Here is a 67,602-nt window from a genome sequence, read left to right on the forward strand (position 1 = left end):
CTATCATGTCACTGTAGTCCTTCTCTTCTCCAGACTAGCCATACCCAAACCCTGCAACTGTTCTTCATATGTTTTTGTCTCCAAGTCTTTAATCATCTCAGTTACTCTTCTCTGCATTTTTTTTCAAAGTCTCAACTTCTTTTTTGAACTGTGGTGACCAAAACTGGATGCAGTAATCCAGGTGTGGTCTTACTAAAGCGGTACTAATACTTCATGAGATTTTGATTCTATGTCTCTGTTTATACAACCAAACATTATATTAGCTGTTTTGGCTGCTGCCACACACTGCTGGCTCATATTTAAGTGATAGTCCACTTTTCTAGCATATATGTTCTTTTTTGTACTTTTTTTGTTGCAGCATCTTCAACTTTTTATTGTTATCTGATTTTATCCATCTTGATTATCATTAATGGAGTTATACACCATCTATACATATTTTATACCAATTTTACACTAATATAGAGGGAATTGGAGGGAATTTTATTGATTTGTTTCCTCTAGCTCTTTGCATTGTTCCTCTGTAATTGCTTCTTTGAAATTTTGCATCCACTTTATCATGAAATTCTGAATTTGTTCCATCTCCAGGTTATATTCAATAGGAATTAATAAATGTGTCCCAATAAATCATTGTGGATGTGTAGAAACATTTCAAATTCTCTTCAATTTTCTCCTTTTTTTGAGATCAATTTTTATCCTTCCAGCAATTCACTACCTTCATTACTGTCATTAATCTGTAGCAGCATGTGTTTTTTTTGACTAAAAGTATCTAATTCATTCCCATTTCTATTTGCTGATGCCTAAGGTGTTAAAGTGTAGTCATCTAACCTTTAAATAGTAAATTTTCTCATATCAATGTCTCTTACATTCCATGTTCCCACTGTAATTCTTTGCAGCTTCAGATTTTCTTTTCTTGTATGATATATCAACAAATAGACATTCAAAAGGCTTCAACATAGCTATATCACAAACACCATTGGTACTGCAAAAGATCCTTCTTCAGTATCATGTTGAGTGCCATACAATCTGGCACTCTATTGTCAATCGTGTAATCTTATCTTTCCATGTGATTTTCAGGGTAAAATACAAGAATGGTTAACTATTATTATCTTCTCCCATGCAATATGTCATACCATTTGTCACTAATGTGATCATCTGCTTCCAACATCTTCTTGTATTGCTATTACCTAATATAGACGCCTGCTTGCTTTAGCTGGGCAGCTGGGATGACTGCCATGCCTTGGGTAACCTTATTGGAGTATACAGTATCTTCTTGGTGTATATTCCTGGTGTTCTTGGCTCATCTCTTTCAAGTCCTCGCCACCATGAAGAAGCAGCATAGCAGAAGTTGGAGACAGAGGGAAAATATTGGGCCTGCTTCCTTCCCCAGAGGGTCCACACCCTTCTTTTCAATCCCTGTCATGGCTTGGTTCACTTATCTTTTCTGTAGATCTTCTTTGGGAAGTAGCTGATCCACCCCTCAGCCTCTCTATACAATACAGCAGCCACGTGGTGCCATCCCAGAAGCCTGCACCATTTCGGGGCAGCCTCAATGAACTGAGATCATTAAGTGAGGCTATCAAATGGGTGCCTCGCTAAAGTACCACCATGACTTACAGCCATAATGAGCAGACTTTATTACAGTTGTAGGTTGAGGGCTATCTCTAGTTGACCTTTTTTCTGGCAAAAAAAAAAAAAAAGAATCTGGTATCACCAGGCTAGTAAAGCATTTACCTGTGTTTTCCTGAAAATAAGACACAGTCTTATATATATATATATATATATATATATATATATATATATATATATATATATGGGACCAAAAGATCCATTAGGGCTTATTTTCAGAGAGGTGTTGACTTTGTGGCCACCCACCCACTCCATCCCACTGTCTGGTTGCTCACAGCTGCAACAGGGTAGGAGAGCATGCGTCGCACCAGTGCTGCTGCCACGAGATAAGGCAAGGCAGGTGGGGGGTTGGAGCTGCCCCATGCACCCTGCACCAGCTTACCTCAGGGCCCCCGCAGCCAGTCCACTACCTGCTCAGAGACCTCCCCCTACTCATTCAATGACCCAACTACCTGCCCACCTTTTCCCTTTCACTCCCAAGCCAGACTGTCATGCTATCGAGGATGGGTGGGGCTCAGTCGCCTTACCCGGTCCCTGTCCGCCATTTCGGAGCCAGGAGAGAGTGATGGAGAAAGGCTCTACCGTCGCTGTGCAACAGCCCTGTCTGCCGCCGCAAGGGCTTTCTTCAGTCCCGGCCATCCCAACTTCACCTCACAGATCACCTGTCCGGCAGCAGCCTCCTCCTCCTTCTCCGCCAACTCTCCCATGGCTTGCACTGTGAGCAGTGGTACAAGCTCTCCTGCTGCCTCCCTCTGCCTGCCAGACACCTGCCAAAGACGCCCACCTGCTTTGCACTGTCTGTTTGCCCATGGCCACAATGGCTTACAGGGCTTCCCAGGGCAGACGCTTGGGAGGTGAGGGCAGTTCTGGCAGAACATTCCTTCAGGTGAGGAGGAGAGTGATATGGACAGGCAGAGGCAGCCAACGGATTGGGTGGTGCAAGTCTCCCCTGCCACCTCCCTCCGCCTGCCAGACACAGCGCAAGCCATGGGAGAGTTAGCAGAGGAGAAGGAGGAGGCAGCTGCTGCTGGGCAGGTGATCTGCAGGGCAAAGTGGGGGTGAAGAAAGCCCCTCCACTGGCAGATGCAGCTGTTGTGCAGCGATGGGAGAGCCTTTCACCGTCACTCCCTCCTGGCTTCGAAATGGAGGGGGACTGGGTAAGGCAACCGAGCCTCCCCCGCCCATCCTCTATAGCAGTGGTTCTCAACCTTTCTAATGCCGCGACCCCATAATACAGTTCCCCATGTTGTGGTGACCCCCAACCACTTATACATCACCGGGTGCCAGGGGCGTGGCCAAAGAAAAGGAGGGAAAAATGCCGGACAGCTTGTTTGGCAACCCCCGTGAAATGTCGTTTGACCCCAAATGGGATCCCGACCCACAGGTTGAGAACCACTGCTCTATAGGATGACAGTCTGGCTCAGGAGGGGAGCAAAAGAGAAGAGGTGGGCAGGCAGCCGGGTCATTGAATGGGCGGGGGGGGGTCGCAGATCGGGGAGTGGCCTTGCTGCAGGGGCCCTGAAGTAAATGGGTACGGGGCACATGAGACAGTTCCACCCCCCCCCCATTTGCTTTGCCTCACCTCATGGCAGCGGCACTGGTGTGACATGTGCTCTCCTGCCCCATTGCAGCAGCGAGCAACCAGACGTGGGACAGAATGGACAGGCTCTTAACTGGGGCTTGTTTTGGGGGTAGGGGTTATATTAGGTGCACACCCAAAAATCAGGCTAGGGCTTATTTTTTGAGTGGTTCTTATTTTCGGGGAAATACTGTATACAGGTCTTCACACATTAAGGATAAGAGTCAGACAAAAATGTGAAAAGAACTGTCAAAATCCTTTCATTATGGCCACCTGATGTTGTAATTTCAGGCTGATGTTCACAATTTGGGGAAGAGGCTTAATAGTAGGATAGAACTAATTTATCTCCAAAGCCTTCAAATAAACCATAGCTCTGCTGAAAATAGGCTAGTTTGGTGTTGAAAATGGATGTGATCTGAGGTGCTGCAGCAATGGCATGTAGTCTACAAAGTACCCACCTCTGAAGTAACCAATAGAATATCTTAAAATGGTGCATCCTTCACAATTTCTGATATAAAAGTACAGTATTTGCTCTGGAAGTATATGGCACATTTATTTAGTGTATGGAACTTCATACATGGACTAGCAATATAAATTAACATTTCAACTAGATTAGTAAAACCCAATAAAATATAAATGTCAAAAAGATCTATGTTCAAATATCAACGTCTAGGCCATCTAACCATTGAAGTGCAACATTGTTTATATTAAAAGTAGAAGTTAAACTGGAATTAGAATTCAGTAAAACCTAGGAATTGTGTAAAAATGTATAATGCCTGTTTGGTTCTTTGTTGCTGTTTTGATTTAGGGTGTTGTATGAATGCAGCTATTGTGTTTTGTAAAATATGATTTATGGTTTAGCATTGTGCCATCAGCCAATAAGACAGTTACACAAATTATGGATGAGCACAAAGTGTGAAATCTGCCCTTTTGCCAAATATTCTTATAAATTCGTCTCTTCTTATCAACAACCTGTCTCACTGTGACACATGAACCAGCTTAGCTGTGCTGCCTTCCCTCTACTGTGAAGTCAGGGAAAAAGAGCATGAAACTCTGTACAGTTGTCAATGTAATCAGCCACCCACACCAGGTAATCCATTTCCTATTTAGTTGCAGTCCTTGTTTATAGATGTTACACTGACATGGCAGTTGTGGCTACTATTACTCATCAACAATCCACACTGATCAAATATAAAGGAATGAATGGCTTTGTTCCTCTGAAAAGTACTATGACCATAAAGACCAAGTGTTCAGCTTGGAAGCCAAATGTCTTCTCTTTTGTCTCTCTATCTTCCCACCCTGTAACAGAGAGATGATGGGAGGGACAAGCTAGGCCTACAAAAATAAAAGAACCTTTCAGAGTTGGTCCACAGCTTCAAACCCAGCCTGCTTTGCCCTGGATTACATGAGACCAGAATCAGACCCTGACCTGAAGAAACACAAATCTCTCTGAAATTGGAAAAATTATCTTGGGTTCATGCCTGATCCAAGTTATTTGTACATGCATGTTTGAAGCCGTCTTCCATTTCACCATGTGGAGGAAGCAGGGTAGGAAAAGGCTCTTTGTGCTGATGCTGACAATGCCTGGGAGAGAACAGTGATGTGAATTCAGTACCACTAGTTGTTGGATTGAAATTATTATCATATTTTCCCACATGCTTATGAAAAAGTTCTGGCTTATAAACAGTTTGACTATTGTTATCTTCACTGGTTAGAAACAGGGGAAAGTTTCATGGCCTATTACTTATCTGGTGGTCATTGTTAATCACCCACCACCAACATTAATGAAAAAAATATGACATGATTTCAAAAAAAGTTCACCATTAGCTAAAAGAATGATATCACCAGGCCATTAAGTAAGGAATTTGTGGCAGACACTGAAGGAAAAGAAGGTCTTAGTGATGATGGTTAAGGGCACACAAAGGGAGAAAGGCTAAATGAGCATTGCAATGTTGCTACCAACAAAAAGGTCACTTAGCAGCGAGCAATTTTCTGAGCTCTTTGTCAGATTAGATGTTAACAAACTGCTGAAGTGAGCAGAAAATCAACCAGAATGAAATGAAAACACAATCTAAAAAGTTTAATTGATCCTTAAAAATTAAATTTATAAATGAACCTAATAAAAGTAATGAATTTCTCCCCTCCCACACACACAGAGACTTTTAATGTAGATAGTGTGTCATTGAACAAAGATTTGACATAGAAATTGAATTATAAGATAAATTAAAATTTCAGTAATGCTTACTTAAGTACTATTAAAGAGTATTGTCAGTGTGAAAGACATGGTTGGGCATTTGCCAATCCTACATTCCTCTCCTAAAGCCTATAGAATTTTTTCTCATCAAATTTCAAATATAAATTGTTTCTTTGTAATTTTTTCCCACATTACCTTACTACCAACGGTTGATAAACTACACTCTGGCTTCTTGATAGAATAGGACTAATACTTCACAGGAACAGTAGAACAGATTTACACAGATTTAATATTTTAACTGCTAAAAACTGCAAGTTTCTTTGTATTGTCTCACCTGAACAATAGCCCAGGTCTCTCTAGTGGGAGTTCACCAGATGTTAACTTCAAATCTTTTCAAGACTTGACTTTTCTGCTCTGTATTTCTTTTCATTTCCATGTTTTTGCTGATCTGTTCCACAAAGTGAACTTCTAGTAATAGCTCCTCCGACAGTTCTTGTCAGCTCAGATTTAATTTTCTCTCCAAGTCAACTTTCAGTTGAATGATAACATAATGTATGGCTTCAACTGTTTAATTTACTTGTAGTCAAGTCATTTCATTTTATTTTAAGGGCTCTTAAAACTGACAGCCCACTTACTAGTTATTGAGGACATTTCCTGACAATAGAGCCTATATCTTGGTATCGGATCCAGCTACTAAAGCAGGATGGATCTGGATCAAGGTGGTCTATCTGGAAAAGTATGTTTTCTATTGGAAAACACAAGAAAACCTCCCCAGGCAAGCACTCTATATCATGTGGAAATTTTCAAAGGCTTGTTGTCCAGCAGGGCTCCAACTGGCTCACTGTAGGACTGCCCCATCTCATCTGGCCATGAGATTCCATGCCTCTAACCATTTTTCTCTTAGCTGCTAGACCACAGTGTTTCTCAACCTTGACCATTTTCAGGCATGTGGACTTCAACTCCCAGAATTCCACAGCCAGCAATGCTGGCTGTGGAATTCTGGGAGTTGAAGTCCACATGCCTTAAAATGGTCAAGGTTGAGAAACACTGTGCTAGAGAGTACAGAGCTTTATCCAACAGCTTTCTTATTTTGGTCACCAGAATATCAACACCTAGAAAACCAAATGCAGGTATTCCATGAAGCTAATATTCCATGAGGCTGATGTTCCCGTCTGCACATCAACTTACAGAATTGGATTTCTATTCTGTTAAGATTTGATGTGCTGTGCGAGGAACTAACCTCTAGAGAACTGCTTGTTTGCTTGCTCAAGCTGAGGTTAGGGTTGAAAGAGGAATTTAGACAACCCCCCCCACACACACACCCCTTCTGTGATGCAGGCAGATTGATTCTGTTCCTCAGTTCTGCTGCCATTAAACAGCCAGAAGTTTTGCCATCTAGCTACTTGGAAGTGCATTGTCAAAAATGCTGGCTGCTGGGAGATATCTGGGCAATAGCAGCAAGTAATCAAGGGAAGATTGGGAAGGGCTGTGTCTAAGCCAGATTAGAGAACATAGCCATGATGCAAGGGAGAGAGAAAGTAAGTGGGAAAGTTGGTTAATCAGCTGCTACCCACAAAGTAACCTGTGTTATTTTCCATGTGGGCAGTTATATTACCAACCTTATTACCACCGAGACGTGGTGGTGCAGTGGTTAGAATACAGTACTGCAGACTACTTCTGCTGACTCCTGACTGCCAGCAGTTCAGCAGTTCGATTCTCACCAGCTCAAGATTGACACACCCTTCCATCCTTCCGAGGTCAATAAAATGAGGACCCAGTTTGTTGGGGGCAATATGCTGACTCTATAAACCACTTAGAGAGGGCTGTAAAGCACTGTGAAGCAGTATATAAGTCTAAGTGCTATTGCTTATTGACTTGATGCAGTAAAAAGACACAGTGGAAACTATGTTGGTTTTCAAAACAACGTACCTTCCTCCTATCTCAGGGACAGGAGGAAAATACATTGATATGTATGAGTGAGTAAGATTAGAGATGCTAGTGACAACTGAACTGATATTTCTGGGATACTTTCTTATGAGAAGAAAATGTCATGCTTTTACTTCTCTAAATTTGCATATGAAGATAATTATCCCAGCTAATAATTCCGTTTTCAGTACAGTGTTTCTCCTAATAATTGACTAGCTGGATTCGCAATGTCAAGGCATGGTTTGTTCTGAACCAGTTTGTTCAACAAACCATAATGGACTGTTCCATGTACAACATGCTAACCCATACTCAACAAGCCACAATGTTTGAGTTCATGATATCATGATTAGCAAAAACACATTATGATTTAGCATACTACCTGGGCTCATCCTCAAATATATTTCTCAGTTGACATAGTCCATTAGAGAATGTGGAAGCAAAAATCATTAGTGTAATGCAAACCTTTGTCTCAGATGGCACAGTGGCATAAAGATGGAAATAGCACCCTATCTCCTGTCATCTCCCCAAGCCCTTGTAACTGTACACCCAGGTGGCTAGAACTAAGGGCAGTAGTTATTAGAAATGCTTTTTCAAAATCAATCTGAACTTCTTACCAATTGTGATTTCTCTTTAAAAATGCACTTATACAAGCTATAGGACTTAAAAAAGAACCATGGTGGTGCAGTGGTTAGAATGCAGTACTTCAGGCGATTTCTGCTGACTACCGGCCTCCAGCAGTTCAGCAGTTCAATTCTCACCAGGTCAAGGTTGACTCAGCCTTCCATCCTTCCAAGGTCGGTAAAAGGAAGACCCAGATTGTTGAGGGCAATATGCTGACTCTATAAACTGCTTAGAGAAGGCTGTAAAACACTGTGAAGCTGTATATAAGTCTAAGTGCTATTGCTAATGGCTATATGGGCTGCTTTTAAAGTCAGCTTAGAATAAGATAACCAACACCAGTTGAAGCCAGTCTTGGATTTCCCTCCCTCTCCCAGCAAATTTGTGTTTGCATTGTACTTCCAATTTCTAGAGACTTTGAGACAATTACTGCGTTCTCATGACACACTTAATATGGTCAATAAATTTACCCATTTTCTGGCTGCACAAAACAAACTGAACCATATATTAATCAAAGGGACTGAGTTTGCACAACATAAACAGACAAATGTTAACACTAGCCAAATTTAGTGATGTCTGAATGTATCGATCAGATGTTTAACTGGATTGGTTAAGTATATTATTGCCCACAGCCCATCTTTTTTGCAGCTTTAAAGAAGTTTTATGTAAGTCTGTCTGGGACTTTCATATTGCTTCAGTCTTATTTGTTTTTAAATGATTTATGACATTATGTTCCCGTCCTCCTCTATACCTTGCTTCTCTTGTCTCACCTCAGAAGCTAAGCATGTTCAAGCTTAGTGAGAACTTGGAACAGGATCCTTTCAAGGAATACCAGATTATGGTCCAGAATGGGAACTTGCAAAGCACTTCTGCCAAAATTATATGGACATGTGCATGAAAGACCTGAGCTGAACTTGATTCAGCCAAAACCATAATCCTGCTAACTTACTACTATTTACTTTATATCTTATTTTTATATTTATATTATTGAATTGGCATCTATTATTTACTTTGAATATCAGATTGCACTGCTTTGCCTTCATACATAGTTGGTGAAGTGAGTAGTATTGTAATATAACGGGATGGTCGCTTTGGTCTCAAAAAATTGCTCTTCCCACATACTGTTTATATCTCTCTGCTGGAGTATATGAACAGGAGACAGAGCAATTAGAGGTATTCATCCCATGTTAATCCATCCTATCCCCTAATTCTGAATTTGTGATCTGCCCAGTGTCTCTAGACAGTATAGGATGTCAGCAAATTTCAGAGATTCCTGGACCATTCTGTGAGATTGGCAAACATAGTTCACAAGCTTCAACTAGTTCAGAGTTTGAAATCATCCACTTTGTAGCTTTAAGGACAGGTACTTTAGATATAATTATGATTCATTGGTTTCTGGGCTCAAATGTGAAGTGCTGATCTTGGTTTATCAAGCTAAATTGTTTTGGTTCTTGTTATATGAGGAATCATTTGCTTGTCCTAACTTATCCATTTAGTTTAGATGTCACGAGGTTCATACATCATCTTAAGATATGAATAAGCTTCAACTAGCTTGGTTGACATTGTTTAACACAATTAGTAGACCCAGCTAGCAGTGAAATTTGATTCTGGTGTGATATAGATATGGAATTTTGTGCTTTTCTATGTAATTCTTTATATAATTCACCATTCTTACTGCCTGTTTTTTTATTATTAATGCTGGAAATCAGTTACTATACTGTAGTAATAGAAACAAAACAATGTATTTCAGGCTGATTTTGGAATATATCTATAGGTATAAGAGCAAGAATGGGAGAGACTTGCCTCCTATAATCTTCCATTCCTAGTCTCTTTTTCTCATTTTGAAGAAAGAAATGAACAAAAGTGCCACTGAAATTCAGCAACTCAATCTCTGAATAATGGTGGATCAAATGCAAGCATCTAATGGTGGGGTTGCCCATCCTTTTCATAAAGCATACATTTCATTAATGCAATTCTTTTCATTTCAGACACCCATTTGTCTGAAATGGTGTAGAGTTTCCTGCTTGAGCAGGGAATTGGACTAGAAGACCTCCAAGGTCCTTTCCTACCCTGTTATTCTGGAATGAAAACACTGCAGTAGATATAACGAGCCCAGATTATCTGAGAATTTATTTTGATGATTAAAAGTTGACCGGATGAAACACATATGTAAAATATGAACATTCAGCAAAGAGTTATTTTATGTCAGAACTTTTTTAAGGAGCAAATATGACCAGTAGAATAGATTTTACAACTGCAAAGATAAATAAATCATATTAACTGTGGGAAAGTGAGGTATACAGTTTTCCCTTGCTTTATGCAATTTTGCTATTATGTGCTTGATCATTTTCATCCAAAAATCTGTTTTATGCAAAACTAAATATCACTGTTATGTGATTTATGCCAGCATAGTCAATTAGTCCCCAAAATGTGGAAATATGCCAGGATTTATTCCTGTCCAAAGCTACTTGAATATTTTTCATCCCAAACTTCTTTCTCTCCCATTCACACATTTACTGTTGTATTCCATTTTCCACTTATTTCCATACCTGCAATAACTACTATTGTTACTATGGAACCGAAACAACCATCAACTCGACTAAATCCCTTATTTAAAACATCAGTGTCTCACTTTATGTGAGGGTTGGGGAGAACATAATCTTAGCAGAAAGGAAATCTGTTACATGCTTATATCCAATGATAATTTAAGGGATACTAAAGAAAACCAATTAGAAAATTCTGAAAAATGGGATTAAAAAAAGCAGACAGGCCAAGAGTACTGTTAAATTCATTAGCTAAAGATGTAAATGAAAACAAATGAGATCACAGCAAAGAGTATTTGGAAAGTTCACAGCAGCTGTATGAAGGAAAAAGTTCAATAGCAAAGGTTCTTTTCCTGAAAAAATATAGATGAAGTTTTAGAATAGCAAAGAGATGTAGGAACAAATAAATGCTTAAAGGTGTTGCTTATTATTGATGAAAGAAAAAAGTAATCATGTATAAGGTTGACATCTCAGTGGGTATTTTGAAATACACAGTACCTTTATGAATGTGTTAGAAACAAATTCCCCAAACAGACTTAACAATAGTGTTTCTTAAGGAAAGGGAAATGGGTTCCAATAGGGAAAGGAAGCTGAGAGGAAATTACAATCAGAATAAAAAACAAAGACAAAAATTGTTTTAAACCTAAGAAAACCAGATATTGAAAGAAGCAAATTCAATATTGAAAGCAAAATGACATAAAGGGATTTACAAAGAACTAGAGAAACAATTACTGTAAAGGTATAATGACATAGGTGTGGAGCAGTGTTTTTGGTTACATAGTAACATTTAATTAACTGATCATGATTCTGCAAAATTATATACTGAAGGAAAGATTTATTTGTTGATAGGGATAACAGTAAAGCAGAAAATACTAGAAATTTTTGAAATGTAGTACATAGAGAAATGCCATTATTATCATCCTGTAATTGTGAAATATCCTAGGTTTCAGACTTGAGAAAACTTGTAGAATAAGAAGTTTAATAATGAAACTAGTGAATGTTTAATTCCAAAATAGTTAAATGTTATAAAGTGCTTGTATTAGGAATAATGGCGGGGGGGGGGCAGCAATCAATCACACAAAGAAAAAAGATGCACCAAATGAACATTCAGTCAAAGCCCTTTGGAAATGGGAAAAACAGAGACAGATGTACAGCTTCAATGCCTTCCACAATTCAACTAGGACAATCAAAATATTTGAAAAAGACACTAGGAAGAACAACAACAACAACAAAACCACAGAGAAGCAAACAGCATGCAACTTTTCTGGATACAGTTTTATAATTCAGAAAGTAAAGAAGACAATAGAAAAAGCAATTTAAACCCATTATAATAGAGGTTTATGAGTGAGGAATGGAATATTCCTGATCCCAGGATGATTTGCATTTAGCCTGTGTGTGATGCTAAGTCACACTAATGCCTTCCTAGCTTGCAGTCCTTTGTCAATAGGATCCTGAGTGACCCTCTCTGAAAAACTGAAGAAAGAGAACAAATCTATCCTGGATGAAGAATATTCAACAAGATAATGATCCTGCCAACTGAAAGCATTTGAATACCCTAGAACAGTGATGGCGAACCTTTTAGAGACCGAGTGCCCAAACTGCAACCCAAAACCCACTTATGCATCGTTGGGTGCTGGGTGGGCGTGGCCCATTGGGTGGGCATGGCTGTGGTGGTAATGGCAGACTGAGTGGGACTAAAAAGTTCAATCAATTCCAACTTTGAAGATCTATTTTTTTCCTGCGAGAAGTTGAAATTGATTGATTGGTTGAACCTTTTTTTTTTTTTGCACACGGTGGCAGAGGCCTAAAGCGAAAAGGTTTTATAAAACCGAGCTGAAGGCCCAGGGCAACGGCGCGTGTGCCCACAGAGAGGGCTCTGCATGCCACCTGTGGCACGCGTGCCATAGGTTCACCACCACGGCCCTAGAAAATAAAAAAGGGGCACAGCTGGGCTTCTACACTCTGGAACTGATATAGATGGAGAAAGAATATTAAGCCATGTTAGTAGTACACTTTAGTCAAGGCAACGCTACAAAGGTTGCTAATTTGCTGAACAGGATGAGTAGGATGATAACTATGCAGAGATTTGTGATATCCTGAAGAGATCACCTATGTAAATATTAACTACATAAAAAATATAGGAGAATCTCTTATTATGCAATTCAAATGAGTTTAGATGATTAACTCCTATCGGTTGAGAAGACTTGATCGACTTAAGGAATACACAAAAGCTAAATTAAGTACACTGTACTGCATAGAAATGGAAAACAAAAGCTACCTCCTGAAATATTTGTATTTCTTTTTTACCCTTCTGCCACCTTATCTGCTGTCTGTCAACTGCTACTATAGGTTATCTGGAAAAGAATACACATAAATTTAAGGTTTCCTTTTTAATGTGCCATTATACAAAATGTATTATACAAAAATGTTTCACTCTGCTATGTAAACATTCAGTTCAATGCTTTAGCGTAAAGCTTAAGCATAAATTATAAAAAAAGCAAAACTATACTACATGCTAACCCATAAAGCACGGTTTACATATCACAGCAGGTGGTTTCATGCTAATCTAAGTTAATTATAGTTTAGCATGTAAGATATCGACTACTTAGATTACATGAGATAAAAGGCAGATCTCTTGATGATTTAATAAAATTGTGTCTAAATTGTATACATCCATGCAAAAAACAACAACAAAAAAACACCCCAAAGTATAATTTTCAGCAATATATAAAATAAGCATGTCTGAAAGGAGCTTAAACTAAAACTTTCCCCCTAGTTTCTGTGTTATTCTTACTCATTTGATTCTTACCTGGGGTCAGAAATGAATGGGCAAAACTCAGCTTCATCTCCTTAGCAATGAGCAATGTATATTGGTTGCCATTTCCAAAAGAACACAGTTGTGCTTAACACATTTATGGTTTTTAGTTAATTCTGGAAATGTTCAGGTTTCCTTCCCTCTCATCTGGAACTTGAAGCACCTGCTCGAAGCTCAACACAGAGATGTTTTGAACACTTCCAGAATGTCTAATTTCCATCCATCCATCCATCCATCCATCCATCCATCCATCCATTCATCCATCCGTATGCTGCCACAATCACAGGACTCTTGGCAGCTAACAAGAACACACAACAGCATATAAAAGCATAAGAATAAAGCAAAGAAAGCAAAACACCCGCTTTGAGGTTCAAACACTTTGCATGCTGACCTAAAATGTCTTTAGAAAAAACACTATGCAGAATTCAGCATTGTAAAACCATCAGTAATACACTGAAATCCGAACACCCTCTATACCAGTGGTTCTCAACCTTTTTAATGCCGCGACCCCCAACCAGTCGTAAGTCGAGGACTACTCAACCGGTCATAAGTCGAGGACTACTGAACTGGTGCAGCACTGTTTGCAGAATGGGACTTTTGGCGGGCTCAGCAGGGCAGAGACAGCCTGGACAATTCCTATTGGCTTTTGAAAGCCAACAGAATTAGACTCTATTCAAGAGAGTCTATTCTATTGGCTTTCAAAAGCCAATAGAATAAAAGGGAGTAGCACAGCTAAGGAAAAGTGGAAAAAAATGGCGGACTGCGTTGTTTGGCGACCCCTGTGAAATAGTCATTCGACCCCAAATGGGGTCCCAATCCACAGGTTGAGAACCACTGCTCTATACAGTAGGGACAGGATTAGATAACATTTTTAAAGCTGCTCTAGAGGAAATATTCTGAGGTTTTCAGAATGCCAAATTTACTAAAGAATCAAAGATTTGCCATAAGAATTTTAGTCCAGACTGCATATAATTTGCCAATAGTTCGATATTATAAAATTGTATCAGTAAGAATAGTTACTTTTCACTTTTAATCTCAAAATCAGGATTCAAGTGCCAGCAAGCATAAGAAAGGTTATTTATTAGAGTGGTACACTGCACAATACTCCTGTCTTTTCCTTTGGTTTCAGGACTGCAGGATTAAGTCTTAAATAAATAACATGTACATTGTATCTAAAATAAATATATAACTTAAAATTAAGCATCTTGTTAAATATTTTTCAGATTAAATAAAGTTCAAGAACTAGAATTCTTCAGGAGAGTTTTTCACAGTTTTTCAAAGCAGTATTCAACAACAGTTTTGTGAAGAATTCAGTTGCCTGGTTCATTGTTTGCTTGGTTCATACCAATGTCATTTTCCATTGAAGAGAAGACAAATTTCAAATCTTCTTGGGCTGTAGCTCCATATTGTGAACAAGTCCTCTGCAAATAAATGTGGTTCTCTCTCTCTCAGAGAGTTCTTCCAATTTAGAAATATGATTTGCTTCTTTAACAAAGCATTATCTCTTTGAAAACAAAGCTGTTCTCATTCGTGTAAGTTCCTCTTTAAGTGTCTCCTGGAAAGAGTATTATCCATTCAATTGTGAATGTAGAACTTGTTTCACTGCTAAAACCTGAATTTGTAATAAAAAGATGCCTCAGGTTAAAATAAATCATTTACACAACAGTTGATTTATAATATAAAATTTTTAATGACCTTACACTATCATAATGTTGGCAGCCATTTCCAAACAGAATTAGGATAAACTAGAGCTACTTCAGGGTTAATGCTGACTAATTGGCTGGAGACTTATATTGATGCATTCTCATGGAGTTCAACAGAATTAATGACACTCAACCTGCTAACTTCCTACAACAGATCCAGTTATACTCTCTCAAAGGATTGAATTTGATTAGGGAAATGCTATAAAAGGATTATGTTTATCTTCAAAATCCAAGATCATCTTAAAGGAAATGGTCTCCAAGGAGTAAGTAAAATGACAATAACTGTTATCTTAAAAAAAACAGAATACTTATTTTTGATACTCTAAAATGTGGTCTACAGTAGCTGAAGGAATGCAACAGAAATAGGAAACAGTAGCTGCCACAGAATGGCAAAGAGGGGTAAATGATGTATATGTAAAACAAAATGTCCCTTGGCTGCAGAAACTTTCAAGAAAAAAAAAGTAACAAGTGCCTGGATTGAATAGCAAAGAGGTTGACTGGTTTCAAGCCCTGTCAGGTCAACAAACTCAGAAATCAAGACTACTTAGATTTCTGGAAAGACCTATATTGTTGGTAAAGCCAGAAACTAGAAAGCCTGCTAAAGCAACTCCCCAGATAAAGTTGGACATGGCATAATTAAGGCAGATTTATTCTTACACTTTTCCTTCCCTTGGGCTGACATGTCTCTTTTGTAACAGTTCTGTTTTCTCTCCCATGCCTGACAACTAGTTCATCACAACTAGGCAGATCCCAGGGAGACAAAAATGCAGCAGCCAAAACAATCAGTAACATTTACTCTGGATTCTCAAAGTTGTTTCTAAAGAAATTCGTATGATTATGATATATGATTATGATAGGGTTATAATACTGGGTTAATCATAAGAATTTCTTTAGAAACAGGGTCATGATGCTGTTGATTATGTTGATCTGCCACATGAGAGGAAAGAACCAACCCATTAACCAACAAACAGAAGGCCAAGTTTACCCAATTATGTGCTGAAAGGATTACCTTGCAGTTCTTGGACAGTTCATTGACTGACAGTGATGCCCAATTTAACCTTCTCTTCATTCTCTACATCATATACACCTTGTTTGTGACATCTAGAAAATTGGAAAAGGAGGAGCCAAGATTAAGACCAATTCTAAACTTATACAGTTATTCAAAGAGGACCTAAGATTGTTCCATTACTAACATTGGAGATCTAATATGGGAAATCCCATTCTGCACTTTTGGGATAGAACCACCACAAAATATAAAATTGTTTGCACTAAAACTGGACTTTAGTCCTTTACCAGCTGGTTCATGTGAGGTGTCCTGATTGCCACTCAGTAATGAAAAGAGTAATTTAATTTTAATTTTCTACAGTCATATGGTCAAAGCAGGAGAACAAAAACAGGATTCAAATTCACTGCATGTTTTATCAACTATTTGTCATAAATATATAATCTGCCTTTCTCAGAGGCTGTATTGAAATCAAATTAAGGTGAAACTGAATAAAACAAAAATCAGTTAGACTCTGGTATACTCTGTAGAAAGGCTGGGGCAAATATATCAGTTTACATTTCCATTCAGAAAAGATCCCTAAGGCTGATGGGAAGCTGAAGCAGGCAAGAGCTGTGCATATTTAATGTAACTTATTGGATCTGCCAATCTTTTCTGAAGCACAGATTCCAGAAGATAAAGGTAAAGGTTTCCTCTGCCGGTTAGGCCCAACTCAAGGGCAGTGCTCATTTCTGATTTACAGCCAAAGAGCCAGCATTGTCCAAAGACATTTCCATAGTCATGTGGCCAGCATGATTATATGCTGAAGGCACAGAGTTCTGTTACCTTCCCACCAAAGTGGTATCTATTTATCTATTTGCATTTACTGTACATGCTTTCAAACTGCTAGTTGGCAGGAGCTGGGGCAAGTAATGGAAGCTCAATCCATCATGTGGTACTTGGTCTCAAACTGCCAACCTTCTAGTCACAACCCAGTGTCTTAACCGCTCAGCCCCCACGCTCCTTCAGATTCCATAGAAATCCTAAAATTAATTTGCTTTAGAAATATTCAGAAAATGGTCACAAAGCACATGCCATATTTCTATCATCAAAGTGTCCTATAAGCTGTTTGGGATAACAAGCTATAGATGATGATGATGATGATGATCATGATGATGAAATTGGAAGGGACCTTGGAGGTTATCTAGTCCAACCCCCTGCTGAGGCATGAAACCCTATACCATTTCAGAAAAATGGCTGTCCAGTCTCTTCTTAAAGACTTCCAGTATTGGAGCATTCACCGCCTCTGGAGGCAGGTTGTTCCACTGGTTAATTGTATTAACTGTCAGGAAGTTTCTCCTTAGTTCTAGGTTGCTTCTCTCTTTGGTTAGTTTCCATCTGTTCCTTCTTGTCCTGCCTTCACGTCTTTGGAGAATAGCTTGACTCCCTCTTCTTTGTGGCAGCTCCTGAGATATTGGAACATTGCTATCATATCCCCCCCTCATCCTTCTCTTCATTAGACTAGACATACCCAATTCCAGCAACTATTCTTTATGTGTTTTAGCCAGTCCCCTGATCATCATTGTTCCTCTTCTCTGTACTCTAGAGTCTCAACATCTTTTTTACATCACGGTGACCAAAACTGGATGTAGTATTCCAAGTGTGGCCTTACCAAGGCATTGTAAATTAACACTTCACGTGATCTTGATTCTATCCCTCTGTTAATGCAGCCTAGCACTGTGTTGGCTTTTTTAGCAGCTGCAGCACACTGCTGGTTCATATTTAAGTGAATGTCCACTAGGACTCCAAGATCCCTCTCACAGTTGCTACTATTGAGCAAGGTACCACCTACAGTAGTGGCCAAAATTGTGGAAACCTTTTGGGAAAAGTGTATTTTTGAGGTTTGATGGCTAATAACACCACTTTTTGGGGGGATTAGTACCATAAAATTATATATCAATGGAAAGATAATTTAATCAGGAATGTAATGCAACAAAGTTTGTTCAATTATCTGTACTGTATTCTATGAAAAGTTATAGCCAAATAACCAGAAAAAGGAAGCACAACTTGCTTAGGCTGATATCAGGTAGCTTTCCTTCATCTGATTGTAGCCAATGAGCACGAGTGTTTAGAGAGCCAATCAGGTGTCATCTTGTTTTGGCAATGAGCCAATCAGATCACAGCAGGATTCAGTTATTAATGTCATGTATTGAAGCTGAGAGGAGGACATTTGTCAGTGTGTTATGTGATCGCTATCAAATAGGTTGGGTTGTTTTTGTGTTCTTTCATTTAGTGAGCTTGTAAAACATAATAAAATTAAAGTAATGGTGCAAAGAGTTGACTGGTTGCCCAGAAAGTGATGTAAAATAGTATTATTAAGTGAACAAGGCTACAGTTATAAAGAAATTAGAAGAAAAATTGGTGGAAACTTAACCAAAGATGGCATTTCTACTGTACACTTTTCCCAAAAGATTTCCACAATTTTGGCCAGTACTGTATACTATACCTGTGCATTTGGTTTTTCTTGCCTAAATGTAGAACCTTACTTTTTTCACCATTGGATTTCATTTCATTAGATAGCGCCCAATGTTCAAGCCTGTCAAGATCCTTCTGTATCTTAAGCCTATCTTCTGGAGTGTTGGCTATTCCTGCCAGCTTGGGGTCGTCTGCAAATTTGATGATAATAAAAGCCCAATCTAGCACAATACCAACAAAGAGGAAAAATAACAGCTCTCAAAAGAAACCAGCATGGCTGCATAAAGAACTCTCTGATAAATTGAAACATAAAAAGGACAAGTATAGAAAGGGGAAAGAGGGACACATAACTAAGTCAGAATATCAGCAAACAATTAGAGCCTGCAAAGATGAAGTGAGGAAAGCTAAAGCTCAAAATGAACTAAGGCTTGCGACCAAAGTCAAAAATAACAAAAAAAGCTTCTTTCAACGTGTAAAAAACAAGAAAAAAAAGTGAAGGAAATGATTGGTCCATTAGTGGGTGGAAGTGGCAAGAAGGTGACAAGCAACAAGGAGAAAGCAGAACTATTTAACTTGTTTTTTGTATCTGTCTTTACACAAACGGAAAAAACAGACCAACCTATCAAAAATAGTGCCATAAAAAACAGAATAGAAACACAAGTTAAGATAGGCAAAAAAATGGTAAGTGAGCACCTGTCCAGTCTAGACGAGTTCAAATCACCAGGACCAGATGGATTACACCCCAAGGTTCTCAAGGAACTGGCAGATATGATCTCAGAACCACTGAACTATATTTTTCAAAGATCCTGGAGTGCTGGGGAACTACCAGAGGACTGGAAAAGAGCTGATGTACCTCCCATCTTCAAAAAGGAAAAAAAATGGACCCAGGAAATTATAGACCTATCAGCCTGACCTCAATACCTGGGAAAATTCTGGAAAAGATAATCAAACAACGAATCAGCAAACACCTAGAGGCAAACAAAGTCATTACTAAAAGCCAACATGGGTTTGTCAAAAACAGATCATGGCAGACAAATCTTATTGCATTCTTTGACCAAGTGACAAAATTAGTGGACCAGAGGAATGCTGTGGATTTAATTTACTTGGACTCCAGTAAGGCATTTGATAAAGTAGATCACAACCTACTACTTGATAAGATAGAAAAATGTGGGTTAGACAGCATCACCACCAGATGGATTCGTAGCTGGCTGGCCGGCTGTACTCAGTGTGTGGTCCTCAATGGAACTACATCTACATGGAGGGAAGTGTGTAGTGGGGTGCCCCAGGGCTCTGTTCTGGGCCCAGTGCTCTTCCACATCTTCATCAACGATTTGGACAAGGGGATAGATGGGGAAATCATCAAATTTGCAGACGACACCAAGCTGGTAGGAATAGAAGACAGGCTTAAGATGCAGGAGGATCTGGACAGACTTGAACACGGGCGCTATCTAACAAAATGAAATTCAATGGTGAAAAAAGTAAGGTTCTACATTTAGGCAAGAAAAACCAAATGTACAGGTATAGTGTAAGGGGTATCTTGCTCAACAGTAGTAACTGTGAGAGGGATCTCGGAGTCCTAGTGGACAATCACTTAAATATGAGCCAGCAGTATGCTGCAGCTGCCAAAAAAAGCCAGCACAGTGCTGGGCTGCATTAACAGAGGGATAGAATCAAGATCACGTGAAGTATTAATACCACTTCACAATGCCTTGGTAAGGCCACACTTGGAATACTGCATCCAGTTTTGGTCACCACGATGTAAAAAGGATGTTGAGACTCTAGAAAGAGTACAGAGAAGAGCAACAAAGATGATTAAGGGACTGGAGTCTAAAACATATAAGGAAAGATTGCTGGAATTGGGTATGTCTAGTTTAATGAAGAGAAGGACGAGAGGGGACATGATAGCACTGTTCCAATATCTCAGGGGTTACCAAAAAGAAGAGGGAGTCAAGCTATTTTTCAAAGCGCCTGAAGGCAAGACAAGAAGCAATGGATGGAAACTAATCAAGGAGAGAAGCAACCTAGAACTAAGGAGAAACTTCCTGACAGTTAGAACAATTAACTAGTGGAACAACCTGCCTCCAGAAGCGGTGAATGCTCCAATACTGGAAGTTTTTAAGAAGAGACTGGAGAGCCATTTTTCCGAAATGGTATAGGGTTTCCTGCCTGAGCAGGGGGTTGAATTAGATCAGGGCTTTTCAACCAGTGGTACGGGTACCACCTATGGTACATTGGCACCTGGCAGGTGTTACGTGACCATCCTAGAAAAGTGGTAGGGGGGGAGGGGAAGGAGCTGAACCAGTGGCAGCACCACACAAGCCTGAGCGAGAGATGGCTGGAGCTGCAGGGCTGTCAAGGCTCAGCAGAAGCACCAGGATCAGTGCCACTTTCCAGCTGATCAGTGCTTCTTCAGGACTGTCAGGTCTCAGTGGGAGCGCCAGGCTCAGCGCCAGGCTCCAGCTGCAGCTCGGTGCTGATCCTGGTGCTTCTGCTGAACCCTGAAGAAGCACCAATCAGCTGGAAAGCAGCACCGAGCCTGGTGCTTCTGCTGAGCGCAGAAGCGCTGATCAGCTGGAATGCTGCAGCATCTCCAGGCTCTTGTGATTTACATTCAGATTCTTGGCAACTGATTCATATTTATGACGGTCACAGTGTCCCAGGGTCATGTGAATTGACCAAAACCTGCTGCAACCACCCAGCAGGCAGAGGGAATAAAAACCAAACACCCCCCACCCCACCCCTGCTGCCAATCCTCAACAGAAATGCACACAACAATGAAAACCTCGGACAAGAGGAAGAGCGCCACCGGATGGGCAGACAGGTGTCTTGCTCGGCTGTGCCTTGGGGGGCACTTTTTTAAATGCCATTGTAACTTTGAACAGTCACTAAGCGAACTGTTGTAAGTTGAGGACTACCTGTACTTTATCACTTTTTTCCTTTTTTGGGGGGGTCATCAAGTTTTTGACACCTTGCTAGGCAACTGGTGGTACTCGGATATTGCCATATCCTAAAAGTGGTACAATGGGTGAAAAGGTTGAAAAGCCCTGGACTAGATGACCTCCAAGGTCCCTTCCAACTCTTCCTCTTCCCCTCCTCCTCCTCCTCCTCCCTCTCCTCCTCCTCCATCATCATCATCATCAGCAGCAGCAGCAGCAGCAGCAGCAGCAGCATCATTATCCGCTCATCCAAATCATTGATGAAGATGTTGAAGAGCACTGGGCCCAGAACAGAGCCCTGGAGCACCCCACAACAGAGCCCTGGGGCACCCCACTAAAATATAAATCTAGATAAACTATAAACCTAGATAAAATATAAACCTAGATAAATGCATACATTCTTCCTTCATAAGACCACACTTCCAAATCATCATAAGCTGAAGGCACCCTATGTCTCCACCCTTCTCAATCCTATTAAACTACTTACCTCAGCATCAATAATACTGCAATGATGATAAGACACAGGGATGACAGAATCACTGCTGTAACCGCCAGGATAGTTGTACGATCATAACCATCAAAGCGATTTTCCACTGGAAGGCTAATAGCATGGCACCTCTCCCCATGGTAGTGTTCCTGGCATCTAGGAATTAAGGATTTTAAAAATCAATACATGAAGCTTATTTCATACATTTGGCTACTTCCATGACATACTAAACCATACAGAGAGTAGACTTAGTTTCGAAGTTACAAATTCTATATGTGTAAATATTTGTAACATTTTAAATTATATTTTTATGGAAATGTGCCTGCATACATAAGCAGACACATTCACATTTGCAACTGGAATATGAGTTTGCATTTACATACCGTAACACAATAGCAATAATAGGATGATTCATAATACTGCTTGGTGAGTTTTATAGCATTGTTTGCCCTAATTTATATAGAGAGCTGTTGCAGACGTTTTTCTTCTGTTTTAATTTTACTGTATGTATTCTTACCACCCCTTCAAGGTAGGCAAGGTCAGAAAACAGGAGCTATTAAGAGTCTTGGATAGTGGTTAGGATATTGAAATACAGGGGTGTCAAACTGGCAGCCCGTGGGCTGGATGCGTAACATGCAGGCCACACCTATTCTGGCTCCACAAAGGCAAAAAACAACGTGATACGTCACAATACGTCACGTGACATGATCGAGTTTGACACCCATTTTGCAACGGAATCCTGAAAGCTGTCAAAGCTTTCTCAACTTCAACTTATACCTGACACAATCCGAGGTGAGGGTTGTTTTGAGATTCTTTCTCATGCTTTCTATTGTCTCAGAACTTGGATTTGTTTTCTGCAATGGTTTAGCAGTTCCCTCTGTCTTTTCTAAGTCAAGTCTTTATAACCATCTAAAGTTCCTTTATACATTAATTAGATAAATAAATAAAAAACTTTGATGAGAATATCAAAAGTGGTTATTATTTTGAAAAAGTGACTGGACTGATTTTTGAGGAAAAAGAAGACATTTCGCTTCCTATCCTGGAAGCTTCATGAGTTGTATTGGATACTGTGGGAGATGGAAGGACGGTTATTGACAATTGAGATTAGTTTTTTTCTGACAGGATGGTGGGGGCAGAAATGGAAAAAGAAAAGTTGTGAGTTTGGGTTTTTTCTTTTACAATCAACTGATTTAGTAATTTTATCGAAGAAGGCAATAAGGTTTGTTTGTCATGATCTGTTTTTAACAAACCTGTGCTGGCTTCTAGTGATTGCTTTTTTCATTTCTAGGTGCTTACAAATCTGCTGCTTCAGTATTTTTCCTAGAATTTTCCCAGGTATTAATGTCAGGCTGATTGGTCTGTAGTTTCCTGAATCAATTTTTTTTTTTTTGAAGATGGAACAACATCAGCTCTTTTCCAATCCTCTCATAGTTTCCTGGTGCTCCAGGACCTTTGAAAGATATGGATCAGTGGTTTCAAAATCACATCTGCCAGCTCCTTCAGAACCTTGGGATGTAATTCATGTGTTGATTTAAACTCATCTAAAATGGACAGGTGTTGTCTTACCATTTTTATGCTGTATTCCTGATTCTTTTTTACAGGGCTGCTTTTATTAGGTTGGACTATTATTTCCTTTTGTGTAGAGAGAGATGCAAAGAATGAATTAAGCACTTTTGCTTTCTCCTGATATCTGTTACCTCCTTGCCATCTTCTCCCATTAGTGGACCAATTATCTCTTTGACTTTTTCTTGTTTTTTACATGATGAAAGAATTTTTGTAATGATTTTTTACATTTGTTGCAAGTCTTAGTTCATTCTGAGCCTTAGCTTTCTTGACTTAATCTTTGCAGATTGGAACTATTTGATGGCATTCTGCTTTAGTTATGTGTCACTCTTTCCATTTTTTATACTTGTCCTTTTTGTTTTTGTTTTTCAGTTTATCAGATAATTCTTTATGCAACCATGCTGGTTTCATCTGGGGGCCTTTTATTTTTCTTTCTCAAAAGTAATATTATACTACACTGGGATTTTATAATCTCATTTTTCAGAGTTTCCAAGCTTCTTAGTTGTTTCCCCCTTTAAGATTTCCATCCAAGGAATCTTTCCTAAGCTCTCTTTAAGTTTAAAATACTAGTTTGACTTTGCTCTATTGCTTGTGTCATCTATCATCTTGGAATGAGGGATGGAGAGGTAAGTATGTTTTTCAAATAAATCCAAACCATTTCAATAATAGGTAGTCAATAAGGCATCATGTTCAGATTCTCTAACTTACAAGGCACCAAAATAGTGCTAATGAAACCCAGGCAAGAATCAAAAGAGGCCTGTATCAATATTCTGATCAATTTCATGTGTACTATTTTTTTTCCATTCGAGTAAAAATGTTTTTGTTACTTCTGGTTCCTAATTTCTAAAATGGCTAAGCTAAGGCTGTCCTTCTGAAAGCAAAATTTCTGGACACACATATTGACAGATTTTAAAAATCCAGCATCTATATGGCCCATATCATATTTTGGGACCTAACATACAATGAATAGGAAATATGATCTCTTCTATGGAAGAAAAAAAGAATATGACTTTGCAAAGAATACAAAAAAAAACTTCCTTTGCTTTTTCTTAGTAAAACTTTAAGTACTAGATCAGTGATGCCAAACCTTTTAGAGACCAAGTGCCCAAAAACCGCCCCGCCCCCCATCGCTCTGCCTCACCTGCTCCACCCCGCCCCACCTGCTGGGCCATCCACCGCTTCCATGGCCTGCTGCAGATTGCTCAGGTGGCCCTGCAGTGCCATGGTGGACACGCCCTCCATCCGCGCCCCACAGCATTATCTGCGCGCAACGGGGCGTGAGGGCGGAGTCTTGTCCCTGCTGCCCAGCTGCCATGTGCTTGGTTGTGCTGCTCTGCACCCGGGGTCGACTCTCTGGGGGGGGCTGCTGATGAGGAGGGGGTGGCAGGACTGGGGCAATGGCATGCGTGCCCACAGAGAGGGCTCTGAGTGCCGCCTCTGGCACACATGCCATAGTTTCGCCACCACTGTACTAGATGATACTGTAAGCTACATTATATAATATCCTGCTACTCTTAATCTTTTTTTTTAACGAGAGTTTCAGTATACAATTCTAATCTCTAATAGAATTATGAACTTCTAACTCATTTAACTGGAAAATAAATCTGCAATATAGCTATGGTTTTCCATGTATGCAATTAACTATTACAGGATATAAATAGTATAAGTAACTTACATACAAGATGGAGATTTAAGTTTCTTAATATATTTGCATTTTCCATGAATACAATAATCCTTGTATTTTCTCAAGCAAGGATCTCTTTTCTTTCCTTTTCCTTTTCTCCTTTTCTTCCCTCCATTATTTGGAGTCACAGGTTCTTGTGGCTTGGACATGAAAGCAGCTGGAGAAAGAAGGAAAAACACTAATTTCACATTATGTATTAGAATATTAAAGCATATCCCAGACATTATAGCTCAAATTGGCTTAGGAATATTAGCACTTGCATTTTTTTTCTAAAAAATTAAGTTCTGTTATAATGTATAATTTGGATGAGAGACAACCAGGAAGCCCTAGAGTTGTAGATCAGAGGAGGGAGTTGAAAAAACAAGGAGAAAGCAACAGCAACGCATTTCCATAGGGTTATCAAGGGCAGATGAGCTTCACTTGAGGAAGTCTTTACAGTATAGATCAGAGATCAACCTTTCTTGGTTGGCGAACTGAAAGAAAAGTGAAGGGAAAACATTATACTTGTCGCACATTCGCGCGTGCAAAGGGGGCTGCAAGCATGCACGTGATGCAAATGGGGCGGGGCTAGCACTTGCATGATACTCGCTAGTCCTGCCCCATTCTTGTGCACAGCACCCTGTTTCTGCACCCCGAGGTGCGACATCAGCCCCTTTTCATACCCTGAGGCACGGCGGTATCCCATTTTTGCACCCTGAGGCTCAGCACTGGCCTGTTTTTGTGCATTGCAACAACGGGCCATCCCATTTTTGACCGTGTGATGCGGTGGCAGCCTGTTTTTGTGGCACAGTGTTGGCCCATTTTTGCACCCACAGCGTAGCAGCATCCCATTTTCACACCTGGAGGCGCGATGTTGGCCCCGTTTTCACATCCTGAGGCATGCCGGTGTCCCGTTTTCATGCTCCCGTTTTCATGCTCCATTTTCATGCTCCTGTTTTCGCTTCCTGTGGCCACAGTGCTAGCACTAGCCTGCTAGCCTGTCCCACGGCCCAGTGGCCAGCAACCCATGGCCCACTACGGGGCCATGGCCCACAGGTTGGGGACCCCTGGTATAGATCACTGTTTATCATTGGGGACCCCAGCTACAGATCCTCACCTAGTTCAATTAGGAAATAATAATAATAATAATAATAATAATAATAATAATAATAATAATAATAATAATAAAAAGATGGAAGGGACCTTGGAGGTCATCTAGTCCAACCCCCTGCTCAGGCATGAAACCTATACCATTTCAGACAAATGGCTGTCTAGTCTCTTCTTAAAAACTTCCAGTGTTAGAGCATTCACCATTTCTGGAGGCAGGTTGTTCCACTGGTTAATTGTTCTAACTGTCAGGAAGTTTCTCCTTAGTTCTAGGTTGCTTCTCTCCTTGATTAGTTTCCATCCCTTGCTTCTTGTCCTGCCTTCAGGTGCTTTGGAGAATAGCTTGACTCCCTCTTCTTTGTGGCAGCCCCTGAGATATTGGAACACTGCTATCATGTCCCCCCTCGTTCTTCTCTTCATTAGACTAGACCAGTGGTTCTCAACCTGTGGGTCGGGACCCCATTTGGGGTCGAACAATCATTTCACGGGGGTGGCCAAACAAGGCTGTCCGCCATTTTTCCCCCTTTTCTTTGGCCACGCCCCTGGCACCCGGTGATGTATAAGTGGTTGGGGGTCACCACAACATGGGGAATTGTATTATGGGGTCGCGGCATTAGAAAGGTTGAGAACCACTGGACTAGACATACCCAATTCCAGCAGCGTTCCTTATATGTTTTAGCCTCCAGTCCCCTGATCATCTTTGTTGCTCTTCTCTGTATTCTTTCTAAAGTCTCAACATCTTTTTTACATCAGGGTGACCAAAATTGGATGCAATTTTGCAATTTTGGATGCAAAATGCAAAATGCAAAAAATGCAAAATTGGATGCAAACAAGGCAAGGAAAGGTAAGGTAAGCAAAAGTGGAAATATTGAACTATTATCCACTATAAATCTATTAGATCTTCAAAAATGTAAATGAAATATATTATATAGCACAGTCCTCAGAAATCAGAAGGAAAGCAGGAGCACTTTAAGTGATTTCTTATCTCTGTACACACACACATACACATTCACCAGCAATTAAGGATTCTCAATGATTAAAACAAACAGGCCAGCTGAGTAGACAGTCCTAGCTATATGGAAAGTCTGGATCCAAAGATATGCTGAATGGTCAAGTAGTTAAGAAGAGCAGCTCAGTGTTCTTCCCACACATTTGCTATGACTATTTCATGGGCATCAGTATTTGGCAGAAAGCATGCTAGGGTCTCAAGACCTAAATAGGCAAAGAGGATGAAATGGAAACCCAAGCTAGACGCCCCCAGATGGTACAACTTCGCCCTAGTGACTAAACTCAGTAAGGTAAGAAGAGCCACACTGTGTGGGACAGAAACTGTGAGTCATTTGTGGATCCTCTCATCAATTGACAGCATTTACAGACTGGAAAATTAATACTTCTGTCTGGATAGACCCACACATTAAATAATCAACATGTGGGGATAAGCAATAGATTCTATATGGCCAGGACCATCATTCACCAGCTAATCCTGTCTCAAATCTCCCAGTGACTTTAATTTTATACAGTAGTGAAAATGCCAACTAGGCTTACATATTTTGTTATATTTAAGAATACTGTTGCCATGGAATATCAGTGCTAGGAAATGTTTCCCTAAGATGAAGGAAGTTTTGTCAATGGGATGAGGAGGAAGAAGAGGGAGGGAACTACTGATGTCACCAAGTTTGCAGATCCTTAGAGGAAAATTAGTGAAGGAGAAAAAATAAGCACCAGAGCAATATTACATCTCTATAAAAGGGAGAGAGCACCAACTAGCAACAGATTATATAGCTGTTCATATTGCTATGCTATTCAAACAGTTGAACAGCATATATGCTACAAGTGGCAGGATTTGTGGAAAACAAGTGGCAATATTGCATTAGAGGATTTAAAGCTGTGGGTGGCAGAAGTAGCAGTTCTAATAACAAATAAGAATTGAAATGTGTGACTGATTCAAGCTAGGGTCTCTAGGGTAACAGCTTGGAACATATAAGTGAAAAATGGCTAAAATATCAATCCTTTCTGACATCAAGCAAATATGACAAGAATTTCCATGGAATATTTCATTGTAGTTCCCTTGCTTGTTCTTAGGAATCATTCCTGTTGCTAGATTTACACACATTTAAAGCAATACAACAAACATGTGGCATGGCTATCATTGAAATGTAGGTGCTATAATTTCTATTATCCTATTATAAAAGCACAAGATATGGTCTTGTTATATAGTTCATCACAAAATATATTTACTTTTGTAAATATACATTTATTTATGTTTACAATTTAAAATTCTCCAGAACTTCTTGGGCTTTTTTCCAGTTCTTTTAAGAGAGATAGGTCCAAAGACATCATGCACAAAAAATAGCACAGTAACATATTTCACTTATTTATTGTATTTATATATCCTTAAAATGTATCTATAAATTTCAGGATGCCTGTGCTGAGATCCTGTCTGGCCTTCCTTTTTCATCTATTTAAAAGTGAATGAGGTTATTAGGAGTCAATGTTGTCCTTTATAGTAAAATTGTATTCCATAAATTGAAATGATATCCCAAGTCTTTGAAGATATTCACCAACCAGTATCAGCAATCTCAATTTCTGTCATTCAAAAACCACAAGAGTTCAAAAGTAGGCATGATTGTACATATTGATATAAATAAGCAAAATTAGTAACTGCCAGCTAATGTAAGTAAAATCAGTGATCTCTAGAAATAATAGGTACGCTCCTTTTCCAGAGAGCATGCAAGGTAACAGTCTCTACTAATGATTGCTCTCAGTGATCTTCCATGCACTCATATATATGCTGCTTACAGCTACAACAATTTGTACAGTAACAGGGAACACGAGAAATAGCATTATGAGCCATACCTTGAGGGAGATCGCTTAAGGTATCTCCTTTGGATAACAAAGCATCTCTCTGCCCTACGTGTTCCAAAACTTTTGGGGATGGGCGGAGATGGAAATTTGTCAAGTCGTCTCTGTTTTCTCTCCTGGGAGTTTCATTCTGGAGTATGCCAGTTCCCTCCCCGTTCACCAGGATGGCACAAACTACAAGTAGAAATAAGAACATTGCAGTACTTTCTCGAAAAAGACAGAAAAAAAATCCAGACATTCTAATATTACCAAATGTTGGAGTTGAAATCCAAAATGATTTAAACAAAGCTGGAGTTTGTCATATAATTCTCTCACAGAGCAGCACAAATCAACTTACACTGAAGGAGGAGCAAAGTTATTTATAGAACCACACAAAAACAAAGGCATGAACAAAACAAGATATAAATGAAGGCCAGACTCACATGTGAATGGCACAAATGCACTAAGTATAGTAGGTGTTCTCATATTTTCAAAACCACATGCCCAGCAAACACACACAGACAAGCATACTCTGCTCCTACTCCAACTTTGTAACACAAGTACAGCATAGACTGGGATGCTTCTATTCCTCTGGGCAACTATTTGCCTAATAAACTCAGGGACATAGCAACTAGTGGAATCTGATCTGAAAATACTTCCAAGCACCTTTTTAAAGTTAGGAGAAATTTAGCCAACATAGAATCGAGGTTGTCATAAACTTCCTGCAATTTAAAAACCACATTTACAGGATATAGTCTCTCAAATGTTCCAGGGAATTGGGTAATGGGACTCAAAATACATCCCTTTACTATATAAATAATACATTCATCCCAGCGATTCAATGCTATCCTATAGCCAGCCCCATATTAGCTATCAAAACAAGCTAAATTTGGCAGTAGTGCAAAGGAGCCCTGACCCGGCAGACAGCTTCTCAGAAAACCGCCAAGCAACTGTGTGAATGGACTACCAATCATGTTTTATTTTATTTTCGGTACCATTACCAGGCAGAAATAAGTCTCGTATTAGCTTAGGCGAGAGCATGTACTGCGACCAACGCGGCTTCATAACTTAGAGCCCCCAGCTATTTCGTCCACCCAGCGACCCCCTCGCCTTCTTTCCAGGACAAGGCGCGCTCTCCAACATTCATGCCCAGGATTTGTATTTGCGTCCATTCAGGTGCCAGGTCTTCACGTTCCCCTGTTTACCTGCCGCTAAAAGAACGCTCGAGGTCATCACCGCTCCTGGCAAGGCTTGCCACCGCCGCTCGCTTCTCTCCTATCGGGGCCGACGTAGGGGCTTTAAAGGCGGGCTTTTTCCTCGGATTCGCTTCTTAAAGCGGAGTGCGCGAAGTGGCCAGGGCGGGCTCGTCCGGATGTCGCGGCGACTGTTCCCAGGACCAGGATAAAACAGCCCCGCGGAGCGCCTACCGCCCACTGCCTGGCTGATTCGGCATACAGCCACCCAGTGGCCCTGGTAGGGCAGCTCCCAACTGGAGGGGCCGGGCCAGGCCAGGCAGGGCTCGTCAGTAGACGCCACGCCCACTCCCCGGGCGAGAGCGCGGGCCCTCCTGCGGTGCAGTCGCCGGGAAAGAATCCCTCGCCCTGCCCTCGGGCGCGGCTGCTTCCTCACCCGGTTCCATTTCGTTGGGGAAAATGGCGCTTCCCCGACTTTTGGCCGCTTTTGGGAGGGGCAGATTCCATCCTTCGCTATTTGGACAGTGATCCTACGAATAGGTGCTACAGGTGGAACTGTCCGCGGCCGCTCGCGTTCTGAGAAATTATCAGATTCAAGAAACCACGCAGTTCAAGTCCCTCGCGGGTGCGTGTATCCCTTTTTGGGACTGGTGATGCATGCATAGGTTTTCGTAGTGTAAATATATACTATGTTCTTGAAAGACGTCATCTACCAAACCTGGAGCTGTCACGGCCTATCTTATCGGGATGTTTTCAGAATAGTGAAATCATAAAATGTTGACTACAGACTCTGGAGTCCGGAGCTGATATTTTGTACTGACTTAAACTGCTAAGCCAGCATAAAATGAGTCAAAGTAATATCCTTTTACTGCAATCTTCTAGGGCAGGGCCTGTATCACAGATAGGGTAGTGAGCTTCTGCTGCCACCTTCTCTACCCATTCTGGTAATGGTGGGGTTGTGGGGCTGAGCAGAATCAGAATTCATTTCTATAACATAAAGCCAGTTCTTGAACAGGGAAAAAGGTAGGAGCTTGAAAACGGGGGGGGGGGCATTTTTTCCCCTTCCTTTTGCTTAAGATACAATCCACTTGCCTCTGGTTGGAGTCATCACACACCTTCCTGTTTCTTCTCCACAACATGATTTTAGTAAGCCAAGGATGTAGATTAATGCCCCTCTGTTCAGTTCATCTTGGATACTTAAGTGTCTTGGCATTATATTACAGGTTTCATAACCACATGCCCAACAAACTCACACAGACAAGCATACTCTGCTTCTACTTCAACTTTGTAACACAAGTACAGCATAGGCTAGGATGCTTCTATTCCTCTGGGCAACTATGCTTAGTAGACTCAGGGACTTAGCAACCCAGGCTTACATGAGTCTTGTCCAGCATAGCTCCTTAATGCAGCCATATGAGGCAGTGTAATTGGATTTCACTAAGAAGTAATTTAATACCTTTTTCAAAGAAATGGTAGTTTCTACTCTTCATAAGTAGGTCACAGTGAGGTCCTTTTAAAGCAGTGGTTCTCAATCTGTGGGTCGGGACCCCATTTGGGGTCAAACGACCATTTCATAGGGGTCACCAAACAACGCAGTCCGCCATTTTTTTCCCCTTTTCCTTAGCTGTGCTACTCCTTTTATTCTATTGGCTTTTGAAAGCCAATAGAATAGACTCTCTTGAATAGAGTCTAATTCTATTGGCTTTCAAAAGCCAACAGGAATTGTCCAGGCTGTCTCTGCCCTGCTGAGCCCACCAAAAGTCCCATTCTGCAAACGGTGCTGCATCAGTTGAGTAGTCCTCGACTTACGACCGGTTGAGTAGTCCTCGACTTATGACCAGTTGGGGATCGCGGCATTAAAAAGGTTGAGAACCACTGTTTTAAAGTAAGTTATTATTGAATTAAATGATGCTAATAATTATTATTATGCACCAGACCTTTCTTACTTAAGTGGGAGATCATGGTTGGAGGTCATGGTATGTGGAAATTCCTTCTCATTCTCAGAAGGCATTGCTGGGAGCCTCAGTTTCACCTGATGACTTTTGGCCTGAAAGGTGACTGAGGAATTATTTGCCATCTCCATGAAACCATGGATGACTTCATCTGGAGTTTTGGACTGTTAGCTCATCAGTCTGTGGATGACACACTACCTCTCCCAAGCCTAAGACAGCAGGGGAAGTGATTAACTACTGTCTGAGGCAATCTAGGAATGGATGGGGGACATCCTGACAGATTGGAGATGTCAAGGATGTTGACCATCTAAAAAGTAATTCAATCACTGTTTGATTGGATAAGGCACCACTTTTCAAAAAGAGTAAGGGCTGGTATGTCATATGGGTATGTTCTGAATTCATTTTTTTTCTTTACACGCCTAAGTGGTAGTAACTGGAAAAAGCAACTTTTACTAACATTTAACCAATTGCCAGCTCTGAGTCATTCAGAAAAAATGCAGTCTCTCTGATCAGCCTTGTTTCTGTGCTGACATGGTTTTGTTTCCTTAGCATTCTTCTAATACTTGTTCCTTTCATGTTCATTGAAAACATTTATTCTCACAGCAACAAGCTTAATTAAAGCATGGGAGAACCTTCACACTCACACATCTTTGTGGCATTTAAGCATGATGATCTTGCCCTGCTCTGGGTTTTCAGTTTTTTTTTCCTCATGAACCAACATGACAGTGTTTATTTTTTATCCATAGTGAGGTAAAATATTTATTAAACCAATTAGATTGTTACAAGATTTCTTATTTCCAAGAATTCTTTATCAGACTCGACAAAAAAATCAAGAGTTGGGTAGCTCCTTTCCCCACTAACCAATTTTATTAAAAGGCGTAAGCTTTCATGACGTGAACCTCACTTTATTAGCATATTCCAAAAGGTTGGAATGTTTCTATAAAGCATCTTAGTTAATTGGACAGGTTTTACTTCAAAATATAATAGAGCTGCTGTACCTCCTTTATTACATCACTTTGAAAACAATGCTTTCAAATATTGTAGAATAATCTAGCTGTCAAAATTAATAAAATATTGGTTTTATAGACGAGCCAGATAGAAGCTGATATCATTACTTTAAATCAGCTAGCAGATTATTGGTTTTTAAACTTGTCTATATTAAAAGATAAATATTGTTTATCATTCCCCTCCTCCCCCACCTGGCAGAATCTATAATTACTACATATTAGAAGGAATTATTGAATCCTATCAGACTAAAAAGCCCATAGACAGTTTTTATAAGTATCTGTTACCAATAAAACAATCTGATATGCAGATTTTAAAGACCAAGTGGAATAAAGTCCTGGAGATCCCCAACATCTATATACTATTAAAAGATTACTACCTGTAACCTTTACCTGGGTAAAATAGTGCATTATAGGGCAAAATGTTTTGAACCAAGGTACCTCAAATGGACTAACTTACAGAAAGTGTTCAAAATCAGGAACCCGTGACTCTCTTGGATTTGAAATTTGGCAACTTTTATAAAACATTTTATGATATAAAAATTATCATGAAACATGTCATGACATAATACCAATAGTCACAAAACATTTCCTGTGGTCAGCTGCTGATATATGATGGCTATACAGTTCAACACAGGCTATTTTCAAGGCAGATGCATCTCTGAATATCTCCCTGAATTTTTAAGAACTTTTCAAGTACGTCAGAAGGTTTCCCCTTATAAATAATAATGTTGGAAGGGACCTTGGAGGTCATCTAGTCCAACTCCCTGCTCAGGCAGGAAACCCTATACCATTTCAGAAAAATGGCTGTCCAGTCTCTTCTTAAAAACTTCCAGTGTTGGAGCATTCACCGCTTCTGGAGGCAGGTTGTTCCACTGGTTAATTGTTCTGTCAGGAAGTTTCTCCTTAGTTCTAGGTTGCTTCTCTCCTTGATTAGTTTCCATCCGTTGCTTCTTATCCTGCCTTCCGGCGCATTGTTGAAGGCACTGAGGAATCTGGTAAGGAAATATCTCTGAAACGAGGACCCAAGGAGTCATGGGTTGTCTAGTTTTATCAAAACAATGAAAAAAATATTTAAATACTAACATCAAAAACCTCAAAAGATCTTAGAGTAAGGTTTATACAATGAAAACAGTATTTCAGAATTATTGGACCCCATTTTGTTTGTACAAAAAAGGAATGAACACAATCATTGTGTCGGAGATGTAACCAGAATGGTGCTTCATTAAAAAAAACCTATTTTTCAATGTCTTAACCTTATGATGCTTGAAGTTTAATATTTGGGATTCATACTATTCCTTACTTCTTTCAGTGGTGCTTTTAAAGCAATAGCACGACTGAAAGAAACTCATAAATTCTGAACCCCTATTTGCCAGATCCAGAAATACTTCTTTGCTTCCAGCTGGATTTCCAGACAATAAAATTGAGATGACTGCTAGGATCGGAGCTTATCACCGACTTGGCTAATGGCCATCTTAAAATTACTTGCAGCAAGGAACAAAGAAATAGCTATAAAACATTTGCATTTCCGAATCTGGGGAAAGTTCTTGGCAAGCTCCACCCAATACCTACCCTGAAAAAATGTTCCGTCACACTTACAGATATTGACACATAGATAACAAGAAGGTGTGGGAAAGGCCTTTTTATATCAACTAAGTATACTTCAGCAAATAAAATATGTTTGAAGTGCTTTTGAGAACATATTAATAAAACAGTACTCTTCCTGTGTGTCATATTTTTTGATATAACATAAACAATTTAGAGTTACTGTTAATATTGCTGGCATTGTATTTATATTTATTTATAAAATATAAAACAATATAAAAGCCTAAAAACAACATACAAATTTTATATAATTTACATAGAAAAGAGAACAGCAACATAAAATTCCCATTCCTTGCAGCAACCTAAAATTCCAAACACCCAAAATATGGAAAAGATAAAGGTTTTACAAACGAGAGTTTGAAAGATTGTGTATAGCTGTTCCAATCAGGGTATTCGTCAAAGCTGATAAAAAGACATTGTAGAGTACTGCAATGCACTCTACATGGGATTACCCTTGAAGAGCCTTTGGAAGCTACAACTGCTGCAGAGTGTGGCAGTGCAAGAAGTTTTGGGCCCCCCAAGAGTGGCCCGTGTTATACTACTGTTCTGTGAGCTGCACTGGTTGCCAATTTGGTTCCACTTGCAATTCAAGGTGTTTGGTATCATCTTTAAAGCCGTACATGGCACGGATCCAGGTTACCTGAGAAATCATCCCACCCTAATCAAACTGGCCTGCTCCAACCATGCCGGCAGAGGAAGCATGCTGCAGACCCTGTTGGTCAGGAAATTCTGGCTGGCGAGGCCCAAGAGGCTCCTGCTCTTTTGGAACATCTTGCCTCCTGAGGTGAGATTGGCTCCCACCCTCCTGCCTTTCTGCAAGGGGCTGAGGTGGCTTGGCAAATTTAATAAATAATAACAAATAATAATAAACCATAGAGGCTATGTGGTCACTTTAACCTTTTGGAGAAAGGTGCTGTTCTTTCCAGGGTTATCCCCCATTTGACTAGACAGATGAACCACTCACAAACAGTATATCTGACTGTCTTGTCGGGACTGAATCTCTTGTCCCTTATTCAACCCATTACACTGCCCAGGCACTGATTTAAAAGGCTGACTCCCTCACCTTTATTAAATGAAGAACAGGTAAAGCCAGGTATCATCTGCATGTTACTAATAGCTCAGCCCACATTCTTCATAATTTCTTGCGGTGGCTTTATGCATTTTAAAAGAATTGAGTTTTCAAAAACAGCCCTGAGCAATACCAAGCCATAATTATCATGGATAATACAGTCATCATAATCCCCCTCACCAGGAACTATGCTGGTGGTAGTTTAGCTAGTAACAGGTTCAACCATGCCAGTCAGGTCTTGGAGGAGAGACCAGAAAGTATAGTCTTAACACAATCCATTTTTAATAGTGAACACACAAAAGAAAAATTCCATAATGGATTGCTCATTCATTGCTCAATCCTTGAATTGCAAGAATTAGAAAAACACCTGAGAATGCTAATAGTATAGACAACAATGAAAATGAAGAATACCAATGAATGACCTTTTTGAAGAGCAACATCAATTTTTATTAACTTCTCAATCAGATAGTTATAATGAAAGATATGAAAACATTGAGCAAAAGAAGAATGAACCTCAGCTCTGGCAGATAAATGGGGGAAAAAACTATTGGATGTATAAAAAATTCAAATCATTGGAAAAGATTTCCGCTATAGAAAAAGATAAATAGAATATATAGTAACTATCACAGTTCAGCAACCATTTCAGGCTATATATTGATGGCCTCCTTCCAGCTTTATTTCTATTACAAATGATCTGATTTCAGCATCTTGCTAATATGATGAAACTTAGTGAAGTACCATATGTAAATACAGGCAACAAACCAAATTAAAAAGTACAAATTTGGCATCTCTGATCAAGCAGCTATATAATAAAAACAACATTGTTCAATGTATTCCTATTGAATTATCATGCTTCTCTAACTACAAAATAAACTAATAAAACATTTTTTCCCCAAAATTAGCCACTCTTTAAAACAGCTATAGAATCCTGGCCTCCACAAAAAACATTTGCTTCTCTCAGGATTCATCCTTGCATCCTCCTAACTTCACAATGGATAAATCCCGGTGATTTTTATGTCTATTTAGATTCTCAGACGTCCAGGTCATGGTTGTCCCAAAGGTGCTTTTTCAAAGCACCTTTGCGACAGTGATTTTTATGTGACATTACCTCATGACATTGATCTCATCCTTATCCCAAATCTGAGGCAGCTTGAAGTCACCTTAGCCACTCCAAAAATGGCATTCTCCCTGCACAAGGTGAATGTAATCCAACATGTTTCATGGCTGCTGCTGCTGATGGAGACAAACCCAGAACTCTGCCCAGCTTCCCTTGGTCACACTGGGTGGCTGCAAACAGGCCCTCCTGCCTTTATTTGCGAAGCACTGCCCTCTCCTGGGCTGCAGGAGAGATTAGATACCTAGTTTTGGCAGAGAGGCAGAGAGCTGTCTGCCCACCTAATTCCCAGTAAGGTTTTTCCTGAGCTCCTTATTCACACAACTTTAATGCCTTTGTGCCAAGGCTAAGGGGCATAAAAGGTCAATTTAAAATGGGAAACAGATAGCTCCTCCCAGCTGTGTATCACTGTTTCTGTCACCAAGATGTGCATTGCAGAGCTTTTTTCTGTTTTTGACAAGAAGGTTTTTTTGGGTACTTTTTCCTGCCTTTATTATTTTCATAGGGTGGGGTGGCTCCATTTTCCCCACTCCAACACCATTTCCCCTCTCTATAGACCAGTGGTGGTGCTGCTGGCCCCAACTCTGTGATGCCAGCACTACCACTTCTTTGTAGCACTAGCCAAGAACGTTCCATTTGCTCCCTCACACTTCATTCCATACTTCTCCTTTATGACTGCGAACTGTTAGCCTGGCTATTTCTGGACAGGGGCTTAGAGCTCTGTCAAATGAGCACTAGACCTTTGTTCGGAAATAGTCCAACTGACAAGTCCCAGGTGTGTTACTGGGATTTGACAGATGGCTAATTCTGCTTTTGAAAACACCAGCCTACACCCACTCAGCACACATTAAGCAAAGTGGCCAATGTTTTCGCCCCTGCAGCAGCTCACTCTGGCGTCATTAATAGAGTAGATTCAGGCTCGTCTTTTGGGGTGGAAAATTTTACGCTGAAATGTACTCTTTCTGACCATTTGACTGTTCCCTCAGTTTCAGTCTATTTCCGAAGCCAGTACCTGTTACATCTCTACTAAGCTTATCTGGCGTCAAGCTTCAGCTACAAAAGCAAGAAGTGCAAGCACCGCAAGCCACATCTTCAGACCAGAGAAATCCCCAGGGCAGTCACATACAAATTGAGCAAATAGTGCATCATTTCCTTTGCAGAAAAGAGAGAGAGAGAAAGCCATAATTTCTAGTGAAACTGTTTTGAAAACATTGTTATATTGTAATTGGGCTGTATTTATCCCAACATAAGCAGAGTTGTCTCTGTGACAATACCCAAGTGTTTTTTCTGCTTTTTTATTTGTGTGTGTGTGGGGGGGGAACTGGACTCTAAAGAGAAAGGTTTGCTATGTATTGGTCACATACCATGCACATTATTTGTAAAAGACATTATGGAAATAACAGAATATTCAGATTTATCCTTCAATTTGGAGTACCTCTTTTATTTGCAACTCCTCTTACTTGATAAGAACCTAGTATATCTTCCCACATAGCCCAGTGTTATGCCTCTAGTGTTATTCATCTTACTTGTAGTTGAAGATTCTATGTTTCATTCTTATTCTTTGTTATATACCTTAGAGCTATACATTCTAAATTGACATAGATGTATATTTATATTCATTTTCTTTTTAGGTTTTATATTGTTGTTTTATGGCCATACGGCTATAACACAATTATTTAATTTGATCTGATCAGCTTTGTTGTTCACACACATAAATCTCTTCATGCAGGTTTTCCCCAGTGAATAAAGGAGGCGACACCAACATAGCACTTATATACAAATAATCCTGTGGATGAGCTGTGTACAGGCTACAATAGCTTATTCACACTTTCTAATCTAGAGAAGCTGGATGAAAACCTTCTGATCAGTCAAGTCCACATAACAGCTGTTAAAGAAATGTTTAACCACAGCAGATAACACAGAAAAAGAGAGCATTTTAAATTCCAAGTTAAACAAAAGATGTCTCTTGATCCACTAATAATTTCTAATATCCACTTACTTTCTGTAACAAAGATTTCCTTGCTTTTTTTTTAAAAAAAGTCAAAACTGAGACATACATCAAGAAGTAAACATTTTCAAGTTCCTAATTAGGCAATAAACAATTATTGTATTTGTTGAGTCCTCGAGTCAATGGCAAATGAATAGAGCACATTATGTAATTCCAACAGCCTTTTATTTCAGTAGTTCTCTCTCCGTCACAGCTCTGAGGCTCACAGGCCTCTCTGTCTCCTTTAATAGAATCGCCAGGCAAAAAGGTAACATTCTGGTGCGCTTCTGCGCCTCGCGCATGCGCGCGAAGCCGGCGCCACTAAGTCTGGTCCCAGGCAGCTTGCAACTGCCCGGGACCATTGCAATGTCCCGAGCCTGTCTTTGCAGGCTCAGGACACAACACCCCTTCCCCCCCGGATGAGACTTATTAACTATATAGGTAGTTATACGTGACCTCAACATGAGTGTGGTGTGCCAATCTAAGGACCTGCACATCTGTTGCAGCTACTCACTAGCCACACCACAGAATGGTACCAGGCTATTGTTTTGGAATTAATTGCCCAATACTCACACTCCCAGTTTCCCAACAACAGCAGGCACCCTCTCACTTTCCTTGCTTTGACAGCAGGGTTACAAAGTCCTCAAGGTACTTGGGAGATCTTTTTACTCTCTGTGACCTCCTCAGGTTCTGAGAACCCCCTACTTCCTCTTGTGGCGACCTCCACACCCGAAGCACTTGGGTACAGCTGAAGACTTTTCTTTGCCTTCCTTCTGCTTCCTTTCTCTGGCTGGGTAGAGATGATCCACCTCATCTTCAGGATCTTCTTCCGAGCTCTCCTGGACTCCCTCATGGTGCACAGAGACGGGTTCTGGGTTGTTCCTGATAGGCCTCACATTCTTGACTGCCCCACCTGTTGCTTCTTCTGCAGTGACCTCTCTCAAGGCATCTTGGAATGAAATGTCCTGTTTTGCAAAGAGTCTCTGTTGCAAGTCTCTGTTCCTAAGTCCACATACAAATCGGTCTCTCAACCTTTCTTCTAAATCTTTAAAATCACACGGCTTAGCTGCTCTTCTCAAGGCTGCAATGTATTCTTTAGCTGATTCACCAGCTCTTTGATCCCTCTGTTCAAAAGTGTGTCTCCACACAATAACAGACAACTTGGGCTGAAAATGTTCCTTCAAAAACTTCTTTAAATCTGTGTAAGTGACAGATTCAAGAGGAGCAGGGGGTGCCAAATTTTGTGCAATTTCAAATGCATCTTGACCACAGACACACAGCAAAGTAGCGTCCTTCAAGCCATCTTCTCTTACTTGATTTACTCTAAAGTAATTTTCTACTCTAGCAACATAAGACTCCCATCTTTCTGGGTGAGTGACATCGAATTCAGACAGTCTCCCTATCTTTGCCATTCTTGCTTCTTACACTAGGAAGGGGTCTATCAGCCAGCTTACCTCCAGCGACGTTGTACTGGCAGGCCAGGTGCTGAGTTTAACGCCATCTTCCTCTCTCCAGGACTCTTGGGGTAAGCTTACAATTCTTCTTTTTTGTTTTTGTAAGCCATCCCACCTTCGTCGCCAGTGTTGAGTCCTCGAGTCAACGGCGAATGAATAGAGCACATTCTGTAATTCCAACAGCCTTTTATTTCAGTAGTTCTCTCTCCGTCACAGCTCTGAGGCTCGCAGGCCTCTCTGTCTCCTTTAATAGAATCCCCGGGCAAAAAGGTAACGTTCTGGCGCGCTTCTGCGCCTCGCGCATGCGCGCGAAGCCGGTGCCACTCAGTCTGGTCCCGGGCAGCTTGCAACTGCCCGGGACCATTGCAACATCCCGAGCCTGCCTTTGCAGGTTCAGGACACAACAGTATTAGGAAGAGAACATAAACTTTAAATCCATTTGTAAGAACCCGCCTCATTTCTCTTCAGTATCTAAGCAACCAATAATATTTTCTCCCATCCTTAAAAAAGTATGTTGGTATAAAATATGAAGCTCACTACCTTTGAGCTGCAGCTCTCACAGAATATAAGACTGGCTGGTAGTTTCAGGGTAGCAATTGGGGTTTTCTTGCCATCCTTTCCTAACCTGGGTTACCACCAATCATTCTCTTCATTGTGTGTGTGAGAGAGATAGGTGGACAAGCAGGGCAGGCAGGAGATCTACCCAGCTTTTGGGGATTCCTTCCTTCCTATGGATTCACTTAGCTTGAGGAATGTTGAGCAAACAAAGAATTAAGAACACTTCTCTAATTTTTTGACCTGAATTCCTCTGCCAGTGGGAGTCTGGTTCTGCAACAAGCAACTATCAAAAAGCCAGAGAAAGTTTCCTATTAATAACTCTAAAAAACTCTTTTAATAACCACTCCAAAGTCATGGATGTGGATATAGTGTGAATATAGTCTACCTAGACTTAAGTAAGGCATTTGACAAAATAAACCACAGGATACTTCTTGGCAAGATAGAAAAATGTGGGATAGATACCTTCACCAGATATTCAATAATGAGGAAAAGTAAGGCTCTACACATAGACAAGAAAAAACAAATGCACAGGTATAAAATAGGTGGTCCTTGGCTCAACAGCAGTAACTGTGAGAGGGATTTTGTCAGGCCCCTCAGATTGTTATCGGGACGCTGCTATTCTATTGGAAGGGGGGAATCTTTGAGTTCTCTGTGATGTGTTTCTTTCTCTTTGTTCTTCTGCACTTTGATATATCTCTTGGATGTGAACAGAGGGGAGGGATGTGCCTGGGGCCATCTGCCTTATCTCTACTCCAGTGAGAAGAAGATGTAATGCCTTGGAACAGTGCTTTACTGGTCTCTCGGCCTCCAGTTCCCATAACAATTTTGCAGTTTTGGATTGGCTGGAAATGGACTGGGCAGTTGGGCAGTTGGGAGGGGTTTGAAGAGAGGAGTTTAATGTAATATTTTCATGTGGGAATATTCAGATCTTGCCTTGTCTCTCTGCTTTCACTATCTTTCAATAAAAGTTCCCATTGAAATAATGCCAATTGCTTTCTTGGGAGAACTAGCTGAGGCAGGACCTTACATTAGGCAAGATCTGCAAAGTGGTCAGTGAGAAGGAGGAGGCTGAGTGCTGGAGGGAGACCTTCACCAAGACTCACCCCAATAAGAGCTCCTCTGAATAGATGGAGGAAACTGCCACCATGGAGGTGCCCTGCCCCAGAGACAGCAGCGGGTGCTGTTGGTTCCGCAGAGCAGGTGATGATTGCATCAGCTACTCCACCTCGAGTCACCGCAGTTGGGGTGAATACCCAAAGAGCTGGCAGAAGGGCAGCCTGGCTGGAACGGAAAATATCGCCCTGGGTTTGAAATTTAATGGGGACCCTCAACAGCTGGGGTTTTTCCTTGCTCACATCCTCACATACATGTAAGAATATGGGCAAGACCTCCCCAGTGAAGGAGCTAGGGTCAGGGTCATCACTCTGGCCCTGTAATGTGCTGCAGCAAGATGGATGGTGATCCTGCATAACACCGATGCACTGCAGCTCTAAAACTTCAACCGCTTCATGACAGTGCTGAGTAGCGTTTCGAAGACCCCCAGGTCGATCGTAAGGCACGAGAATGCATTAAAACGGTGAGGCAAGGCTGCTGCCCAGTAGCCAAGTACAGCAAAGAGTTCCGGGATCTGGAGTGCCACCTCAACTGGCTGGAAGACAGCCTGGTGAGCTGTTTTAAAGATGGGCTTAACAGCAACCTGTACCATGCCTGCATCGCCCAAGGAACCCCTGCTTGCCTCCATGACTAGTGTATCTGAGTTGAAGAGGTGGAAATAGACCAGGCACGGAACCAGGCAGAGTGTGGAGGTGATCCCCACCAGAGAGGAAAGGGGAGGCAGCAAGACCCCTGTTGGCACCACTACACTCAACTGCTAGCTTCAAATGTGACAAGGAAGGCCACCAGACTGTGGAGTGCTGCACGAAGACCCCTGCTAAGAAAGGAGATTGGCCATTGGGAGGAAGCCAATGAAGTCTTCGCAACACCCAAAGACACGGCCTGAAGAACACTGAGGTCATCCCCAAATTTGGGAGGGGAAATCCTGACCCCACCAGGGGAAGATCCGGGGATATTTGACAGCAATTACGATGATGGCCCCCTAGTAAATGGGCCAATTGCACCAGTAACCATACCCATAGAATATTACTCCCAGGCATGGAGGAGAAAGTAGTCCCAAAGGCCTTACTAGACTTGGGATACACCAAATGCTTAATAAGCCCAACCCTAGTGGGAAAATTGGGGGTCTGCTGAGGAATCTAAAGAAGCTGATTGCATTCTGCCAATTAGATGGGTCCATCGCAGGGGATGTCCCAGCCACCTTTGCCATGGAACTCTTGGGCTTAACCATGGGAAGCTATTCCGAGACTCTAACCTTCATAGTGGCACCCAGCATGGAATGGCTCCTCGTCCTAAGATTAATTTGGCTGAAAAAATTGAACCCACAGGTGGACTGGAGAAAGGGTTGCCTACGTTTCCCAAAGGAATGAAAAGCCCCACCTAATAGCTGCCGTAGCCCCATAAAGGAATCTGACTGAGAAATAGTGGCTGCCTTGAACAGCGAGAGGCTGTGAGGCATACCCAGGAAATACCATGACCTGACTGAGGTGTTCAGTGAGAGAGGTTCAAATGAACTCCCTTCCCACCGAACCATAGATTGGGCCATCGAGATTGTCCCCAGAACCAAACAGAAGGGGCTTGGCTGTGCTCTGATTGGCTGGGGGGTTGGCTGTGCTCTGATTGGCTGGGGGGTTGGCTGTGCTCTGATTGGCTGGGGGAGTGTTCTGTTTGGTTGTGCTCAGGTTAGTCTGAGTTGCAGAGGGGTTTAAGATTTTGGGCTGCCTTGCTATTTTTTGGCTTCGCGTTCGTGGTCGTGCCCTCCAATCCATACATGAAGCAAACTGACACCCTCCATGAAGAGAGGCACGACCACGAACGCGAAGCCAAAAAATAGCAAGGCAGCCCAAAATCTTAAACCCCTCTGCAACTCAGACTAACCTGAGCACAACCAAACAGAACACTCCCCCAGCCAATCAGAGCACAGCCAACCCCCCAGCCAATCAGAGCACAGCCAACCCCCCAGCCAATCAGAGCACAGCCAAGCCCCTAACCAATCAGAACACACCTCCACCCAATCAGAACACAGCCAAGCTCCCACCCAATCAGTTCATACCCCACTGGCAGTTAAAAGGAAGAAACAGCTAAGACCACACATTGCTGCTCGAAGCACGAAGCTGAAAACACCAGCCTGAAGATGACGAATGGGACTTCGTCGAAACGTCGCCAAGACACTTCCAATTTTATGCGGGAGAAAACCCGAACAACCAAAGACCTACATATATATATATATATATATATATATATATATATAATATATATATATATGTAGGTCTTTGGTTGTTCGGGTTTTCTCCCGCATAACAACCAAAGACCTACATACAAATACCCGCGAAAACCTCAGAAAACAAATATATATATATATATATATATATATAGGTGGTCTTTAGAAAAGATATTTTAAATAGATTAAGAATACTTTTTGGAATAACAGATTTATTTTGATGAAAATTATGTATTGGAATTGAAAAAATGTTGATTTTTTAAATTGGGATGTTTTAATAATTAATGGAGTGTTTTAATTTAGATGATTTTTTTGTACAATAACATAGATATGATAAGGTATGACAGTCAATTGGATGAAATTTGAAATGTCTGTAATGAATTGAAGTGAATTAATATTATTTTTTAACTAAGATAGCTATTGTGTAATGGAAGAAGAAATAAATGAGATTGGTGATAAAAGGAGGAATGAGAGAAATTAAGAACTAGAATATATCTGGAAGGGATACCTGAATTGATAACTTGTTGAGTTAAAATGAAATTTGATTTTGGTAATTGTAAACTGATAAAGTTTTAAAACAGGTTTAGTAGTAATAGAAATTTAATTTAGAAATGGAATATTTTAAACGTATTATGTTATTTGAGGGAAATAGAGAGGAAACAGTGAATGTATTGAGTTGAGTTGTTTATTTATGTTTTTACTTTGGAATGCCTGATTACTCAAACACCACAGTGTGTCCTGAGTACTTTTTCTTAAAAATTAAAAAAAACAATAAAATATTTTCAGAAAAAAAGGGGGGAGGCGTTCTCCAAGCTGGACTTATGAGAGTCCAGAAGTCAGAATCAAGGATGGGGACGAATAGAAAACTGCTTTTAATTGCCCCCTGGGTTGCTTTCAATTTTATTTGCTCCTGTTTGGATTACAAGAGGCACCAGCTTTTTATGCAGCTGATTAATGAAGTCTCCATGAGCACCTATATAAAGGAGTTTTGGTGTACCTGGATGATATATTGATCTACACTGAAATGAAAGCTGAGCATGTGAAGTTGGTCAGAGCTGTCCTAAACAAACTCCACGCTGCCAAACTGTATGCCAAACTTTCAAAGTGCAAGTTTTACAAGGAAAAGATCGACTATCTAGGTTACCAGATCTCACATGAAGGGGTGGAAATGGACCCATAGAAAGTACGAGCCATTTTAGAATGGGCACCCTCACAAATTTCTATAGACAATTCATTCCATCCTTTGCGCAGATCGCGCTCCCCATTACAAACTTGTTAAAGACCAAGGGGTAGATAAGCCGAAACCTAGCCAGCCACTAAAGTGGACTATGGAATGCCAAGCCACAATTGAAAAGCTAAAAAGACTTTTTTCCACAGAGCCAGTATTAAGACACTCAGACCCAGAAAAACCATTTGTTATTCAGGTCGATGCCAGCGATATGGCCATAGGTGCGGTACTGCTTCAGGAAAATGAAAAGGGCCAGCTGCATCTCTGTGCATACACTTCAAAAAAATTGACAGAGACTGAGCAGTGCTGGGTGGTGTGGGAAAAAGAAGCATATGCAATAAGCTGGGCCTTCCTCACTTGGAGACACTTTCTGGAAGGGAGCAAAATCCCTTTCCAAGTTTGGACTGATCACAAAAACCTAGAAGCATTGAAAACCCTTAGGAAGCTGTCTCCCAAGCAAGCATGGTGGGCCCAACACTTCCAATGTTTCAATTTTACCCTCTGCTATTTACTAGGAGGAAAAAACTTCCTAGCAGATGCTTTATCAAGGCTGCCACAATATTACAACATAAAGGCAGAAATAATCAAACCTTTGCTTCCAGTGCAGCAATTTGCAGCTCCAGTAATTACAAGGGCAAAAACGAAAGGCGCCCCACCACTAGACAACATTGCTACCCTAGCTTTAAAACAAGCCCTGGAAAAAGATGAATAGTTTCTCAGTCATAAAAACCTGTGTTCCATGTGGAAGGGACTAGCATGGGTAGGAGGGAAGCTATACGTCCCAGCCAGCCAAAGGCTAAAAACTATGCAGACCTGCCATGATTCAAAACTGGCAAGACATTTTGGGTTTGTAAAAACTCTATACCTATTAAAAAGACAATTTTGGTGGCCATCTATCAAAAAGGACATCGAGGGCTATGTGGCTAGCTGCCCCACTTGTGCAGCAGCAAAACAGAGACGGGGGGAAAACCTGGCCTTCTGCAGCCAGTTGCAGACTCTTTAGCACCCTGGAGAGTAATTTCTATGGATTTTATTGTAGAGCTGCCAGAAAGTGTGGTAAACACCATTATTTGGGTGGTGATAGACCTGTTTTCAAAGCAGGTCCATTTCATTCCTTGCCAAAAGACCCAACTCTAGCAAAACTGTTCTTCCATGATGTCTATCGCCTACATGGAGCCCCACATCGCATAATTTCAGACAGGGGGGTCTAATTCACTTCAAAGTTCTGGAGGACATTTTTGGACCTCTTAGGAATGGACTAGGGCCTGTGTTCTAGTCACCATCCTCAAATAAATGGTGGAAAGAATGAACTAACTCAGTTCTGGAACCGTACCTAAGATGCTTTATCATCTACCAGAAGGACAACTGGACTGACCTTCTGCCATTCACTGAAGCAGCTTATAACAATGCTGTTTACTCCAGCACTGGGTTTACCCCTTTCCAAGTGGCCACAGGACAAGATTTCAAGCCAGTGCCCGAGCTGCCACCAACAAACCCACAAACCCTTCCCTTAAGGAATGGATGAATCAGCTGCAGAATGCTTAGCCAGTTGTCAGAAAATCTTTAGATGTGGCCAGAGCAGCCTACAAGATGCAGGCAGATAAAAAGAGAATGAAACCCAAACCATTTCACATTGGAGATAGAGTATACCTGTCCATTTGATTCCTGCAATTCTTACAACCCCCTAAAAAACTGGGCCTAAAATTTGTGGGATTCTTCCCAGTCAAACACATTAGAAATCCAGTCACAGTGGAATTAGAACTCCCCAAAACCTTAAGACAAATCCACCCTGAATTCCACTGCAATCTCCTAAAGCCTGAGATAACCTTGCCTTTACAGCCAGCAGATCCCCCAGCACCACAACCCATTATGGTAGAGGGGGAACAACACTTTGAAATTAAAGAAATCCTGGACTCACACAAACACCATGGAGCCACTCAGTATTTGATGGCTTGGAAAGATCTGCCAGCATCCCAAAATGAATGGGTTCACAAGAAACATGTTAGAACCCTAAGTTGCTCAAACAATTTCATGCACATTACCCAGATAAACATGATTTATCAAAGGATTTTTTTTCCTCCACTTTATTATTTTTTGTTTCTCCAGAAGGATACCTCCTTCTTTTAAGGGTGGCAGTATGTCAGGCGCCTCAGATCCTTATCAGGATGCTGCTATTCTGTTGGGAGGGGGGAATCTTTGAGTTCTCTGTGATGTGTTTCTTTCACTTTGTTCTTCTCCACTTTGATGTATCTCTTTGGGTGTGAAGGGAGGAGGGATATGCCTGGGGCCATCTGCCTTATATCTATTCCGGTGAGAAGAGGATATAACACCTTGGAACAGTGCTTTATTGGTCTCTCGGCCTCCAGTTTCCATAACAACTTTGCACTTTTGGATTGGCTAGAAATGGACTGGGCAGTTGGGAGGGTTTTGAAGAGAGGGGTTTAATGTAATGTTTTCGTGCAGGAATATTCAGATCTTGTCTTGTCCCTCTGTTTTCATTATCTTCCAATAAAAGTTCCTTTTGAAAGAATGCCAGTTGCAAGTGTTCTGCTTTCTTGGGAGAACTAGCTGAGGCAGGACCTTACAGATCAAAATGTCCTAGTGTAGTGGTGGCAAACCTATGGCACAGGTGCCAGAGGCGGCACTCAGAGCCCTCTCTTTGGGCACACGCACTGTCACCCCAGTACTAGGCCTTCAGCTAGGTTTTATAAAACCTTTTCACTTTAGGCTTCTGCCACCATGTGCAAAAAAAAAGAAGTTTCAATCAGTCAAATTCAACTTCTCATGGGAAAAAAAAGATCTTGCATAGTTGGAATTGATTGATTGAACTTTTTAGTCCCACCCAGTCTGCTGTTACCACTGCAGCCACCCCCACCCAATGGGCCACCCCCATCCAATGGGCCACCCTCACCTGGCACTCGATGATGCATAAGTAGGTTTTGAGTTGCAATTTGGGCACTCAAACTCTAAAAGGTTTGCCATCATTGTCCTAGTGGATAACTACTTAAGTATGAGCCAGCAGTGTGCAACAGCTGCCAAAAAAGCCAAATGCGGTCCTAGGCTGTATCAACGGAGGGATAACACCAAGATCATGGGAAGTGATAATACCGTTTTATACCACACTTGTGAGGTTACACTTAAGATTCTAGAAACTAGAGTGCAGAGAAGAACAACAAAGATGGATAGGGGTTTGGAAGCTAAACCATACGATGAATGGTTGAGGGAACTATATATCTATTCTAGCAAAGAGAAAGACTAGGGAGTGACATGATAGCAATCTTCCAATTACTTTAAGGGATTTACCTATTCTCCAAAACACCCGAGGGTTAGACAAGAACTTAGACAAAAAGTAACAGGTGGAAGCTTTTCAAATAGAGATCCAAACTAGAATCAAGGAGAACTTTCTTGATAGTGAGAACAATTGAATCAGTGGAATGACTTGTCTCGAGAAGTTATGGGTGCTCCATCACTGGAGGTTTTCAAGAAGAGATTCTCCAGAATGGTGTAGGGTCTCCTGCTTGAGCAGAGGGTTGGACTAGAAGACTGCCAAGGTTCCTTCCATCTCTGTTATTCTATGTTATTTTCTGTTCGTTCAGTTCGTTGAGAGCTAAATAAGTGCTTTCCATTTAGAATAGAATAGAATAGAATAGAATAGAATAGAATAGAATAGAATAGAATAGAATAGAATAGAATAGAATAGAGAGCTGGAAGGGACCTTGAAGGTCTTCTAGTCCTGCCCTCTGCTCAAGCAGGAGAACCTATACCATCTCAGACTATCTAGTCTCTTCTTAAAAATCTCCAGTGATGGAGCGTCCACGATTTCTGAAGGCAAGCTGTTCCACTGGTTAATTGTCCTCACTGTCAGGAAGTTTCTCCTTAATTCCAGGTTGCTTCTCTCTTTGATCAGTTTCCAACCATTGTTTCTTGTCCTGCCCTCTGGTGCTTTGGTGAATAACCTGACCCCCTCTTCTTTGTGGCAGCCCCTCAAATACTGGAACACTGCTATCATGTCTCCCCTATTTCTTCTTTTCTTTAGACTAGCCAAACCCACGTCCTGCAGCCACTCTCTATATGTTTTAGTTTCCAGGCCTTTGATTATCTTAGTTGCTCTTTGAATTTTTTCCAAACTCTCAACATCTTTTTTGTGATATGGTGATCAAAACTGGCTGCAGTATTCCAGGTGTGATCTTACTAGGGTTTTATAAAGTGGGACTAATACTTTGTGTGATCTTGATTCTATGTCTCTGTATTGTATTAGCTTTTTTGGCGGCGGCTGCACACTGCTAGCTCATAGTCAAGTGATCATCCACTAGGACTCCAAGGTCCCTCTCACAGTTAGGGCCTCCAAGCCAGGTCTCACCTAATCTGTACTTGTACCTTTGATTTTTCCTGCCTAAATGTAAAACTTTACTTTTCTCCACATTGAAACTCATTTTGTTGGATAGGGCCCATTGTTCAAGTTTGTCAAGATCTTTTTGGATCCTGAGTTTGTCTTCTGGGGTGTTGGCTACTCCTGCCAGTTTAGTGTCATCTGCAAATCTGCAAATTTAAAATAGTCTCATGTTAAATAATACGTTTTTAGGATAAATTGATATTATTAGTATATTCAGAAAAATTGATGTTCCTTTCATGGTGGTATTCATAAAAGAGGTGTGTTCTGAAATGGCAACTGCAACAGAAAAAAAGCAACACATTTTCATTTAAAATAAGTCATTTTATTTTGCACCATGATAGGATAATCATTGTTCTCTGTAATTAACTAGTTTTCAAGATGTTGCATTTATTTGGAAAAAATAAGGGGTTTTTGTTAATTTGTTTTTGCCAATATCTTTAAAAGTGGAGGACTGTCTGAGATTTATGCAGATTATAGGGTTTTTTTAAAAAAAAAACCAAACATTTGTTTAAAATTGATTTATAAAATTTATTTTAAATTTTTAAACTCTTTTCTTGGAGCTGTCATTTTGAAATCAGGGTTATATGTTTCTTTCAGATAAGTAAAATATCTGTCTCTTACTGCACACAATCATTTCAGGTAGAGTAATATAATAGCTGCACAATTTAGCTTTTTACCCGGCCTCCTAGCCTAGGAAATCCCCTTAGAGATTTTCAAATTCTCTGAGAATTGGTATTTTAGTGAGTATCACTCAAGAACCTATAGTTTCCCTCAGTAAGAATAAACTTTTGTTCAGGAAGAGTCTTGAATTGTGAAAATAGAAATTCCACTGCAATGAGTTTATCTGAAGCTAATTCTTGAAGTCAACAAGATTTCCAAACAAGGTAGTAAACTATTTATTTTTTTAAAATCCTATAAATAGTCACTTTCAGGAGTGAATTTATGAAATAATCACAATAAAATTGTGGGGGAGTTTTACAGCTAACACACAAACATACAGATATACCGTCTCCATTCCTAAACAATTAGTGTATTAGGTACCAAAAGCAGGAAGAGTCTCATTATCCTTTTATAGGTTCCCTGTCTTTTTCAAGGTTGGGCAACCTATGATGTTGTAATTGGTTGCAGAGCTTTGAAATAAGGACTTATTGGATCACTGATTTTTCGGTTCTCCACACCCCATGGTAATTTCTCCAAGGCTGACATCTTCAAATATACTGCAGGCAGAAGGTTTATAATTTGAGTGTAGTTAGATTTTTTTCCCATGCTTTGGAGATATATTTTTTTAGTACAATTCTTCCACAGTTCTTTCCATTTTACATACATTATCTATCTGTGTTATTTTGTGCTTTCTAAAAAGCACAATATTCTGTTTAATCTCTTCACTCCAGACCATTTCATTCAGAACTGCACCTGTAATGTTTGCTGCTGCTATTCTTGGAATACTGCTACCTCACAAGGATTCAAAGGTTAAGACAATTTTTTTCCTCTTTTTCAGTGTTGATTATGTTCTGTGGCTATGGAAAAACATACATGCCAATATATAACATAATCCAGGATGCACCAAGAAGAAGTGTGCTAAGAGAGATAAATTGTCAAGGATACAAAACATTTAGTTTTAAAAGGAAACTGGTATGATAAGAAGCAAACATAAAGGAAATTCAGTGTATAAATATTCACAATAGGATATCCAACAAATGTTTCCCATCCTATTGCAAAAAGTCACAATGCTACTTCCCCCCCCCCACAGTTATATTTTATAGTTAATGGCCATTGTTCATATAAAATAGTGATTAAAAATACAAATATACTATACAGTAAATGTAAAGACTTGTGTTAAAATTTTCCTAAACATAAATGTGCAAATTGGGCTACAAGCATAAGGTGACCAACTTTTTTACAATGAAAAGGAGGACACAAATAAATTGAAGAAAAAAATATTGTAAAAGCTGGCCCGGCCCATGGAAGGTCAACCGCCTGCCGTGCCCCCCCACAGCTGCCCCACCAGCACCGCTGCCCCGTGTAGAATGGGCTCCGCGGGTCCCAAAGCACCAGCCACGCCGGCTCCGAGGGGCAGCCTGCCATCGACACACCCCACCTGCAGCCGCCCCACCAGCACCACCGCCCACCCTGAGCAGCCCCATGTAGAGACGGCCCCGCAGCTCCCACGGCACGGGCAGACAGCCGCTGCCGCCCCTCACACCCCGCCCGCAGCACCCACGCCACCCCTGCCTCTTGTGCCCGCAGCCATTATTGCCCTAGCAAAGCCGAAGATCAAGAGAAACTTACCGCTCCAGTCTCCTCCAGGTATCTTCGGAACTAACTAGGAGATGGCGTAGTTGGGTAGCAGGGAGGGGTGCAAAGTTCCTGCCAATTCACCTTCACTGCAGACAACTTGCATGTGCAAAGTTTGTCGGCCGGGTGTTTTTGCGCGCTCAGCAGCAATTCCTATTGGCTTTCGAAAGCCAATAGGGGGAGTAGCAGAGCTCATGCAAAAGTTGGAAAAAACCATCAAAAAAAAGGTGCTGTAACACTGTTCTGAGCATTCTATGAGAAAAAAAAAGCCCTGCAAATTAGTCTTCAAATATCAAAAAGGAGGACATGTAGGAGGACACTTTTCGAGGGAGGACAGAACTTACAAAAGGAGGACTGTCCTCCCTAAAGGAGGATGGTTTATTTATTTATTTATGAGACTTATATACCGCTTTAAGTGCAAGCACTCTCTAAGCAGTGTACACCAGTAAGCAATGTATATATATATTTACATTGCCCCAACAATCTGGGTCCTCATTTTACCTACCTCGGAAGGATGGAAGGCTGAGTCAACCTTGAGCCGGTGAGATTCTCTAAGCGGTGTACACCAGTAAGCAATGTATATATATATATATTTACATTGCCCCCAACAATCTGGGTCCTCATTTTACCTACCCCGGAAGGATGGGAGGCTGAGTCAACCTTGAGCCGTGAGATTTGAACCACTGACCTGCTGAACACAGTCAGCTAAAGTGGCCTGCAGTACTGCACTCTAACTGCTGTGCCATCTCGGCTCATAAGCCTTACACAAGCAGCCTCTTTCTTTCAAATTTAATTTTTTTAAATAGGCAACACATTAAATGTTAATCGTATGAAGCACTAAACAGAAATCTCATTAAGCTCATATGATTTGTGCATCCTTTATACAACACTTGTAATCAATAATATCCCTCTTTCTATCTGATCATACTTGAATCTGTAACTACTTTGGTTATCCAATCTAATGCTTTTCTTATTTTTTTACATGTCTAGATAAACATCTCTAGATCTCTGATTGTACCTCTTTCAAAGTCTAGGTTTCTATTTAAACAAAAAACAAAAAAAAACCCCACTATATTGTCCATAGGTCATTATGTCCATTATTCATTCTCTACTCTGTTTTACAGAAAGCACTTCCAGATATTTCAAGGCCTGTCCTATCCCACTCAGAATAAACCACTATAAATGGAAATTAGTCATACATCTCTTTCATATAAGGCTTCTCTGCAATAAGATAATGGATATAAAAAACAAACAAACAAAAATACAGTATCTCTTTTGCTTTAATAGTCAGAATGTTATATCTGAAACACTGGTTTGTTTAATCTGCTATAATTTGTGATTTACTTATAGGATTGTTGTTTGATGATAATTCTTGGAACTGTTTACAAATCACTTGGTATTTTTGTTTGTTTATTCTCTTACAGCATTTAATACACTTTAAAATTCTACTTTGTATCAACCACTTCAATATGAATGCCTATTTAATTAACTTTAAACAGAGAAATCTACAGAAATCCAACATACTATTTATTTTAAATGACTCTGCATAATTAGTATCACTCTTCAAAGTTCTAAACTAGGGTAAATTATACAATCTTCATTCACAAGACTGTTGCATTTTATTCAAATTAATGAAAGTTTGCTTAACTGAACATAACTGAAGTCTTTAATAGTAAAGTTATTCTTTTGAAATTTTGAAATAATTTTAAAATGTTAGTGGAAAATGGCCAGATTCCAGATGAGAAACTAATGTTTTCAAAAGTAAGGATGAGAAGAAATCAGTGCTGTTCTCAAAACATTTATTTGCAGTATTTTGAAGGAATGTGATCCTGGTTAGAAAATTATTCTGCTAAGTGACATGAATGGTTGAATGAGAATAAGAGGTGGGACCACAATAAATGATATTAAAAAATACAAAAAAGTGAATAGGCCATGTAGACAGCCAAGAATGAATGAGAAAGAAGTAAGTATCTACTTAGGACTAAGAGCAACAAAGATGAAAAGGGGTCTGGAGGCTAAACCATATGATGAAAGATTGAGGGAACTAGATAAGTCTAGTAGTCCAAAGGACTAAAGGTGATGTTATGTCCCGAGCCTTGCAAACGGCTCGGGCGTTTGCAGGCAGTCCCGGGCAGGTGCAAGGCTGCCCGGGACCAGACAGGCTGTCGCCAGCGCTGTGCGCATGCGCGGGTGCTGGCGCGGGAAAAGTAACACATTTACCTGGGAGTTGCCTATATAAGAGGCTGCGAGCGTTTGGGAAGCTAAGAAGCCATCTACTTGTAAGCTGAACGCAGAATAAAGAAAACTGAGAACTCCAACTGCTTCTCGTGTCTGCTTTGCGCCAAGGACTCAACACTGGCGACGAGGATGGGATGCCTTACACCGCCTGGAAAGGAAGAAGTGTAAGCTTACCCAAGTGAGTCCTGAGCGGCGGAACGGTGTCGACTCGGCAGCTGCCCGCCAATCCAGTGCGCATTCGGGGGTAGGCTGGCTGATAGACCCGTCTCCTGAAGATGGCAAAGGTTGGAAGGCTTTCGGAGTTCGACGTCTCACATCCAGAGCTGTGGGAGTCCTACGTAGCCAGGGTGGAGAACTACTTCAAGGCAAACCAAGTGAGGGAAGAGAGCTTGAAGGCTGCCACCCTGCTTTGTGTTTGCGGTCAAGACGCCTTCGACATCACAGAAAACCTTGCAGCACCTGTTCCAGTAGAGTCTGTCAGCTACGCAGATCTGAAGAAGCTACTGAAGGAGCACTTCCACCCCAAGATGTCCGTCATCGCATGGCACCACACCTTCGAGCAGAGGGATCAACGGCCCGGTGAGTCGGCCAAAGAATTCATCGCCGCATTACGGAAGGCCGCCAAGCACTGCGAGTTCAAAGACCTAGAAGAACGACTGAGGGACCGATTCGTGTGCGGGTTAAGGCATCGAGATCTACAACAGAGACTTTTCGCTAAAGAAGAATTGTCCTACCAAGATGCCTTAAGGGAAGTCCCCGCAGAAGAAGCAGCAGGCGGCGCTGTCAAGAACATGCGGCCGATCAGAAACAGTCCAGAGGTTGCATCCGTGCACCAGGAAGACGTCCAAAGAAACTCCGAGGAGGATCCGGACGAGGAAGTCGACCGTCTCCACCCCACGAAGGACGAAAATCAGAAGGGAAGCTCTTCAGCTCCGCTCAAGTGCATCGGCTGTGGAGGTCGCCACAGGAGAACCGACTGCAAGTTCCGCTCCGCTACCTGCCGGGCATGCGGCAAACAAGGACACATTGCAGCTGTGTTTCTGGGCCGACGAAAGGTACAACCTCAGGAAGAACTGCGCCTGAAAGGTACCAGATTCCCCAGCCAGAATAGGGTAGGGTTTTGTGCTTCGCGAAGAAGCATCCTTAGGACAGGCACACACAAGCCCATTAAGAAAAAGCTGTCACTCAACGTGAAGCTACAAGGGGTTCCATTATCTATGGAACTAGACACAGGGTCTGCCCTTTCAATCATCTCCTTGCATACATTTAGGAAGATTTGTTCCGGTAGTGGAACTCAGGCCAAGTTAAGGCCTTCTGACATTGTGTTAACAGATTTTCAAAATTCTAGAGTGTGTGTTAAGGGGGAGGCCACCCTTAAGGTGCAATACAAGAGTTTTGAAGGTCCACTAGACGTATTAGTAGTAGGGGGTGAACGAACGAGTCTCATAGGACTCGATTGGTTTGAGGCCCTGGGGATACACGTCACAGGACTCAACAGTTTACAAACACTCGACCTACAGGAAGTCTGCAAAAAATTTGCAGATGTTTTCAGCCCCCAGCTGGGCACATTCAAAGGACCCCCTGTGTCCTTAAAGCTAGACCCCACTGTCACTTCCATTAGAATTAAAGCAAGAAGGGTCCCTTTTGCTTTAAAGAGTAAAATTGACACTGAGTTAGACAAACTGATTCAACAGGGAATCCTAGAACCTGTTAATTCCAGTCCTTGGGAGACCCCCATTGTCACGCCTCTAAAGGCAAATGGGGACATTCGCATTTGTGCTGACTACAATGCACTCTGAATAAGGCATTGCAGCAACATGCCTATCCTGTTCCTGTGGTCAGTCATATTCTGGCCTCCCTCAAGGGGGGGCGCGTTTTTGCAAAGCTTGACCTAGCTCAAGCGTATCAACAGCTGCCTGTTGATGATGAGGCTGCTATAGCTCAGACTATTGTGACCCACAGGGGAGCCTTTAAGGTAAAAAGGCTACAGTTTGGAGTGAATGTCGCTCCTGGGATTTTCCAAAGCATAATGGAAAACACACTACGGGGATACCGGGGGTTTGCCCCTACTTTGATGATGTCTTAATTGCAGGAGACTCCACACACATTCTAGCTGAAAGGCTAAGGCTGTTCTGTTAAGGTTCAGGAAAACAGGCCTCAAGCTCAAAAACGACAAATGCAAAATTGGGGTGCCTTCTACTGAATTTCTGGGATTCAAAATTGATGCTGCTGGAATTCACCCTGCTGAATCCAAACTAACTGCCATTTTAGAAGCACCTAGGCCAAAGTCCAAGGCCGAACTTCAGGCCTTCCTGGGTCTCCTGAATTTATACAATTCTTTTCTTCCACATAAAGCTAGTGTAGCTGAGCCTCTTCACAGGCTACTAGACAAGCAAGCAGTGTGGCGGTGGTCACAGACGCATGAGGCCTGCTTTAACGCAGTCAAGGCCTTGCTCACTTCTAACAGTGTACTTGCACATTTCAACGAGTCTCTTCCTGTGTGCATCGCGTGTGATGCGTCCCCTTACGGGGTTGGGGCTGTCCTGAGCCACCTCAGGTCTGATGGAACTCAGGTTCCTGTTGCATATTATTCAAGAACATTGTCTTCTGCCGAGCGCAACTACGCTCAGATAGACAGGGAGGCTCTGGCTGTTGTTGCGGGAATTAAAAAATTCCATGATTTTCTATATGGCAGGCAGTTCACGGTCTTCACTGACCATAAGCCTCTGCTGGGACTGTTTACCACACGTAAGCAGACTCCCCAAATCATTTCCCCTAGAATGCTTAGGTGGTCTATTTTTTTTGTCTGCATATGATTTTTCTTTACTCCACAAGCCTGGGAAAGAAATGGGCCATGCTGATGGCCTCAGTAGATTGCCTCTGCCAGTAGTAGAAGCTGACCCTGCGCCAGCTGTCAACATTCTATCAATCCAAGCCGTGCCCGAGCTCCCTCTTAGTGCCAGGGATGTTGCCGCTGAAACAGGTACAGATCACACACTTTCACGTGTCCGTTCCTGGGTTTTGTCTGGTTGGCCTGAGGACTGCCCCAGTCCTGAGTTTCAGAGTTTCTGGTCCAAAAGGAACGAGCTGTCCCTTTCTCAGGGTTGTTTGCTTTGGGGAAACAGAGTTGTCATTCCCACCTCAATGAGGACTAGGGTCTTGGAATCCCTCCACGAGGGTCATCCTGGCATTGTTCGTATGAAGGCTCTTGCACGCAGCCACTTATGGTGGCCTGTTTTAGATAAAAATATTGAGGCTAAGGTGCATGCATGCCACCTGTGCCAACGATCTCGCCCAGAGATGCCCCAAGCTCCCGTGCACAGATGGGAGGAAACACAGTCCCCATGGTCTAGGGTGCACATTGACTACGCTGGGCCCTTTCAGGGCCAGTTCTTCTTGGTCCTTGTTGACAGCCACTCGAAATGGCTTGAGGTTGTACCTGTCTCATCCACCACCACTGCAAAGACTATTCAGGTACTGAGGGGGATTTTTGCTGCACACGGGCTGCCAGATGTCATTGTGTCCGACAACGGCCCTCAATTCATTTCCTCCGAATTCCAAGCTTTTTTACAGGCTAACATGATTCGTCATGCCACGTCTGCACCCTTCCACCCGTCCACCAACGGTATGGCTGAACGCATGGTCCGCATCACAAAGGACGCCTTGAAAAGACTCACCTACGGGGACTGGCATCACAGGTTGGCTGACTTTCTCCTTTCTTATCGCACCACACCGTCCACTTCTACAGGGAGAAGTCCAGCTGAACTTCGTTGGGGGCGTCAACTTACTACTAAACTTGACCGGTTGCATCCGGACAGATTGCCTTCATCTACCTCACATCCTAGGTCACCTAGACAGCTACTTGAGGGTGCCCCGGTCTGGACTCGCAATTACGGGCCTGGTCATACATGGGTCCCCACTTCTGTCTCCAGAGTCACGGGTCCTCTATCCTACGAGGTAGCTCTGGACAACGGTCGTGTCCTGCGCAGGCACATCGACCAACTCCGCCCTAGGCGGCATCTTCTAGCTGAGACTCCTGGGTCTTTTCCAGGGGGGAGGGGGACCCTTTGGAGCAAAGGGAAGGGCACGAGCTGCTGCCCATCTTCACTGATGGAGCCACAAACGGCCCATTCCAGGGTTCCGCGAGAGCTCCGAACAAGAATTCTATGAGCCTACCCAACTACCAGGCATCCACGCCTACTCCAGCCAGGGAGTCACCCCGGAGGCATACTCACTTTCCACACATATCACACAGCACTTCAGTCACGGAGGATACCCGGGGGCATCCCAACAAATCATTCCCCGCAAGAGAGCTGGCACACAATCCCCAAAGTTGGCCTGACCTTACCCCAAATCCTACAGGGGGTCAAATATACAGGGAGGTGGTCGAGGAACCAAGTCCCGACTACAACACTTCTAGCCCAAATCAGGGAATAACTGAGTTTTGGGAAGGTACAGAAACCCACACAAGCCCGGACACAGAACGGGGTTCAGGGAATGGACAGCCTCCTGACAGGTCTTGGACGGACCTAGGAGGTTCAACAGAGACGCCCAGCAGTGGCTATCACTTCAGGGGACCCGAGGGTCTACAGCTAGGCAGGTCAACCAGGTCACAAAGTGACAGAAGCCCTGGCCTGACGAGCCCGGTGGGCGAGCAAGCAGGCCAGGCATCAGGGCACAGCCCTTGGAAGGCACCAAGACAAAATAAGGAGAACAGGCTCACATCTCCCTCCAGTCAGGGAACTCCTACTAGTAACCCAGAGCTGAGAAGGTCACAGAGAGCAAAGAAATCTCCTAAGTACCTAGAGGATTATATAACATTGCTGGCAAGGCAAAAGCCAGCAAACAGTGGAAGCACTGGGGAGCGGAACGCTGTATAGAACAAATGATTATATGTTGGTAGTAGTTTCAGCCCGGGGGAAAGGGGTGTTATGTCCCGAGCCTTGCAAACGGCTCGGGCGTTTGCAGGCAGTCCCGGGCAGGTGCAAGGCTGCCCGGGACCAAACAGGCTGTCGCCAGCGCCGTGCGCATGCGCGGGTGCTGGCGCGGGAAAAGTAACACATTTACCTGGGAGTTGCCTATATAAGAGGCTGCGAGTGTTTGGGAAGCTAAGAAGCCATCTACTTGTAAGCTGAACGCAGAATAAAGAAAACTGAGAACTCCAACTGCTTCTCGTGTCTGCTTTGCGCCAAGGACTCAACAGGTGATATGATAGCAGTCTTCCAGTATGGTACTTGAGATGAAGCCACAGAGAAGAAGGAACTGATCTATTCTCCAAAGCCCCTGAGACAAAGACAAGATGTAACAGGGGGAAAATCATCAAAGAGAGATCCAATCTAGAATTAAGAAGAAATTTCCCTGACAGTGAGGACAATTAATCAGTGGAAAGCCTTGCTTCTCGAAGCTGTGGATCCTCAATTGCTGGAGGTTTTCAAAAAGAAAAGACTGGACAGCCATTTGTTCAGAATGGTATAGGGACTCCTGTTGAGCAGGGGGTTGGGCTAGAAGACCTCCATAATCTCTTTCAATCCTATTATTCTACAAGTATATTCTTTGTTCTAAGCATAATGTCAGTGATGTTTTATGAGGACAGACTGACAGAATCAGTGAGAAGAGGTTCTGAATGGTAATATCAACAGTTTATTTTGGGGGGAAATGGACCCAGGAAAACAAAAGTGAAAGGAATGGGAGCGAACAAATTGCAAGAAGAGAAAGTATGAAAAAGTGTTAAAGCAGTGTTTCTCAACCTTGACAATTTTAAGGCATGTGGACTTCAACTCCCAGAATTCCACAGCCAGCATTGCTGGCTGTGGAATTCTGGGAGTTGAAGTCCACATGCCTTAAAATTGTCAAGGTTGAGAAACACTGTGTTAAAGGATAGATGAAAACACATAACATATAACAAGTTCACCACCGTCTCAGTAAGCAACCTAACCCAGATTAGGAAAGACTTGCAGAACTCTTGTAGGGAAAGGGAAATGTGAAAAGAGTGTGGAAAAGGGTGTGAATGATTGAAAAGGGTGTGGATGATTGAAAGCTCTATCTAGAGCAGGGGTATCCAACCGTGGCAACTTTAAGGCTTGTGGAGTTCAACTCCCAGAATTCCATGCTGGAGAATTCTGAGAGTTGAAATCCACAAGTCTTAAAGTTGCCAAGGTTGGAAACTCCTGATCTAGACATAAAAGCTAAAGTGGACAGATTTGTCTACCTTGACCATATTTGATATGTTGGCAATAGTTAAACAGGTGAGACAATACTGATATGATATTAAGCTATACAAGTGATGGTAGAAAAGGGGTTGGGACTATGTAGTTTGTTGTGAGGAATGGATATTGAAAGTAGCACAAATGGCTAAGATAATGCTTCCGCCCACTTGGTTACAGAGGAATGAGAGTTAAGAATGTCAAGAGAAATATAAAAATAATTTGAATACAGTGGGAATAAGATAATGCATCTGACAAAACAATCAACAGCGTCAAGAATGAATAGGTGATGAGAAATGTGGATTGAAAACAAAAGTGAAAGACAGGTCTAAAAAAGGTACCTTGGTTATAATGAAAGAATAGACTCACAAAATTAAAATAGGAAGTGAGAGAGAAAATGGAAGATGGAGAAAGTCAGAGAAGTGACAGGTAAGAACACTTGTTACATATATGTAACAACTAACACTATGTATAAAGATGGTGGTAATAAGAATGTGCTGCAAGGACAGAAAGGTGTGGAGAGGCGTAATAAGAATGTGCTGCAAGGACAGAAAGGTGTGGAGAGGCATAATTAATGTTGCTGGCATAAACTTATTTCATATCCTCCTTTAGCTTATTACTTCTTACTCTGTCTCCACTGCATAATGGGAAGTCTTAATGCATAATTCCTCTTACTCTGAAAGGCAATTGGATGTTGGGTAAATATCTATAGATATACATTTGTCACAAAATATTACTTGGATTTTCAAACTCTACCGGTATGAACTGTACTTGGAATAGCTCTAAGCTGAAAATATTAAAAATTCTTAAGAAATGACAGAAGCCATTTCTGAAAAGATAGTAATATTTGTAAAAAGCTAAGGGGGGGGGGGGATAACACTGATGTACAAGTGTGTGGCATTGCCCTGCCATCTTGTGGTTGCTATAAAATTCAACCCCCTTTTCAGTGGCTTTGTTAGTTTAGCACACATTTTTCCTTGGTAAAAGGACTGGACTTCTTTAATTGACAGAACAAAGACATTGAAGATAATTCTTTTCCAAAGACCTGGAGCAACCTGTCAGCTTTTCTTGACCAGTATAATAACAAAGGAAGACAACAGCAACAAAATATTCCTGTGACTTTCAGGGTGTGGCACGAGGGATATTGCCTATATATTGTAGACCAGTGTTTCCCAAACTTGACAATTTTAAGGCATGTGGACTTCAACAGCCAGCGTTGCTGGCTGTGGAATTCTGGGAGTTGAAGTCCTCATGCCTTAAAATTGTCAAGTTTGGGAAACACTGTTGTAGACTAAGCAACTGGGAAAGGGGCAGCAGTGGGAGGCTATTCTGGTCACATAGGCATAAAAGTCTCTGATGATCTCTTGCAGGTCTCTCTAAGATAGAAGATAAAGCTGTATTCCATGAGCATACCTGAACAGCAGTTTCCAGAAACTGTAAAATCTAATCAGGATATAGAGAAAGAATGAATAGACTGCAACTTCCATCTCTCCTCCAGATCAGCCAGCTGTTGCTCAGGGTGATAGCCAGAATAGGAGGTCTTTTAAGTTGGTGCCCAACTTCTAATCAAGGCTAGAAAGCCAATATAGATTTTTCCAGTCTTCATGACTCCGATCTTCTTTCAACAAGCAAAATAAACAAGTTGCGCTGGGTGTATATTTCACATTGGTTAAATGCATACAAGATGGACAAGCCATCTGTGCTATCGCCTAGGGTTGTAGATATAAAATGTTTGTGGTTTTTAATTACTATATTGTCACTGTTTCTTCCCCTGTGCTGCTGATCCCAGACTCACCTTTGGAATTCACATATCAAACATTATACTAATTTCAGACCCAAGTATATCACAGTTTTACACAATATGTGAACCCAGAGTTGGTAAATATGCTAAGCCATAATGTGATTCACTTGGGTTGTGCAAATTTAGCTAAAGTGGTTTGGATAAGCATTGATTATTCTCAGTGCAAATTTGTAAACCAAATAATAGAGGACATGAAGGTAAAGCGTCTCTGTGTAATGATATGAAAAATTGAGTAAGATATGGGGAAGTTTTAATCAGGTTCATGGCTTGCTATTAATAATGGCTTTGAACTTGTATCACCTCTGATTCTCTCTCTGCCCCCAAGTCTCTTGGGTATCTCTCAGATGTTTTCTACCTAAACCAAATTTATTTATTTTATGAGACTTATATACCGCTTTAAGTGCAAGCACTCTCTAAGCGGTGTACACCAGTAAGCAATGTATATATATATTTACATTGCCCCCAACAATCTGGGTCCTCATTTTACCTACCCCGGAAGGATGGAAGGCTGAGTCAACCTTGAGCCGGTGAGATTTGAACCGCTGACCTGCTGAACACAGTCAGCTAAAGTGGCCTGCAGTACTGCACTCTAACTGCTGCGCCACCTCGGCTCTTAATATGTTAAGTACTGACCAATTACATTATTCCTGATACAATACAGCAGCGGTTCTCAACCTGTGGGTTGCGACCCCATTTGGGGTCGAACGACCATTTCACAGGGGTCGCCAAACAACGCAGTCCACCATTTTTTTCCCCTTTTCCTTAGCTGTGCTACTCCCTTTTATTCTATTGGCTTTTGAAAGCCAATAGAATAGACTCTCTTGAATAGAGTCTAATTCTATTGGCTTTCAAAAGCCAATAGGAATTGTCCAGGCTTCTCTGCCCTGCTGAGCCCGCCAAAAGTCCCATTCTGCAAATGGTGCTTCAAGTTGTCTGCAGCGAAGGCAAGCTGTCTGGAAGTTTCCACCCCTCCCTGCTGAGCAACTACTAAAAATGTAAGTAAAAGAGGGCCAGGGGTGGGAGGTGGGAGGCCAGCGAGCACAGGGAGGGTTGCTGGCATGCGTGGGGCCCGGAGGGTGCCTTACCTCCCTTGGGCTGGGCCAGCTGGTGGCCCAGCCAGTGGTCGGCCTGCGCCGTGGTCTCTGCCGCTTGCCATCTACACCTCGGCCGGCGCAGGGGGCGGCACCATGCATGTGTGGTGCTCCTGGGCAGGGAAAGTCCTCAACTTACGACTGGTTGGGTAGTCCTCGACTTACGACCGGTTGGGTAGTCCTCGACTTATGACCGGTTGGGGGGTCGCAGCATTAAAAAGGTTGAGAACCACTGCAATACAGGATATGGCTTCATTCCTATTGATCCAGAAAATGGAATATAAGAGTCCAAAATGTGCCTGTATGTTCCCCTTCCTTTCACACTCTTCAAGACAGAGAGAAGAATGCCTTCAGAACTGCACAAGTTTGATTTGATTCAGACTTCTTTCCATCAGCTTGGCATGAATATGCCCATATTGTGAAATAGTCACATAATCCTATTTATATACAACTTGCCATAGGACAGTGGAAGACTTTAAAACTGCTTATAGGTCAAAGCCCAAGAAGTAAAACTCTTCTATGTGATGTACATGGGAAGTAGCTGATATATTCAAAGTGCATTCAGTGAAGGCTAGGAGGAAGAATCTGAGAAAACAGGAAAATTTATCTCAAAAGCATTTGGCAGAAGGAGGGAATCTTTAGACTGATAGAGCCGGTTTGGAGTAGTGGTTGAGTGCTGGCCTAGGAAACAGTCCTAGTCCTAGCCATGAAAGCCAGCCTTGGGCTGGTCACCCTCTCTCAGTGCTGTTGTTCTTGTTGTTGTTGTGGGGAAAATGGGAGGTGAAAGGAGCAATATGTTTGTTTCCTGCTGTGAGTTATTTATAAAAAAGCTAAAGATGGGATAATTTAATAAATAAAATAAAGACAGATCAAGGAGATTAAGCATTGTTTAATCTGGGAATTGCCCAAGACACAAGACTACCAGACAGAGACTGAACAATTGTTACAAATCTCTTTATATCTAATTCTTGGTTTTTTCCCTTGCCATGTGAATTTGGAAATACCCCTCTGCCATTATTTAACTGGAGTAATCAATTGCAAGTATTGGTAACGTCTGAAACAAAAAAAGGATCTTTGGTAAAACATTCATCTTAATTACAGAAATTCTACCCAATAATGATAAATGCAATTTATCCCATTTTAATAATTCCTGTTTGATATCATTCCAAAGAGGCACATAGTTATTTTGAAACAGTTTTGGGTTTGTATTTCTTTATATAACTCTTAAGGAAAGAGAAGGTTTGGGTTTATCAAATTTGAAATTGTATTTTGATGCTTGCTGTTTGGTCTGCCTAAAAGAGTAATAAGAGGCTTCTTGATTTAGAAGGTCATGAATTAAGATTTGGATGGCACTGTTATTTATGGTATGACATGGTTAAAGTAAACGTTGATTTTAATAATCATTTTGTTAGACGTGCCATTCTAAGAGTTTGGAATAAATATAAAATAAGGTTTTCTATGAGGATGCCTCTTTGAGTGTCTCTCCAGGAAGATTTTTTAAGAAAAGAACTGGTGGTGAAGCCAGAATGATGGACTTATGGCCAAATAATATTTTTTAACTTTATTGATCCTATCTTAAGTCTAAGGAGGAGTTAGAATCAGAAGGATGTGTCTGCCATTGGTTTACATATTTACAATTGAAAGAAAGATTTAAATCAGACAAAAAGAGTTATGGGTTTGATTTTGTGAAAAATGATTTGGAAATCCTACTATGTGGTAGTTATGAACATATTATTGCCAAAGTTTGTAAATTGTTATTGAATTTGAATTTGGAGAATGAATATGTAAAGCACTGCATGATTCAGTGGGCAAGGAAGTTTGGATATAACATCATGCTTGAAAAATGGGAGAATATGTGGATGAAAGGTTTAAAATTTAAATTAAATTATAATTTAAAAGAATTTTTTTATAAGATCATGTATCATTAGTATTTAACACCAGGTAAGTTGTCAAGAATGTATAAAGGTTCAAATGATTGTTGGAAATGTAAATGTAAAGAAGGGACCTTTTATCACTTATGGTGGATATGTGACAAAGCAAAGAAGTATTGGAGTAGGATTCACATCTTAATACAGAAGATTCTCAAAATGAATATAAAGATAAAACCAGAAACTTTTCTTTTGGGTTTAATGGAAAAAAGACTTGGAAAAATTTTTGGAACTTTGATGTTATTGGAGTAGGATTCACATCTTTATGCAGAAAAATTCACTCAAAATGAATATAAAGATAAAACCAGAAACTTTTCTTTTGGGTTTAATGGAAAAAAGACTTGGAAAAATTTTTGGAACTTTGATGTTATATAAATTGACAGCAGCATTATTACTTTATGCACAAAAATGGAAGGACACTTTGATCCCCACAATGGACGAATGGCTGCAGAAGTTGATGGAGTTAGCAGAGATGGCTAAACTGATTGCTTTGATTACAGACAAAAACACAACTATTTTTGTTTCTACGTGGAAGCCACTTCTGGACTTTGTGCTCGAGGAGGAAAAAAATGAAACGTTGATTTTGGGTTTTACCAATTAGATAGGTTTGTTATAGAAATGGCTAGTTTATACTATTATGTAAAAGTAAATAGTTGAGGTTTGATGTTACTATCTTATTCTACTGCACCAAAGGGAATCGGAAGTCAACGCCTTTTCTTTCTTTTCCCCCTTTTTCCTACATGTTTCCCCTCCCCTCCCCAGGGGAGGCCCTGTCTTTCCTACCATTTTCTTTTGCATTTTTGTATCTTATAGTATAAACAAACAAACAAACCCAAATTGTTACAAACCATCCTGTCTCACTTCACATTAGAGTCACACTGTTTTTTATAGGATTTGTTTCATGCTATGTGAATTCATTGTAAATGGCACATTACTTATCAGCAGCTTAAGGTCATCTTAGAATGTTTTTTTGTTAGCTCTGTGAGATTTGAGTGTTTTGAAATTGTCAGCTAAACTAATAATTCTGCTGCAACACCAAACCGAAATGTTCTTAGTAGGTTACTAATTCTACTTTTTTTCAAGTGCTCCTGCTTGATATGTAATAATGCCATTACGTCCCACAGTGAAACATGTTTGTTGCCCTTGCTGGACACTTTCCATCTTTATTCTTAACCCCACCCCACTCCGTGAGATGTGCATTGTTTACAGTAAAAACACCTCATATTTTGGTCCATGCAAACATATTTGAACTGTACACATACGATGGTTTGTTTACACTGTCACTTTGTAGCAATCTTTAGCACTAGCCCAGAGGTGTTTGTTATGTCTGCCTTTGTAGGTGTGTTGTAATTGCATACAGAAGTAAGTTATTTTATTTTTGGTCCCAAACCAACAACATCATTTTCAGTACATAAAATGTATGAAATGCAGCTACAGAAGACAAAGCCTATTTAATAAGCAAATCTGTAAGAATCTTTTAGTGGATTGTATAACCTGACACACAAAATGTAGCTATTTTTTATATTATAGCAGACTCCTTGTCTGAAAATAGGTAAGAAGCTTTTAAAAATGTGAATAATCAGGAAGAGCCAATAAAATAAATAAATCTCTCTCTCTTCTCCCCCCACAACTCTCTCTCTCCCAAATACTTTAGGAATATAAATCATAATCTGTTTACTGTAAGATAATGAAATAGATAATGAACTAAATGTGTATGGAGGGCTCAGGATGCGAAGAGCATTGACACGAAGTGCAACTGATCACTTAATTCATTTTATGAAAATATTTCAGAAGAAAGGTTTGAGCCATCTCTGCATAGGAATACCTTGTATATATATCAACAGACCTTTATATAGTTATGTACAAAAGACACACACCTCTTATTCAAACCATATATTGTAACTTCATATTGCTGATTTTGGCTAGTGTGCCACTTGAAACCCCATCTAGCCCAGATGGCTTAATGAGGATGACTGATGGCTCAGTGATGGTGACTGATGCCCTGATCACTTGGTTGGAGCCCTGGTGGCACAGTGGTTAGAACAGTGGTTCTCAACCTTTCTAATGCCGTGACCCTATAATACAGTTCCCCATGTT

The 67,602-nt window shown here is 41.2% G+C and overlaps 1 protein-coding gene across 1 annotated transcript; it reads right to left on the bottom strand.

Annotated features, from left to right (window-relative positions):
* Positions 1–14,354: 14,354 nt before the first annotated feature.
* On the bottom strand, positions 14,355–30,670 carry HBEGF (heparin binding EGF like growth factor). Its single transcript, XM_039326116.1, has 6 exons — positions 30,264–30,670; positions 29,074–29,253; positions 25,123–25,288; positions 21,885–22,040; positions 16,014–16,105; positions 14,355–14,913 (listed from the first exon to the last, which is right to left on the bottom strand). The coding sequence occupies exons 1-5, from the start codon at positions 30,289–30,291 to the stop codon at positions 16,033–16,035; spliced, it is 603 nt and encodes a 200-aa protein (XP_039182050.1). The 5' UTR covers positions 30,292–30,670; the 3' UTR covers positions 14,355–14,913; positions 16,014–16,032.
* Between the last annotated feature and the right edge of the window lie 36,932 nt (positions 30,671–67,602).

This window comes from Crotalus tigris, unplaced genomic scaffold, assembly GCF_016545835.1.
Source record: "Crotalus tigris isolate CLP2741 ecotype Arizona unplaced genomic scaffold, ASM1654583v1 scf7180000024339.11422700, whole genome shotgun sequence".
NCBI classification, from domain to species: domain Eukaryota; kingdom Metazoa; phylum Chordata; class Lepidosauria; order Squamata; family Viperidae; genus Crotalus; species Crotalus tigris.

Excerpts from the sequence above, each read along its gene's own strand:
- HBEGF (XM_039326116.1), bottom strand. The coding sequence starts at position 30,291 with ATGACCTCGAGCGTTCTTTTAGCGGCAG. Across the intron at positions 29,254-30,263 it reads GAGCGTTCTTTTAGCGGCAG|TTTGTGCCATCCTGGTGAAC; the intron begins GTAAACAGGGGA and ends TTCTACTTGTAG. Across the intron at positions 25,289-29,073 it reads CTTAAGCGATCTCCCTCAAG|CTGCTTTCATGTCCAAGCCA; the intron begins GTATGGCTCATA and ends TTCTTTCTCCAG.